At 34.4% G+C, this 70745-nt stretch overlaps 7 protein-coding genes and 1 pseudogene across 8 annotated transcripts; 3 read left to right on the top strand and 5 right to left on the bottom strand.

The window, feature by feature from the left end:
- Positions 1-11399: 11399 nt before the first annotated feature.
- On the bottom strand, positions 11400-16770 carry LOC148587212 (beta-glucosidase 12-like). Its single transcript, XM_088512975.1, has 12 exons — positions 16612-16770; positions 16192-16261; positions 15724-15791; positions 15547-15622; positions 15372-15449; positions 14458-14545; positions 14103-14358; positions 13306-13421; positions 12970-13212; positions 12648-12733; positions 12288-12381; positions 11400-11568 (listed from the first exon to the last, which is right to left on the bottom strand). Exons 1-12 carry the CDS (start codon positions 16768-16770, stop codon positions 11400-11402), a joined length of 1503 nt encoding a protein of 500 aa, XP_088369101.1.
- A 1936-nt stretch (positions 16771-18706) lies between these two features.
- Positions 18707-24880, bottom strand: LOC132167331 (vicianin hydrolase). 2 transcript variants are annotated; one of them, XM_088512974.1, is made up of 13 exons: positions 24614-24880; positions 24416-24485; positions 23190-23256; positions 23026-23093; positions 22846-22923; positions 22321-22408; positions 21950-22202; positions 21552-21667; positions 20638-20855; positions 20519-20550; positions 19595-19697; positions 19374-19482; positions 18707-19025 (listed from the first exon to the last, which is right to left on the bottom strand). In XM_088512974.1, exons 1-13 carry the CDS (start codon positions 24770-24772, stop codon positions 18857-18859), a joined length of 1530 nt encoding a protein of 509 aa, XP_088369100.1. In that variant the 5' UTR covers positions 24773-24880; the 3' UTR covers positions 18707-18856. The 2 variants fall into 2 exon arrangements, with proteins under 2 accessions (XP_088369100.1, XP_059434255.2); XM_059578272.2 differs by lacking the exons at positions 23026-23093; positions 23190-23256 and having other exon boundaries at positions 24614-24875.
- Positions 24881-29124: 4244 nt separating this feature from the next.
- On the bottom strand, positions 29125-34473 carry LOC132167330 (vicianin hydrolase). The gene is made up of 13 exons (XM_059578270.2): positions 34206-34473; positions 34021-34090; positions 32519-32577; positions 32363-32438; positions 31937-32014; positions 31533-31620; positions 31189-31441; positions 30912-31027; positions 30601-30818; positions 30289-30320; positions 29957-30059; positions 29581-29689; positions 29125-29375 (listed from the first exon to the last, which is right to left on the bottom strand). Exons 1-13 carry the CDS (start codon positions 34362-34364, stop codon positions 29207-29209), a joined length of 1530 nt encoding a protein of 509 aa, XP_059434253.2. The 5' UTR covers positions 34365-34473; the 3' UTR covers positions 29125-29206.
- Positions 34474-36928: 2455 nt separating this feature from the next.
- LOC132173775 (beta-glucosidase 12-like) lies at positions 36929-41825 on the bottom strand. The gene is made up of 13 exons (XM_059585379.2): positions 41688-41825; positions 41517-41586; positions 40523-40581; positions 40280-40355; positions 40012-40089; positions 39859-39946; positions 39410-39665; positions 38883-38998; positions 38039-38253; positions 37909-37940; positions 37592-37694; positions 37404-37500; positions 36929-37112 (listed from the first exon to the last, which is right to left on the bottom strand). Exons 1-13 carry the CDS (start codon positions 41823-41825, stop codon positions 36929-36931), a joined length of 1512 nt encoding a protein of 503 aa, XP_059441362.2.
- Positions 41826-45285: 3460 nt separating this feature from the next.
- Positions 45286-47518, top strand: LOC132173782 (tobamovirus multiplication protein 2A-like; annotated as a pseudogene).
- A 581-nt stretch (positions 47519-48099) lies between these two features.
- Positions 48100-52594, bottom strand: LOC132167270 (HIT-type Zinc finger family protein). The gene is made up of 5 exons (XM_059578183.2): positions 52198-52594; positions 51243-51444; positions 50897-50965; positions 50598-50730; positions 48100-49351 (listed from the first exon to the last, which is right to left on the bottom strand). Exons 1-5 carry the CDS (start codon positions 52424-52426, stop codon positions 48728-48730), a joined length of 1257 nt encoding a protein of 418 aa, XP_059434166.2. The 5' UTR covers positions 52427-52594; the 3' UTR covers positions 48100-48727.
- Positions 52595-55541: 2947 nt separating this feature from the next.
- On the top strand, positions 55542-59692 carry LOC132162149 (Protein kinase superfamily protein). The gene is made up of 8 exons (XM_059572414.2): positions 55542-55734; positions 56579-57069; positions 57174-57339; positions 57434-57484; positions 57578-57760; positions 57895-57988; positions 58192-58964; positions 59078-59692. Exons 2-8 carry the CDS (start codon positions 56606-56608, stop codon positions 59444-59446), a joined length of 2100 nt encoding a protein of 699 aa, XP_059428397.2. The 5' UTR covers positions 55542-55734; positions 56579-56605; the 3' UTR covers positions 59447-59692.
- Positions 59693-62335: 2643 nt separating this feature from the next.
- LOC132173793 (myb family transcription factor PHL5-like) lies at positions 62336-65422 on the top strand. The gene is made up of 7 exons (XM_088513943.1): positions 62336-62845; positions 62945-63158; positions 63232-63308; positions 63389-63425; positions 64805-64859; positions 65017-65086; positions 65168-65422. Exons 1-7 carry the CDS (start codon positions 62336-62338, stop codon positions 65348-65350), a joined length of 1146 nt encoding a protein of 381 aa, XP_088370069.1. The 3' UTR covers positions 65351-65422.
- Positions 65423-70745: the final 5323 nt, after the last annotated feature.

Here is a 70745-nt window from a genome sequence, read left to right as displayed (position 1 = left end):
AAAAATCCCCCAAGATTGACCCTATTGTCAAAAAAGTTGAAATATTAGTTCAAAGAGTTGCATCTACTATGCCAACCTTAGCTCCTTATCCACCTCCAGTTCCAAAATTCTCTTCTTCAACTATTTCTAAAAAGAAACAATGGATTCAAACCTTTCTTGATTCCATATCTGATGATGAAGACTGATTCCTCTTCAAGAAGATTTCAGATGGGCTCCTAACAGCCTTTCCCCCCTTCCCCCCCAGACTACAGAATGGCCTCATGACGGCTCCTGATTTTCAGATTTCAGACTTGCTCATAATGGCTGGATTACTGTTCACATTCACTGTTCATGTCGACAGCGAATTACCGTTACTATTGATGTCTTGTCTGCCGACACTACAGTGCCGACAGTTACTATTTCAGATTGAAGACTTTCACTGTTCCTGATTGGCGCCGACTCCACAGTGCGCATACTTTCTACTGTTTACTTTTGACCGAATTAACGCGGAATCTGCTTTTACTATTTGTATCATGATTGTATTTTGTTTTTCTCATTGTAAATCGCCTATATAACGGGCTCCCATTTCCCATTGTAAGGCAGAAGCTCTTTTGGGATAATCTAATACCCTGTACTTCTAGCCATTCCCCAGCTTTTATATTTTGATTTCCTTCTCCTCTATCACTTACTTCTGTAAGTTCTATCACTTACTTTTGTAAGATATTTTATCAATCTTATTCTTGAGTTTTGATTTCAAACATCTCAACTATTTTTAATTTCAGTTCTTTATTTTGATTATACAATTGTCATCACCGCCTCATGGCTGGTTTTACTGCTTTGATTTAAATTACCTTTTGCATGTACATCACTCTCCCCTACTCCCTACATCTATATGCATACTGCGCTTCCTGCCCCTCCGTTGTTTGGTATCAGAGCCATAAGAGTTGCGATCTCTTTGCTGCCTTGATGTACACGCTACTCCCTCTTGACCTCCCTGTGTATCGTCTTGCTTTTGATCTTTCTAAGTCCTTACTCCCTGTTAACCTTTCTCTGTGTAGAGCTCTTAGGTGTTGAACGGTAGTCCACCACCCCGTCATTACAGTTGTCAGAAACGGTAGTTCACCACCCCGTCACTACAGTTTGCGAGGTATCTGTAAGTCCCGTTGAAAGCCTGGGTTGGCGTGTTAGGGCGTGAAGAAGAGACTGTGGGCTAGGCCTTGGGTATGTGTGAATAGTTTTGGTTTCAACTGCGGGTTAGGCCAAGGGTATGTGTGGATAGTTTTGCATCTAGGAAGGACATGCTTAGGAAGTTTGCCTTGTGAGTGAGTACCTAGGATGAGATTCTGTAAGACTATGCCCAGTGAGTGATTTTGTGTGTAGTTTGTCTGTCAATATGTGGAGATCTAATTCTTCTGTTAGCTCTAATTCCAGTTTACCACCTGAAGTGGTTAATTTTGAACAATTTTCTGTTGAAAGTAATAATGATTTTAAATTTGATAAGTGGAATATCCCCAAGCTTAACGCTAAGGATGTTTACACGACTTCTTGGTATAAATCTTCTTTTAGATCTGAATATTCTGTTAAAACGGTTGAACAAACCTTTGCTATTTCCAGCAAAGATCAAACCATTACCTTGTTTAACAAAAAATTTGTCAATAATTCTCTTGTTAAAGGTTATAGATTTTGGCATATTGGTTTTGTTCAAGTTGTAATCAAGCCATTGACTCAACTTGGTAGCTATGCTTCTGTTTTGTTATGTTTGCGTGACGCAAGATTTGTTGATTTTCGTACTAGTATTCTTGGTATGATTCAATCTTCTCTGTTTAATGGTCCTGTCCATTTTGATGTTTTCCCCAATATTTCTCTTGCTTTGGATGATATTCATATTCTTAAAGCTTTAACGCTGAATATTCTTACTTCTTGTTATAATATGGAAGAAGGTAGTAGACCTCTTGCTATCATCTACCATATTTATTATAAATTGATGAAGACAAATCAAATTCCACAAGCTGTGATCAAGAATCCAGGTGAATCCACTTTGTTAATTCAAAGTTCTACTCAGAATGCTAATATTAAAACTTCAAAAATGATTCACTGGGATGAGATTGACCTCCCCAACGAGTGGCTTTTGGAAGGTGTTGCAAAACCTTCTCGAGTAGTAAATGATGCCTCTAATCTTGATTACATCCAACAATACATGGATGGATCTGTTAAAATCAATTTTTCTGATTTAGGACTTTCAAGCAAAATCGAAAGACTCCTTTTGATTAACGAACGAAGGAATTCTTTTGCTGGTTCTACCACCACATAAGGACTCCGACGTCGTGATAAAGATGTGGATGAGTCTCTTAACGCTCCTCCTCCTCTTTATCCTGCTGCTAGCCCTGATTTGAAACTCAAAGGAATTTCTACCGATTCCCAAGTTTCTTCTGCTTTTTACTCTACTAGAAATCATCCTCCAACGGATGACGAAGGTGGATCTGTTTCTCCTTCTGCTTCTGATTTTAATGCTCTTCTTCCCACTGCTCCTCATCATCAGTGTAATGTTCTTACTGCTCCAATTAAAGATTTCTTTCTATCATTGATTGGCCAGCTTTGCACAAAGATTTTAATTCTTCTGAAAATCGTGATTTACGGCATGCTTACCGTGCCAAATATTCTGAAAAGGAATGAAATCTCATTAAGGTCAAATGGACCCAGATGATGAGTAAGTCCCAAAAACATATTTTATTTTTTGATTATCTTCAAAAACATTTCTCTGTCGATAATGTTTTGAATGTTGTCAAAAAGAATTTTGTCAAAGATGATAAATCTGTTGTCAGATCTTCTCATCCCCCTCTTGAAAATACTCTTCTTGATGTCAACAAAATTGTTGTTAAATGTTCCCCTTTCAAAACCCATGATAAGGATCCTATTAATAACGATAGGAAAATTATCGAGCAAAATAATTTTGTTAGTCATTCTCTTCATATCATAGGACAACAATTAGATCGGATTGAAGAGAAAATGCCTTCTCCGTCTACTGATTTAAAAATTTCTTTCACTCGTTCTAAAATTGAAAAACCTCTGATTTCTCTTCCTGATTTAAAGAAATCTTCTGGTTTGAAAACTACTTCTCAAATGAACCTTGAGAAAGTTAACAAACTACTTTTTGAATTAACTGAGTTAAAAACTTCTCGTACCAGTACTTCTGGTCAGAATTTTGGTATTAAAAAAGTTTCCTCATCTGATTCTGAAACTTCTCATGATTCCACTGATTCTAATATTAAAATTCTTGAAGAAAACTTTGGCAAGATTGACTTGGAGCCAAAACTCCAAAGGATCTATGACGGATCCAGACCTTTCAATCTTACACAGAATTTTTATCCAAAACCCACTCCTCCTAATTTACAATTTGAGGAAAGGTTTCTTCAGTCCCAATTTTCTGCCAGTACTAGTACTTGTTCTGTTCTGACTAAAGAACAAGACACTACTAAAATCTCTCTTGAGAAAACTTTTGAAAAAGTTTCAAAACAAAAACCCAAAGTAGTTACAGTCTTGGATTTGCAACATGAGATTTGTAACATCAGGAAAGATATTGCTGGTTTAAAAAATAAACCCATGCCTGATCCTAAAGATGCTAATATTGTCAATCTTATTAACAAAGTAATTCCACCCAAATGGTATTCTAAAATGCATATTATTGTTTCCCCAGATTTTACCCTTGATGTTGTTGCATTGATTGATTCTGGTGCTGATTTAAATTGCATCCAAGAAGGACTTGTTCCCAGCAAATATAGCAAGACAAAGTAGTGTATATTTTATAGTCCATATATAATCTTTGCCAAACTCCCCCCCCCCCCCCCCCAAAAAAAAAGGAGCTACTGTAGACACGTCAAAAAAATGGTCATCCAAACAAAAAGTCCATATATGATGTCTCGTATTTTGGCTTAACCCAAGGGCCATATGCTGCGACCCGAATTTTCCCCTTTTGATATCGTTGCACACATTCATATTAATTTAATCACAAGAGGCCCAATATCTCATATTCGTATTTATTCTAATATTTAGGCCCTAAGCTTACTATTAGTGTCAAACCTGAGGGGGGCAAGTAAAGGCCATGATTTTTTCATTTTACAAAAACAAAAAATTGTCACATAATATCAAAGCTAAGATCGCGGTGGATGTTGGTTTGTTATTGAGAAGATCGATCATGTAACATCCCCAGCCCGTTAAGGCTGAGTTTGCCACTTTTCTTCTTTAACAACAAAAGTTTTTTGCAAAGATCTATAAGGTCTATCAGAGTACTTGATTTTAGAGGATACGAAAAATGTATAAAACATTATTCAAGAGATTTTATTACAAGCGAAATTAGAAAACATTAAACTTTAGTTGCGGAATATCATATCATTACAATAACTTATATGAAAAGACTTTGAAAATTAATAATTATTCCCACCCCATTCCGGCCTCCTATTCCAGCATCCTTTCTACCTGAAAACAAGAAATAAAACTGAATGAGCCCAAAGGGGGCCCAGCAAGTAAAATTCACAACCATAAATAGTTTTACTCCTTGTTCTCAGTTTTGAAAATCATTTTCGCAAATAAATATAATTCTAGCCATAATAATATCTGTATGTACGGTTGCATCTCCCGTAACATATACATACTATTACATCTAGTAATAGATCATCGTTGTAAATCATCTTTATAAATCATCATCATAATGCATCATTATAAATAATCTCTGTAAATCATCATAGCATATCATCGTTGAAAATATAGTATCATTTTCTCATAATAAGGCCCATGTACACTATTACCCCTGTGCACGAGGGTTGCGGGTCCTGTGACCATGGCACTGAACTGAGGCCTCAGCCATGCCCGACCGTCAATTAACTCTTTCTTGGTGCACTCAACGGTCTAGTTGATGGAATACCACCTTCTGGCATAGCCTCCTTCAGTGGTTTCGCCTCCATCCGAGTATCGGTACCGAACTCTCATCTTATCTTATCTTGGGGCCAAAAATACTCTCCTCCATACATGTGCCCTCATTTCATAAACATTTATCTCATCTCTTGTACTTTTCTTTGTACTTCTTTTGATGCATCTTAGGGCAACATGTAGGAGGGTTTATCATCATTTTTCTTTCTTATAATCATCATCATTTCTCAACTTTCTTTTCTTAAAATGGAAAACTTTTCCAAATATAAACTTGTTGTGCTTAGAAAGCATTTAAACAAATAGAAACTTTCTAGATAATTCTTTTAGAAATCCTTCATGCATGCAACATAACTTCATAATACGTAAATAAAATAATCATTTACAATTTACTAAAGAATGAATAAATAGCATGACATGAAGTAACTTTAGAAGGGGTAGTGAATTTACTTACCTCTAAACTGAAGCTAGAAGTGGTATGAAGGAATCTAGTTGCTCCAATATGACTAACACCACTAGTATATCTTTTGAAACTAATTTCTAAAGTCCGCTATCTCTTGTGTTCTTTCTTTCTTGTAGCGCTTGGTCTCGCCCTTTCTCTCTCTGTTCTGAGTAAACACTCTTAGAAAGAAGAAAGACCGAGTAAAAAGCGGAAGAAGGAAGAATATATGCAAGAGATGGGAGAGGAGATGAGTTGTGAAAATTGTGAAGGAGAAGAGCTCTATTTATAGGAGAAAATCAAATACTATTCCACCAACCCTACACTATTTCACCAACCCTATACTATTCCACCAACCCTACACTATTCCACCAACCCTATACTATTCTACCAACCCTATACTATTTCACCAACCCTATACCATTCTACCTTCTTATTCTACCATCCTTATACCTACCATTTACTATCCTATTATATCACCAATTATTACAATCATACTCCAAATTATATCAATCAATCATCAATTATCATATCTCTTAAATCTCCCAATAAAATAATCAATATAAAATCATCATCATGATATAATAACCTCAAATCAATATTCATTCCAATAATATTCATAAGATCTAATAAGTTCCTCAAGAATAAATATTATTACCTAATATCATCAATAAATATCTCAACCTCAAAGTAAATGCCATTACCTAATATGAATATTAATATAATCATAGCATCAATTTAATATCTCTAAAATAAGACTTTAAAAATCTGGGGTGCTACAATCTTCCCTCCTTATTAGAATTTCGTCCTCGAAATTAAAGCCCATAAATTACCACCTATCTTCAAATTGAGCAACCCAAATTAAAAACAAATCATACTTGAACCATAACTTACTCAAGTTACTATAAATTTTTTTTTAAATTCAATCTGTTCATAAATAAATATCATAACATATTCCATACCCAGGCGATGTGAGACTCCACAAGCACTCTTCTTGGGCACCAGTGTCACCGTTGGCAATCCTCAGGGAATTTCTTCATTCTCGGCCCTTAACTTTTGGCCCTTATACATTTCATTGTGTCTTAACTGACACCATTATAATATAACCCACTTTTGGCATCACCAACGTGTGTCCACTAGCGACCCTCATAGGCTTGTGCACACTCCCACCATCTCAGGCTGGGTAATGTTTTGATACCATTTATAACATCCCAGGGAAAAGCGCTAGCCACATCTGCGCTATTACCCCAAAAGGACTAGTCAATTTGGAGCTTCCCTAGAATTCATTATAAAGCCCAGTTTCACCTAGTAACTAGGCAATGTGGGACTTAGCACCCATGACTATCTCTATAAACTACCCACTCAATGTGGGCTTCTTCTCATCATGCAGTGCTTCAATACCACATGACCTGGCGTTACTAGGTGGCTCTGATACCATTATTGTAACATCCCCAGCCCGTTAAGGCTGAGTTTGCCACTTTTCTTCTTTAACAACAAAAGTTTTTTGCAAAGATCTATAAGGTCTATCAGAGTACTTGATTTTAGAGGATACGAAAAATGTATAAAACATTATTCAAGAGATTTTATTACAAGCGAAATTAGAAAACATTAAACTTTAGTTGCGGAATATCATATCATTACAATAACTTATATGAAAAGACTTTGAAAATTAATAATTATTCCCACCCCATTCCGGCCTCCTATTCCAGCATCCTTTCTACCTGAAAACAAGAAATAAAACTGAATGAGCCCAAAGGGGGCCCAGCAAGTAAAATTCACAACCATAAATAGTTTTACTCCTTGTTCTCAGTTTTGAAAATCATTTTCGCAAATAAATATAATTCTAGCCATAATAATATCTGTATGTACGGTTGCATCTCCCGTAACATATACATACTATTACATCTAGTAATAGATCATCGTTGTAAATCATCTTTATAAATCATCATCATAATGCATCATTATAAATAATCTCTGTAAATCATCATAGCATATCATCGTTGAAAATATAGTATCATTTTCTCATAATAAGGCCCATGTACACTATTACCCCTGTGCACGAGGGTTGCGGGTCCTGTGACCATGGCACTGAACTGAGGCCTCAGCCATGCCCGACCGTCAATTAACTCTTTCTTGGTGCACTCAACGGTCTAGTTGATGGAATACCACCTTCTGGCATAGCCTCCTTCAGTGGTTTCGCCTCCATCCGAGTATCGGTACCGAACTCTCATCTTATCTTATCTTGGGGCCAAAAATACTCTCCTCCATACATGTGCCCTCATTTCATAAACATTTATCTCATCTCTTGTACTTTTCTTTGTACTTCTTTTGATGCATCTTAGGGCAACATGTAGGAGGGTTTATCATCATTTTTCTTTCTTATAATCATCATCATTTCTCAACTTTCTTTTCTTAAAATGGAAAACTTTTCCAAATATAAACTTGTTGTGCTTAGAAAGCATTTAAACAAATAGAAACTTTCTAGATAATTCTTTTAGAAATCCTTCATGCATGCAACATAACTTCATAATACGTAAATAAAATAATCATTTACAATTTACTAAAGAATGAATAAATAGCATGACATGAAGTAACTTTAGAAGGGGTAGTGAATTTACTTACCTCTAAACTGAAGCTAGAAGTGGTATGAAGGAATCTAGTTGCTCCAATATGACTAACACCACTAGTATATCTTTTGAAACTAATTTCTAAAGTCCGCTATCTCTTGTGTTCTTTCTTTCTTGTAGCGCTTGGTCTCGCCCTTTCTCTCTCTGTTCTGAGTAAACACTCTTAGAAAGAAGAAAGACCGAGTAAAAAGCGGAAGAAGGAAGAATATATGCAAGAGATGGGAGAGGAGATGAGTTGTGAAAATTGTGAAGGAGAAGAGCTCTATTTATAGGAGAAAATCAAATACTATTCCACCAACCCTACACTATTTCACCAACCCTATACTATTCCACCAACCCTACACTATTCCACCAACCCTATACTATTCTACCAACCCTATACTATTTCACCAACCCTATACCATTCTACCTTCTTATTCTACCATCCTTATACCTACCATTTACTATCCTATTATATCACCAATTATTACAATCATACTCCAAATTATATCAATCAATCATCAATTATCATATCTCTTAAATCTCCCAATAAAATAATCAATATAAAATCATCATCATGATATAATAACCTCAAATCAATATTCATTCCAATAATATTCATAAGATCTAATAAGTTCCTCAAGAATAAATATTATTACCTAATATCATCAATAAATATCTCAACCTCAAAGTAAATGCCATTACCTAATATGAATATTAATATAATCATAGCATCAATTTAATATCTCTAAAATAAGACTTTAAAAATCTGGGGTGCTACAGATCAATTCAGATTCTATACTTAATGATTTTAGTTTGTTAAAAGTGTCTATGCTGCAATTTTATAATTTTTGTTTTTGTATTTTTGTTTCTTTTTGTACTAGTAATTACTTGTTATCTCATTAATATATCAATATTGGTACATATTTATAAAGTTTGACAGATAAAATTGATAACTTTTGAACTTTGAGGAGTGATTAAATAAAAGTCCATTACTGCGGACCACAGTAGTTGTCTCTATCTTTCCATTAAAAAATGACAAAAATTTTCTACAATCTAGGTTGTAGGAACTTCTAAAACCCGCCTCTAAAAAAGTGACATATATTTCCTTTTTTTTTAATTTTATTTTTTTACATGTCCACAGAAGGGGGAAGAGGATTTGAACTAGTAACCTCCGCTTCCTGAGGCGTGCTCCCCAGTCAATTGAGCTACCCCTCAAGGACGACATATATCCCTTAAGAAAAATGCTACGGTTCCTTTTGTGGTTCTCCTGGTGTTCTCTTGTTCCTATGTAGATATTGTTTTTAAGAGTTTTAACTTAACAAAATTCTCAAACACTTCAAATTTATTATGCAATGGATAAATCCAGGTGAATCTTGAACAATCATCAACAAAGATAACATAATATTTATAGCCACTGATTGATTGCATTGGTGAAGTCCAAATGTCTATGTGGATTAATTCTAAAGGGTGAAGAGACTAGAAAGACATGAGTAGAAGCATGAAATGTCTGCTTTTTGCTCTTGCCTAATTGATAGTTGACACAAGCAGATGTTTTATTAAATCAAAGATGGAAACAGGGAGAGATTTGCCCTTAACAACACTGTTAACAATATCCAAAGATGGATGGCCTATTCTAAAATAGCACACTAAAGAGTTGGTCCTTATTCCTATCAAAGTTATAAAAGTCTTCGTCCCTTTGAGAAGATTCCTTCCTAGCCGCAGTGGATCCAAGCCATTTTAATTCTTCTCCTCCAAGAGTATTGCATGGGTTAGGATGCCCTTGATATAATAATGAGATGAAGTTACAATGAAGTAACAAAAATTATCAAGGCAAAATTTTTGTATGAAAACAAGATTGGCATAAGCTTAGGGGCAATGCAATATATTTCTGAGTTTAAAAGACAAGTTAGGAGTGTGAAATAGAGTTGAGCCAGTGTTTCAATTTGGAGACCAGTCCCTTTGCCTATTGCCACCTTCTCTGTATGTTGGAAGGGTTGTTGAATCTGCAGGTTCTCTAGCTGATTGGTAATGGGAGCATTTGCTCTACTGTCTGTCAGCCATTGTTGTTCTTCATTGGTAAAGTTGGTGTGAGCAAAAATAGCTGCTAGTTGTGTAGGTGGATTCTTTCCTTGAAAGGCATAATTCATCTGATGATAGCAATCAATGGCCAAGCGGTTAGTCCTACCACAAATCTGGCATGATGCTCTTAAGCCATGAAGGAAATTACTACCTTGCTGCAAAGGACCTTGGTTATATTGCCTGTTGAGAGATTGATTCCCCTGGTTGTGTAAAGCAGACCCACAACTATACTGTTGATTGGTGAAAGGAGAGTGGCCTAGAGGAGGGCCTCTGTTGTACTATGAGGGACCACAATTATATTGCTGAAAATATGGTATAGGTGTTGAGAATCCATTGCCAAGTCTTGGTGATGAAAAGCTTCTTTGTAAAAATTTATGATTGAGGAAAGCTTTGCCTTTGGACAATTGAGAATTCATAGTGTTGAGGTGCAACAATGCCACTCTGCTCACGTGAAAGGCCCTTAGAACATGCCTTGCGGGGTGCGATTTTGAATGCCATAAAAGGCTTTGGCTTCCCTCACTGAACACCAATTACTTTTTAGATGAGATGGTCAAAGGCCCGATCCAAAAAATGGTATCAGAGCCAGGGTCAAAGACCTTCTTTGAGAGAGATGTGGTGATGATACTTAGGAAGTATTAGTCCTTTTTGTTCCAGTTAAGCTACTCTAGATTAGGAATTTCCTTGCCTTCAACATCTATGATCTTTTTTAAAGGGCGCGGTTCTGAACCGTCAACAATATCCATCATGTCATGGGTGCACAGTATAGGATGTATCTGCGTCACCCAACAAGTATAATTATCAGAATCAAGTTTAATTGAGGAAAGCATTTTGGATGGTGTTTGGTGGGATAAAAAAAGAGGACTTTGATGCGGCCATTGAAAGGATGAAAATAACTAAGCTTGTACAAGGATCGAAAAACTTGGCATTGGCCTAGAATTGCTTTGATACAATGAAAAATTTTGTGATGTTTTATTCAAAAGTCTTAAAAAAATACAAGTACAATATACAATGTCTTATATATACACACTGAGTAACCTAAATACATATGAATAACATAAAATAATAAAGTTAATATTTGCCATATGGTGCATATGTCTTCTTGGAGTGCAAGGCATTCATTGCCTGCAATACTTTCCTTATGAGGAATATTTGATCAAGAGCTGTATGGATGGTTGGAGACCCTTGTGATCCTGTTATGTGCATATCTGGGATGTGTTGTAATATATGTTACAAACATTTTTTTGAAAACATTTTATGATTTGATATTATTTATTAGTTTACACAAGTACAACATATAAAAGAAAGTGATATCTATTATTTATTTCACTTTTTGAGAGTTACATCTTATTTAAGGAGACATGTCCTTTTACAGCTTATTTTAAGAGGAATTTCTTGAACCAGTAGCTAGAATCCTTGAGGTGTCTTTTCAAATTGTCCTTAAAATCCACAAAAGTGATGCCATTTTTAAGGAAGTAACTACTGTCCCATTCAAAGCTGTCAAGAAATGACCATGAATAGTGTGCCTTCACGTTTGCACCCTCCCTGCACAAAATTTAACCGTTAATATCCACAATCAAAATTGAGATGAAAAAATGCTCTACTGGTTTATTCACTAATGAACCATTGTCAAATCGCTTTTTTAAGGTTTAAAAATTATCAATTTATTTAATAAGGTTAGAACTGTAATTAAATAGATTTTCATTCAACCTTCTGTTGATACCAAGTCATATTCAATAAAAAGTTGACATGTGTCTTGTTTAGTAAAAATATAAAAAAACATAATTTTATAAACTTAGGTATAAAAATAAAAAATAAAAAACTCTAGAAAAAATGGTTCTTTATTTTGTTGCTTTATATTTTATTTATAATTTTTTAAACATAACCGTGTCCTCTTATTCTTACTTTCTTTTTTGCTATTTTAGAAAATAATATTTACTGACGACCAGGAGAACGCATTTTCCATTTCTTAATATGTGAGAGGCACTTGTATTTTATATAGTATGTACTTCTAACAAAGTTTTTTAGTAGTATTAATAATAAAGCATGTGCTTTTCACATGTTTAAAAGACCAATGTCCCTTTTTAGAAGACAAATTATAGAAACTCTTACCATCTGGTTTGTATGAAATTTCTGTCCAAAAACTTTTTTTGTATTTAAAATTGTCTTCTATGTTTTTTTAGCCCGCGGATGATATTTAATTACAAACACTAACTTTTTTTTTTTTTTTTTGTCCTATTCTATACTTAGTGACAAACACTCACTTGATAGATTTTGAAAGAGATAATAAATTCAAGTAATAATATTTGATCCTCCCACTATCCTTTGTGATATCTTTAAGATCTGGATCACCGATTCCTACAAAAAAAGAGTAAAATAAATTCTATTACCAACACATTTCTCAAAAAAACAAAAATAGTATTAGCAATACTAATGCACATAAAAATAAGAAAAAAATTACTCTTACCATCCCCAATCTTAGATCTACCACCCAATTTGGTAGGGCACATGAATTAAATTGATAAACTTAAAAAACATAACAAATTGAGTTGTAGATTGCACGAGTTAAGTTTTCCCTAAAAAATAAAATAGGTAAATAAATATCAATAGAGAAATTGTTATACCATTCTCCGTTATGTATACAACGGGATTGTTGTATTTTTCTTTTATGTATAGAAGAAGCTTTCGTAATCCCTCCGGTTGGATGAACCCCGTCTGCAAAACCATTTAATTACACCATATTGGTTTAGTAAAATGACATATATTTGCAACATAACACACAAAATATAAAAATGTCCACTGAGGGAAGGAATAGGATCCTCTCAATTTCTAGTAAAATTGAAAAGATCAACTCTTTAGTTAATATTTTATTTTGTTGAATATGACCGTGTAAAATGTAATATGAACATGAAATGAAGAGAATCCTAATACTGATACTAAAGGGAGAGAGAGTTTATGTGTGTGCTTACACTAGTGGTTTTGGCATGCACATCAGTCCAAAAAGTGACGTTGACACCGTTTGCTGAGGCAAGGTTTTCTGCATAACCTGCGGAATAATAGCTTATACCAAGAAAATCAAGGGACCCTTTTACCAACTTGGATTGAGCTTCAGTGAATTTTGGTAGTCGATTCCCCAATACAGACTTTATTCTCTCGGGATAGTCACCAAATATAACAGGATGGACGAACCTACCAATATTGTAGGATAAAGTAGTTAATATCATTTTTTTTTAATTATTAAAAAAGGTTTTTTTTTTAAAGAATGTATCTTACAACACTCACCATCCAAACACAAAGTCAATATATCTAGAGGTGGCCTCGCGGCTAGAAGATGTGTTGTATTTTGGCTCCATCCAAGTGCTATATGTTGTGACCCCAATTTTTCCCTTTTGATATGGCTGCACACATTCATATTAATTTAATCACAAGAGGTCCAATATTTAATATTCATATTTATTTTAATATTTAGCCCCTAAGCTTACTATGAGTGACAAACTTAGGGGGGCTAGTAGAGGCCATGACTCTTTCATTTTACCAAAAAAAAAAAAATTGTCACATAGTATTAGAGCCAAGATCGCGGTGGATGTTGATATCTAACACCAAACGACCCAAAATGTTCTCATCCTTTTCTCGTATTACTTCTCCTATTTCCCTATTTATATTTTATTTTTAAAAACTGTTACATGGTGTCAGAGCCATAATTCTCTGTTTCAAACTTGTCTCTATCATTCACCCTCATTTAAATTAAATATTTCTTGTGTTAGACTTTACTTAATTTTTTTTTTTTTTTTTTTTTTGACATGTCCATATAAGGGAAGAGGGAGGGTAGATTCGAACTAGTGACCTCCGCTTCATGATGCGTGGTTTACAGCTGATTGACGTCCCCATTAGGAATGTTAGACTTTACTTATTAAGAGAGAGTTTGAGCCCTCACGTGAGGGACAATGTTAAAATATCAATTAAATGATTAAATTCATTTATGACTATTGCTTAATTTTTTGTTGAACGAAATAATTAACAATGAGCATTATCATCATCTTTCTAGTTTGCTTTCTTTTTCATCTTTTTTCTCTACAAACCTGGTACTTGTCCTTGTATACTTTGACAGCGGCTCCATGAGCAAGAAGCAAGTTATGGCCGACAATGTAAGGTTCAGTAGCGGAGTTACCGGCAGCGGTGCAATTCGGGACGTAACTCGAACATCTTCCAGGTGGAAAAGTAGAAGTGCTGTACCCGTTGATGCTTATTGAAATTGGTTCGTTCATTGTAGCCCATAATTTGACTCGATCACCAAAAGTTTTGAAGCAAAAATCCGCATAATCTTGAAAATCATTCCTATATATTCATCAAACAGGACAATCACATTTATTGATTTGGAAAAATTATTTATTTGAACATTGGAGTGTATGTTTTTTTGTTGAAATGTTCACTCACACAAAGTTGGTACTTAAAGGTCCATCATATTCATCTTCAAGTGCTTGAGGAGGATCATTGTGCATGAGAAACACTAAGGGCTTGATACCTACCCACAATATGAAATTTCATAAGGACATGCATGTATAGATTACAAAACACTTTTATGCTTGTTCTAGTTTGTTTAAAGCAAAGATTTTACGGGTAATTACCTTTTCCTCCCACTAACTACAATGCATTGTCACTTTGCTCTCATGAACTGACAACCCTATTGCCTGACCCCATCAAACTACCATTTTACGCCTAAAACCCCCTTCCGTCAGTCAAAGGCGTTAACTCAGACGGTCAAAGTGATATTGTGTTGTAGTTCATAGGGGCAAAGTGACAATACGTTGTAATTCATGGGGCAAAGTGACCGGTTGACTGTCTGAGTTCCCTTTGACTTACGGAAGGGGGGTTTCACAAAATGGTAGTTTGATGGGGTCGAGCATAGGGTTGTCAATTCATGGGGGCAAAGTGGCAATGCGTTGTAGACTTGTAGTTGATGGGGGGAAAAATGTAATTACCTCAAGATTTTAAAAATACTTTTATGTTTTCAAAACCCCTTTTTTTAAAATATATATATATATATATATATATATATATATATATATATATATATATATATATATATATCATTGACATACAATTTAAATTAGAAAACACTAAAAGAAATGTTCAAAACAATCATCAAATATATCCTAGGTGACTGACTTATGTATGGTATATTTTCCATTTTTAATAGGAACAGATGTGCAATTAAGTGGGAAGACGGATATGATTACCTTAATTACTATTATTATTATAGAAATAACATTTTTCGAAGAAATTGACATGTATAGAATTAAAAATAAAAAATATACAGTTGAAAAAAAAAAAAGAAAAAGGAATTTGACCATTGGACAAGAGCTCGTTGATGAGGTCATTGTAGAATTTGACACCTTGTGAGTTCACTCCCCCGCTTACTTTGCCCTCTGTAACATAATTGGAGCTATTAGAGAATTACAATGAATTTTTATATTAATGCCACTCATCTTAGATGATTAATCATATATTAAGCCAGGATCTTACTTGGTAATACTCTGCTCCATGAGATAGAAAATTTGAATGAGTCAACTCCAATCGTTTTCAACAGTTGTACGTCCTCCTGTTGAATATTTCGATTGTCAAAAGAAAAAGACATATATATATATATATATATATAGAGAGAGAGAGAGAGAGAGGGAGAGAGAGGAACACGCATTCTACCTTATACCGATGATAAAAGTCACAGGCTACATCTGCATTTTTAGCATCAGGACTATCCGGAATTTTTTCTGCTAAGCCACCAAGTAAATGTGTCAAAAAAATTGAATAATAATTAGGAAATGTTAAGAATTCCAAACTTGTTAGAATATATGGCTTATGAACACCATAATAGAGCCAAACTATCATTATAATTACATTATGTCAAGCTTTTAACTTGTAATAGTTTTGTGATATTGCAACTGTGAGTAAGTCACTCGATGCCATTTGAAATGAAAAGCCGTTTAAAAAAGGACACATATACGTACCCCAACTACTATGGAATGAGTGTGTAAAATGATATTACTCAATCATTTAAGTGTGAGTTTGAAATTTTCAATCAAAATGAGCCCAATTTTCTTCACTATTTCTACCAAAGCCATACATCAAAGCTTTATTATTATTATTATTTTTTTTTAGATAGAGAGAGACCTGGATGATTCTTGATGAAAGTATCCCATGTACTAGGTCCCCTGCCATCGATATTTGTTGCTCCTTCAATCTAGCCAAAAAAGATATAATGTTCAAATTATGTGTTTTTCCTTTTTCTATTTGTAATTGACATGCAAGGTATAAATTAACATGCAGAAGGGGGTGACCATAGTGGCTAATTTGTCTGGGCATGACTGTAGTAATAGCTACCCATTGGGATAGGATGAGCATAAAAGGTGGGCACATCATAAGCTCCCTTAAACTCGATTGAGCCGTAGTTTGATATAGCCTCATCAAGGCATCGGTGAAACCGAAGGTGATTTATACTAATCATGAATGAAAATTCCCATTGCAAGGGTCGAGCCATGCCCTAATGAATGCTAAATGAAGCCTGAAAGTAGTGCATGTATATATACATACCATGTAAGCAGCTGAAGCTGTTCCAAATATAAAATCAGCAGGAAAACTGGTCCGATTGAAATGTATTGAATCTTTACTCAGTTTTGCACTTACAAAGCACATGGAGGCCAAGGCCATGGCTAGGAGGCAAAATAGATAAGGACCTTGGTGACCTGCCATGTCTTTGTTTGTTTGTTTAATGCTTGATAGCTTCAAGCTCTCTTATATAAGTTTTGAATGGGTGTTCAATCTCCGCTTATTTCAAATTCTGGTTGCTGTTTCGATAACAAGTTTCTATTTTTATATTTTCAAGACAGCAAAACACATTTCATTTGCAACACACATCTTTTGAAGTTTGTTATGAGAATCAAAACAGGTGAAAACAAAAACACTAAAAACAAGAAATATGGAAACAACTTTACCAATATTCTAGCTGTTTAATTTGTTTGGCAAATTGGTTTTTGTTTATGATTCGATTGTTTTTATTGTTTCTTTTGTTTTTTTTTTTTTTGTTTTTGCTAAAAATGGTTTGGCAAACTGTTTCTAGAAATAGTTTCTGAAAGCAGAAAACATTTTTTGTTTCAGAGTACTTCTGCAAAATTCCTTTCAAAAAAGTTTCCACTAATTAGAAGAAAATAATAAACTGTTTGCCGTTTCCACAAAGGATGTAAAAGGCCAGTTGGGAAAATGTTTTCGTTTCTATTGTTTAACATTAACAAACGGTTATTTTAGATTCAACTTAATAGTTATCTCAATTAGGTCGGAAAAAAATGTGGAAAAAAAAAGCTCCCTTAATGAATCATCAACACATGGCAAAAGAGATAAAATGAAAGACTAGAACAAGTTTATTTTTTTTTTTTTTTAAGATAAGTAATGTTATTTAGTAGAATGTTATACCATTGCTAAACAATTAAAATGACTTGTTAAGTTTATATTCTCAATAGTTATATATACTTATTCCTTATCGCAAGAGAGAGATTTTACAATAATATATATCTGGGCTGACTCATTTACTACATGACTTAGGCAGGCACCTAAGGCCCAAAATAGAAAGGCTCCTATAGTATAAAAAACAAATGAAGACAGGTTTGTTACCAAAAAAAAAAAACAGAAAAAAAAAAAAAAAAAAAAAAAAAAAAAAGGGCATTATCTCACCCTTCGGGAGACCGAGACTCTAAATCCCATGAAAAAAGCAATGCAAGGCCCAGAAACACAAATGATTCTTGAAAAAAAAAAAAAATCAAATCAAATCAAATCAAATTAATCTTATTCTTTGAACAATATGTATTCAGCAAATTACCAAAATCACTCCCTAAAATGAGTTGCAATTTTCTCCAAAACCGAAGAAGTAGGAGGCGGCAGGAGCTATTGCCCTACAAGTCCTTCTTGTGTCACTTTAATTTATCTTTCCAAGGATGATGTGGTTCTTAAAAGCACTAATATTAATAGACTATCAGCCAACTCTCGCACCCATTGGCCCAAGGTAAAGACAGAGTGACCTAGCTACAACACTAGTGAGGCATTTAACACCATAATGTGGTATTATGGACTCATCTGATACTTTCTTTTTAGATTTATGACTTCCCTCCATTTTTCTTTTCTTTTGCGCTGAGAGTTTGAGATTATGATTGATGATTTCTTTTTCTTTTGTACTGAGGGGCATTTCATATGGTTTGTGCTGTCGGAGAGACAAGGATTAAAGGTGGTTTAATTTGTTTTTCGTCTTGTTGGGTTTTAGTTTGTCTTTTGTTTTCTTTGTTTAATGTGTTTCGAACGTTTTGCGCTGAGTGTCCCAACAAAAATAAAAAATAAAAAATAAAAAATTGTTTTTCGGTTATTGAAAATTATAGATTTATCGAACTGGCCCTAATACTCTCTCTTTTTTGGTTAGGTTAAGAATCAAAATTATCATATATTTCGTAGCATGTGAAAAATATGTAATTGCTTCTTTTAATAGCATGTGATAGGTGTTAAAGGATATATATATATATATATATATATATATATATATATATATATAAAGTTGTAGTTTTTTAATTTTGGGCTTAATTGTTTGCTTAGTCCTTACCTGTTATTCTTGTTTGTTCATTTATTTCATTAAACGAAAAAAAGAAAAGAAAAGATTAATCCCTAGACTACTTTATACACTTTTAAGTAGGCATGCAATATATAGTTTACACAATTAGCTAGGGTATTGGAGAAAGACAATTATTTTAGTTTCTCAGAGTTACATCTGGTATAAGGAGGTAGAACATCCTTTTACAGCTTATTTGAGGAGGAACATCTTGAACCAATACGCAGAGTACTTGAGGTATCTTTTCAAATTGTCTTTATAATCCACAAAAGTAAGCCCAAACCGATAGGCGAAACCGCCATCCCATTCATAGTCATCTAGAAATGACCACACATAATATGCCTTCACATTTGCTCCGTCCCTGCCAAAATTTCACCCCTTATATTTAATCTTCTCCACCAAAATAAAATTATAAAAAAAGGAATAAATTTTTTTTTATTTTATATATTTATATTTATATTTCTTATATTCTGTATATTGTTTTATTAATCAAGACACCTCTCATCTTCTAATTGAGTATGATGTGGCATAGTGAATGAAGAGATCTATTTGATAAGTAAACTAATAAGTTTTGAATTTGGGTAGCGATTTAATAGAGCATTTTTCACAAATTGAAATAGTCTCTATCTTTCCTTTTCTTTTTAAAATAAAAAATAAAATAAAATCTTAACCCATTGAGTGTTATAAATACTAGTTGAAAAACACTCACTTGATAGCTTCTAAAAGATATGATAAATGCCCGTGGAGGTATCTTATCCTCAAACTATCCTTGCGAGCATCTTTGATTGGTAAGGAGCTATTATTTGCATCGGCCATTCCTACGAAAAAAAAGAAAAAAGAAAATAAAGAGTAGAATAAATAGTATTACTAAAACTAGTTAAGACAAGGCAAATAAACATAAATAAATAAATAAGAGGGAAACTGTAATACCATTCTCCGTTATGTATATAATGGGATTGTTGTATTTTTCTTTTATATATAGTACAAGCTGATAGAGTCCCTTAGGACGGATGAAAAGCCAGGTCAAAGCAGTCTGCAAAACCATTTATACCATATTGGTTTAGTAAAATGGCAAATATATGCAACATAGAACACAAAAATATGCCAATGCCCATTGAGGGTGGGAGTAGGATCGTCCCTATTTGAAGTGAAACCGAGAGAATCTATTTTACAATCAATATTTTATTTTGTTGCATCTAATAATGTGTATAGTTCTACGTGTTTTAAATTTCAAATGATGTCACTATGGCGTTGTTTGGTAAACACCCAAATACTGTTCACCAAAAAAAAAAAAGAGAGAGAGAGAGAGAGAGAGAGAGAGAGAGAGAAAGAGTAATGATTAGTATAAAAAAGTGAAAAAAAAAAAAAAAAAAAAAAAAAAAAGGTGGTATTGAAAAATAGACAAGTTTTATTTTGTAGTGATATTTTTATTTAAATAATAGTCAAAAGTAAATAATATGATATAAAAAATGAAAATGTTTTGATGTTGATTTTTTTGAAAAATGAGGTGAATAGTATTTGTGGGTTGGAACAAACACCCTCTATATATTCAGCACGTTGTAACATATTTACCATGAATAATGATAAGCTTCACACTTATTTTACAATGGTTGACGTGCCGTATTTTAAGTGACTTTCTATTTTTCTTTTTAAGTTGTTACTTTGGGAAGCTACTTAAAAATAACACATTAGAGGTGGTGTGAAATGGGTGTGAAGAGTAGCATTAGTCATATACTATTAGATCTGTAAAATTTAATTTGGATTATGAAATGAATCATTTTCATTTAAATGAAATGAAGAGAATCCTAATCCCAGAGAGAGAGAGAGAGAGAGAGGCTTTATGTGTGTCTTTACCGGAGTACCAATAGGAGTCCCATTTTTATCAGCTGTGACAAAAAGTACATGAATGTGATTAGATAACAAAGGATATATACGATATAGAAAAGAAAAAGGATTATAATTTTGGGGCATACTAGTGAGAGTGGTTTGTCTATCTGTAACATAAGTGATGTTGACACCGTTGGTTGAGGAAGCAGTTTCTACATAATTTGTGGTATAATAGTTTATACCAAGAAAATCAATGGACCCTTTTAGCAACTTGGATTCAGCTTCAGTGAATTTTGGCAGTCGATTACCCGCTGCAAACTTCATGCTTTGAGGGTAGTCACCATATGTAATCGGATGGGCAAACCTACATAAGTTGTGTGATTGATATTTAAGCATTATGGGGCTTATAAATGTGACAAAGCATTGGTCTAAGAGTAATACTATATACTACATCATCATCTCACCCCCATCCTATTGGGCTAATATGGCAATGTTCAATAATTCTTGAATCAACCTTTGTCATAAAAGAAACGAAAAATCGAAGGGCTGATTGACACTTGCACATCAGCCCAGTTGGATAAGGGTGAGATGTGAGTATAGTATTTAGCATTTTTCATTGTTCTAATGAAATTTTTTCAAGTGTAAAAAAAAGACAATTTTCTTTCAAATTTGATTGTAATAAATTCTTCAAATTAAGTATGTTAAACTGATATATCTCCTTCAAGTATATAATTGTCACATTCATTTTTTTAAATAAATTGACAATGAATGTGAAATCACATGTTCTAAGAAAAGAAAAAAATGTGAATTTAATATATTGTATTAAAAAAATTAATCGATCCAATTTGAAAAAAAAAAAAAGATTGTCCAAAAGAAAATAGAAAATGCATACCCTTTAAAGAAGTTATGAATGTCAAGATCATTAATGACAGAGAGTAGCCACTAACATGTAACAAGTAAGGCTTAGCCACAAGGATAAGTAGTTAATATCCTTTTCTTTTCTTTTCATTTCTTTTTTTTTTTTTTTTCTTTTTTCAATAGTGCATCTTACAGAACTCACCATCCAAGGTAAAAATCAAGAGCTCTAGAGGCAGCCTTGCGGCTGGAAGATGTCTGGTATTTTGGCTCAAACCAATGGGTCACTATTGTGATCCCAATTTTCCCCTTTTGATATGGCTGCACACAATTCATATTAAGTTAATCACAAGAGGTCCAATTTCTCATATTCATTATATTCTCATATTTAGCATCTAAGCCAAGCCTATTATCAGGGACAAACCTAGTGGGACAGGGACTATGGCAGTTTTTTTTTTAAAAAAAAAGAAACTTTTAATGTGATGACTTCATCTAATAAAAATTTCAATGCAGTCCATTAACCCTTTTTAGAGTTAAAATTTATAGTTCCCTAAGCCATCATCCTTCTTGTTTGCTTCATTTTTAATCTTTTTATGTACAAACCTGGTACTTGTCCTTGTACAATTTTACAGCAGCTCCATGAGCAAGAAGCAAGTGATGGGCTACAATGTAAGGCTCAGTAGCGGAGTTACCGGCGGTGCAATTTCCAGCGTACTTGGAACATCTTCCGGGTGCAAAACTGCCGGTGGTGTACCCATTGATGCCTAATCCATTTGGTTCGTTCATTGTAACCCAGAGCTTGACTCGATCACCAAAAGTTTTGAAGCAAAAATTTGCATAATCTGCATAATCCTTCCTATATATTCATAAAACGGGGCAGTCACATTTATTGATATGTTAACATTAATTTTTTGAGCACTGGAGCGCTGTTCTTTTTTTTTTCTTTTTTCTTTTTTTGATTTGTTTTGACTTACACTATCTTGAGACTTAAAAGTCCACCATATTCATCTTCAAGTACTTGAGGAATATCAAAGTGGAAGAGAGTCACAAAGGGCTTAATACCTGACCACAATATGAAATTCATAAGGACGTGTATATAGAACCATTCAAAGCATTAGTAGGTCTCCTTTGATAATGATTTTAAAAACGCTTTTCTGTTTTCAAAATATATATATATATATATTTTGAAAACAGAAAAGCGTTTTTAAAATCATTATCAAATTATATATATATATAACAAAGCATTTAAAATACAAAACACTTTTCTAAACTATTATCAAACGTATCCTTAGGCCATTGATTTATGTATACATGATATATTTCCCATTTTTAATAAGAATAGATGTTCAACTCAGTGGGAAAACAGATTTGATTAGCTCAACTCTGAAGTTAATTATGATTAGAGAAATAATATTTTTAAAGAAATTGACATGTATAGAATAAGAAATTTTAAATAAAAAAAATGCTGAAAAGAAAAGAAAAAGCGGAATTAATTTGACCATTAGATAGGAGCTCGTTGATGAGGTTGTTGTAGAATTTGACACCTTGTGGGTTCACTCCCCTGCTTAATTTGCCCTCTGTAAAGATAATTGTAATATTAAATATAATTGAATTCATTAGAAAATTACATGATTAAATATTTAATCAATGGTAGAGATTGATCTAAGGGATGATCTTACTCGGCAATATTCTGGACCAAGAGATAGAAAACCTGAAGGAGTCTAATCCAATTCTTTTCATCAGTTTATGTCATCCTGTTGAATTTTTTGATTATTAGAAGAAATAAAGTTTTAAAAATAAATAAAAATTTGTCCACGGTGAAACCTTGTGTATAAGAAGCATTCTATCTACCTTATAACGATGATAAAAGTCATCGGCTATGTCTCCATTACTACCGTCCGCAATTTTTTCTACCAAACCATGCCACCATGTAAATCTCTCAGGGAAAAAAAATGCCAAACAACAGAAATTTAACAATAAATAGGAAAGACATGTCAAAAACTGTTTTAAAAAATCAATTTAAGTCATAACATTCAACCTATCTAAAACACACTAAAGAAACCCCTTGAATAATAATTTTTGTAATATAGGGGGTTAACCTGAGAATGAAAGGGTGAGAAATGGTTGATATATATATATATATATATATATATATATAATAAGTGTCATGTGAATCGTCACGTTAGTCTATAAACATAATAAATGTCATTTAGACTGTCACAGCAGATCACATTTAAGTAGCTGAAATAGTAAATATCACATCAATTTATAAATACCTTGTAATAAAAGTGGTATGTACTACTCCTAGCGACACTCATTACTATTTTTTATACAATTGAGAGATTTTATACAAACAAATTAAGGAGCCAAAATTGCTTCACTGTTTTTTTTTTTTTTTTTGGGAGGGGGGAGGGGGGGGGGTTGAGACAATGAGTTTTGTGCAATTAGCTCTTAGAGGATGGTGATTTGCTGGTTATTGGAATTTTTTTTTAACGGAAATCTGAAGATTTCATTGATTAAAGATCGTAAGCATAAAGCTATTACAAGTAAAGTAAAAAGTTCTAACAGCACAAAGTATAAAGCTCTGCAAAAATCATAACCATATGTTATGTGATTACATTGTGGATGACTTTGATGACATTTCTCAACCTAAAGTCATAGATACAAAATGAAGTACCCCACAACTAGATTGAGATCTCCTCATTTTTTTAAAAAATATATGGGCCCTCCATTACATCTAACGGTCCAAACAAATATAGAAGTTTGTGTGTTATCGAGGTAATTAATTTTAGTTTTCAACGCGTCAAACCCATTTGCCTCGGTAACATACACACTCTGCATTTATTTGGACCATTAAATATAATTTAAAAATCTCATATTTGAAAAGAACGGAGATTTACGACTCCCTTTTGTAAGCTGTCCGAATTTCAGTGAAATTTGAAGTATCAAACCACATCCAAAAAAATCAAGATCAAGAAGATACTTATTTGAAGATATTGGGATCTGAGTGTTAGAATTACAATGCCATTAAACATATAGTATAATCTTTGGAGAGAGAAAGAGAGAGACCTGGATATTTCTTGGGGAAAATATCCCATATGCTTGGTCCCTTGCCATCGATATGAGCTGCTCCTTCAGACTGGCCAAAAAAGAAATAATGTTCAAATAATTAATGTGCTTTTCCAGCTTCTTGCTTTTGTTAAAGGCATGCAGGGTAAAAATGCATGCTAATTGAAGCCTGAAAGAAGTCCATATATATATATATACCTGGTAAGCAGCAGAACCAGCACCAAATATAAAACCAGCAGGAAAACTGCTCCGATTGAAAGGCACTGAGTAATGGCTGGGTTTTGCAGCTTCAGTGCAAGGACACAAGAAGGCCAAGGCCAGGAGGCAGAATAGAAAAGGACCTTTAACTCTTGCCATCTCTAAGTTTGCTGCTTAAAGATGCCTACTTTCAAGCTCTCCTATATATAAAGAATTTCATGAGGGAACAGTTGATTGATTCAAATCATTATACTGTTCTTTCTATAATCCATATATTATTTTAAAACCATGTTTATCTTTTTGTACTATTCTATTATTTCCTTCACAATTGATCTGCACCATGCAGCTCATACCTTCTCAATATCTATATATGTCATTCATCATTATTATATCTCAGAATATTAATTAGAAGAGTAAATTTATCATTTTTTTTATTTAACAAATGTTGATTTAACAATATAATAATTAAAGTAAAAATTTTAAATTTGAACCCCATATTTATAATTCATAATAATATTTGTTTGTTGTCCTCAAGGGCTAGCTTAACTAGTTGAAAACTACACCTCATGAAGCGGCAGTTACTAGTTCGAATCTCTTCTCTTCCCTCTTGTGTGAACATGTCAAAAAATAATAATAATATCTGCTTGTCAGAAACTAATAACAGAAAGAGCCTAAATGTACGGTGAAAAATCGAATTCGTTCTCTTAAACCAATTGAGCCATAGCGTAATCATATTCCACCAATTATGACACTAGCAACACTCAAAGAGGTGATATGAAAAAATAATTTCTTTTCTATTTTTTTCACTTCTCATTTAAGTTATATCTTGCACAGATATTTAAGAGAATCTTTTGTAATTGAATATTGCACAAGCTGGGCAGATTATAGCATAGAGAGAAGTATTTTAAGAGAAATGTTTGAATTCATTAAAATATTTATTTTTTTGGTCATTTTAATTTTAAGTGGTATGACTTATTTTAAAATTAATAAATTTTAAAATTTTAAAAAAAATGGGTCATACCACCTAGAATTAAAATGAAAAAAAATAAATAAATAATAATAATAATAATAATAATAAAGCCAAGCATTTATTGTATTTTAATAGGAGAAAATGGTAGATGGCAAGGTTAAACTATACCAGTACAGAAGGGTACTCTTGCTCAGTCTTGTCATAAAAAAATAAAAGTGGTGGATATGAAAACTACGCATACTATTTAATTTGGATTGTACCATGTGGACCATTATTGTATTGAAAAAGAAAAGAAATAAAGAAATGGAAGATAATTGTTGACCATTATTTCAGGATTTCTCATTCTACCAAGATGGATCCACCATCCATGAGTTGCAGTAATGGTTTGGTCTCAAACCTTCAAACTAGCTAGATCGGAAAACCCCCTTTTTAAATTAGTTTATTAAATTAACATGTGATTAAAAAATATATATAACTTTTAGGTGTATTTTTAATTCATACATATATTTTTAATAAAGAATGCAATAAATTATATTAAATAATTTTTTTTTTCAATACAATTTAGAGAAAAACTTTGTTGGTACATTAATTGGTCTCGGTCTCTCCCTAGCTCAGTCTCTTTATCCAGGGAGTCATATAAACAAACGAAAATTTTCGTCCAAAATCATACTTGACTTAATAAGGCATTTTTATTTCTAGCTTAGATTTATCATACTTCCAAGATCATCCCATTCCAATCATTTGAGTTAATAAACTCTACATCTTGGCATTTAGAATGTTTATCTAATAGTTAACGCCAGTGCATGCATGTTACCCATAATCAATTTGTTGAGGAAAATGCCTGAGTACATAAATTCCAGCTCATGGTTTGGATTTTTTTTTTTTCATTAAAAAAAAAAAAAATTAAAGTGGTTTGTCCTATAGTTTAAGTTTACACGTTAAAGTCTATATCGATCTTTTCTTGATATTTAATTTGAATACAATGTGTATTACACTTAATTTTAATAATTTCAAATATAAAAAAAATTCCTTTAAATTATGGTTAAAAAATATTTTAATTTATGAAATTAATAACAATAATAAAAAAAATTATCCTTATCAAATATAAAAGGATCACCTCCCCACTGTTAAAGCCTTTTACATGCAAGAATATAATTTTGCTTTCTCATAATGTAAATAATCTTCTAATAAAGAATCAAAGTTGACAGACGTTCTTTTAAAAAAAAGAAAAAAAAGGTTGACAGACGTTATGATGAATTGGTAGGATCATGTCCTCGAGAGGTATGTAACTCAATTGGCTGTGATCATGTCTAATAAAACGAAAGTCACCAGTTTAAATTATTTTCCTTTTTTTTGTAAGAACATGTTAAAAAAAAAAATTGGTAGGGCCCTTATATTAAACATAGAGATCTAAATAAATAATTTGGCATGGGCAATGCAGACGAATAAGTGCAGGGTGATCACCGACAGAAGTGATATATATATCTATCTATATTAAATGAGTGATGATAGAAAGAATACGGGCGTGATGCATACCCGTGTTTTTTAATAATTTTTAATATTTTTTAATTATTTAATTATAAAATATATATATATATATATTAAAAAACACGAACGTGGGTGATAATGGAGCCAGCTTGATAGAAAAGGCATATATTATACGGTACAGCTAGATGTCAGATAATGATTCCTTTCAACAGGATTGACAGGACAATGGGCCACTGCTCATAATTGAGTACTTTTTTTCACTCGTTTTATTTATATTGAGGTAACTTTTATATGTTAAAAAATAAATAATAATAAGGTAACTTTTATAAAAATTGAATGTGTGATAAATAAAAATTAAATTTTAATTTAATGGTAATTTTTAATTTAATCTAAAAATTTATGGAAATAAATGTGAATGAGTGAGTGAGTGTAGCATTACTCTTCTTAAATAATTGTCTTTAAGTTCCTGCACATAACTAATTTTATTTTATTTTTTGAACAAAGTTATCTTCATTAATATGAAATTAATCTCCATCATACATTATCAAATATATATGTTGAAAACTTTACGGCCTCAAAACTAGGGACGGAAGGAGGGGGGATTGGTATTGGCTATGACCCCCCTCCAATTCCTAACATTCTAACAACAAAATTTCAAGGTAAAAATAAGTAAATAAATTTCTGCCAACCGGCTTCTAGTAGCAAATTTTTTTGACTCCTAACCCCTACCCATAATAGTTTCTAGCTTCGTCCTTACCCAACACTATCTATGACATTCTCTTGGGCTATTACAAAATAACACCTTAAAAATGTCATCATTACAATCAGTATATAAAATAAACCAAAAGAATCACGTCCCTACTTGCTGTCTATTTCATCAATGGCAATTCTTCCATAAACTTGATAACTCCTCCGTCATCATTCAATAGTTTGCTTCTAGAAAAAAAAATAAAAGACCTATCGGAAACCATTATGTTATTTTAAGTAAAACTTAAGAAAACAACAAATTCAAGACTTGTTGCAGCCAAAACAACAACAGACTTGTCTTATTCAAAAGCAAAAACGAAAATACATAATAATAAAAAATAAAAAAATAAAAGAAGTAAAAAACACCCCATTCCCGGACAAAAATTTGCTACAAACTGGTTTGTAGCTAATTCATACAAACTAATCTAATAAAATGACAGTAGAATGATGCAAAAAGGCCAGCGGTTGGAAAGAATGGGTGGCTAGCAAGCACGATGAGCGGTAACTTGGATGGATGGAACTGATGGAGAAAGCCAGATCTGATTCTAGATAAAATAGTCAATAATGATAATCTTAAATTCAACGATAATTTTAAATGTTACATTACAGTTGGGAGGACATCAGGAGAACACTAGAAGAACACCTATAATTTTTCATATATTAATTAGTTAGTTCGTATATAATAAGTACGAATACTTAACTATGGTTAATATATATATATATATATATATATATATATGATAATATGTTAATAAGTTAGTGTATATTAATTATAGTTAGTTTTTTTTATTATTATTATTATTTTTTATTTTATATATATATATGTCCACACAAGTGAAGAGGGAGGGAAAATTCGAATTAGTGACTTCTGTTTTATGAAGCGTGGTCTACTACCGATTAAATTACCCCTTGAAGACTTAATTATAATTAGTTATAAAATACTCTCGAACATAACTATTAACTATAAGTATTAACATACTAATATGTTAATTAGTTAGTGTATATTAATTATGATAATATGATAATATGTTAATCCTTTTTTTTTTTTTTGGTAGAATGAATACCCTTTCAAAAAAATATATATATATATAGTTAGTTATATACATATACGATAATTATATGTGTGTGTAATTATAAATGCTATTACCATCCATTTGCTAGGTTTTTAGAGTTGATTTGCTCAGCACTTGCACTGCATTATTGTTTGTTCATTATATTCATTATTATTCATATATAGAAAAAAGATTAATACCTATAATGTATAAAAGAAAGAAATCTTTAATCAGTGAATCATAAAGCTAGGCCGGAGAAAGACGATTTTCTCTCTTTATTCACTTAACTCTCTCACAGAGTAACATCATATTTAAGGAGAAACGTCATTTTACAGCTTATTTTAGGAGGAACATCTTGAACCAATACGAAGAGTACTTGACATATCTTTTTAAATTATCCTTAAAATCTATAAAAGTGAAGCCAAATCGAACAGTGTAACCGGCATCCCATTCAAAGTCGTCAAAGAATGACCACGCATAGTATGCCTTCACATTTGCACCATCTCTGCCAATCACAGTTAAAAACTTAATTAAAATCCTCAAGCAAAATTAAAATAGTTATATTTATTACTATTTTTTTTTTTTACTATAAATCCTTTACTGGTTTTTTACTTTCCTTTGAAAAAAAAAAAAATTTGAATGGAAATTTTTTTTTTTTTTTTTTTTTAACTCATCTAGTATTACAAATATATTTGTTGAAAAACACTCACTTGATAGCTTTTGCAAGATATGATAAATGCCCGTAATGGTATCTTATCCTCAAACTATCCTTGCGGGCATCTTTAATTGGTAAAGAGCTATTATTTGCGTCAGCCAGTCCTGCAAAGAGAGAGTACAATAAATAGTATTACTAATACTACTTAAGACACGACGAATAAAAATAAAGAAAAATTATACTTAATTATCTCTCAACTTACCACCAAATTTACAACGTTCTCTCAATATTTCAAGAATGGTATAAAAAATTGGTAAGAAACTTTAATCAAATTGAAAAAACATTATAAATTGGATGGCATATATTAAGAGGGTAGATGTAGTTTCTTCTAAAAGTAAAATAAATAAATAACAAGTGATAAATTGTTATACCGTTTTCCGTTATGTATATAATAGGATTGTTGTATTTTTCTTTTATATATAGCAAAAGCTCATGGATTCCCTTCGGATGGATGAAAAGCCAGTCCAAATCTGTCTGCAAAATCATTTACATTATATTGGTTATCAGCAACATAGCACACAAAAATATAAGTAATGTTACTCTTCTCACCTATTTATCATTTACCGATAACATGATGTATTTTAAGTGTTTTTTTTTTTTTAAGTGTCTAACATGATAATAAATAAGTTTAAAGAGTAGCATTATTTCACAAAAATATACACATGCATGCTCACGGAGGGAGAGAGGGTTTCTATGTGTTTACCGGAGTACCGATAGGAATCCCATTTTTAGAAGCTGTGGCAACAAATTACATAAATTGGATTAGATAATAAAGGATAGGACAAAGTTTTCATTTAAACTAGATTGGAGAAAATTTCTCTAATTCAATCGATTAAATTAATATTTGTCTTTAGAGTATGCGATTTTTCACATGTATTTTTATATGCTTTGTCAATTCTATTAAAAATACATGTGAAAATTACATACTCTAAAAATATATGTCAGTTTAATAGACTGTGTTGGAAGAATTAAAAAGCAAATAAAAAAGAAAAATGATTATAATTTTGGAGCATACTAGTGAGAGTGAGTTGTCTGTCTGTAACATAACTGACATTGACACCGTTGGTTGAGGGAGCACTTTCTGCATAGTTTGTGGTGTAATAGTTTACACCAAGAAAATCAAGAGATCCCTTTAGCAACTTGGATTGAGCTTCAGTGAATTTTGGCAATCGATTACCCACCAAAGATTTCATGCTCTGTGGATAGTCACCATATATAATCGGATGAGCAAACCTGCATGAATTTCGAATAATATTAAACATTTTGGTGCATATGATAGCAGCAAAGTATAGTTCGAAAGAAATTTTTTCATGAGAAAAAAAATACCATCCAAACAAAAAATCTAGAGCTCTAGACGCTGCCTCACGGCAGGAAGCTGTTTGGTATTTCGGCTCAAACCAATGGCTCACTATTGTGATCCCAATTTTCCCCTTTTGATATTGCTGCACACAATTCATAATAAGTTAATCAAGTGAGGTCCAACGAACACTTTTATAATATTCTCTATTTTGTCAAATGAAATAATTAGCAAGGAGTGTCACCATCCTCCTTTTCTTTTAATTTTTTAATTTTTTTTTTTTTTTAATCTTTTGTTTTTACAAACCTGGTATTTCTCCTTGTACAATTTCACGGCGGCTCCGTGAGAAAGAAGCAAGTGATGAGCGACAATGTAAGATTCAGTAGCGGAGTTACCGGCGGTGCAATTTCCAACGTAATTCGAACATCTTCCTGGTGCAAAAGTACCGCTGGTGTATCCATTGATACTTAATCCATTTGGTTCATTCATTGTGACCCAATGCTTAACTCGATCACCAAAAGTTTTGAAGCAAAAATCAACATAATCTGTATAATCCTTTCTGCTCATAAAATGGGACAAACATATTTACTGATACGGTAAAACTTTTTGGGCATTGGAAAGTTCTTTTTTGTGTTTTATTTTTTACTTACACAAACTTGGGATTTAAGAGTCCACCATATTCATCTTCGAGCGCTTGAGGGTTATCATAATGTAAGAGAGTGGCAAAGGGCTTGATACCTACCAAAAAACACTTCTCACATTTATATAACATCAAAACGTTTTTTTTTTTTTTTTTCAAATAAAAAAAGATAAGAAACTTTTAAAAGCCATTATCCAACATATCCTTAAGCCATTGGCTTATATATGGTATCTTTTCCATTTTTAATAGGAATAGGTGTTCGATTTAGTAGGAAAACAGATTTGATTGCCTAAATTCTTTAGTTACTTATGATTAGAGAAATAATTTTCCCAAAGAAATTGACATGCATGTATATATGGAATTAGAAGAAAAAAATTGTTGAAAAAGAAATGACAAGGATTAATGGAATTTGACCATTAGCCAGGAGCTCGTTGATGAAGTTGTTGTAGAATTTGACACCTTGTGGATTCACTCCTCCACTTAATTTGCCCTCTGTAAACATAATTGTAATATTAAATATAGACATGCTAGAAACTATATTTTTCTTAAACTTTGCTAATTAATGCAATACTACCAATTAGCTATTTGATCTGCTATTGTTTAAAAAAAATAAAAATTTCAAGAACTAATTAATGCTGCCATAACAAAATATAATAAAAATGAGTCTCTTATATATTATTGGATCCATTAGAGAAGAACAATATTGAATTGTTAATGAATTGAAATGGGTCTCAACAATGAGATCATCTTATAATGAGACCCATCTTACATGATTAATTATTTAGTAATTATAAGTAGAGACCAATGGGCGGTGGAGATTGATCTAAGGGATGATCTTACTCGGTAATATTCTGGACCATGAGATAGAAAATCTGAAGGAGTCTAACCCAACTCTTTTCATCAATTGTATGTCCTCCTGTTGAATTTTTTGATTATTAAAAGAAATAAAATAAAAAATTTTCGACAGTGAAAACTTATAACAAACATTAATTCTACCTTATAACGATGATAAAGGTCAAAGGCTACATCTCCGCTGCTACCATCCCAAATTTTTTCTGTCAAGCCACCATATAAATTTCTCAAAAACAAAAAATGCCAAACAAAAGAAATTGAACAATAATTAGGAATTAAAGACGTACATGATAATGTTAAAAAATGTTAAGACAGATCCATTTAGATCGATTTTAATTTTTTTTTTTTCCAAACTCGTCAGAATGGCTTATGAACACTATAAGAGGCAAACTATCATTATTATAATTCATATCATCAACTCGCCTGATTTTTCGTAATATTGGAGGGGTAACACAACCAAATAATTTCAATAAGAAATGTTTGATATAAAATGGTTATAGTTAGTCGTATAGACAGCCAAATAATTTCATAAATTTTAAATATAATGAGGATAAATTTAGTAATTAATTGGTGTACTCTTTTACACGAAAAAAAGAGGGAAAACTTCAGAAAGTCCCTTAAACTAGACTTCTAGCCGTTTTGACATACCCTCTAAATTTTCAAAACTTTCACTTAGGCTCCATGAACTTTGGTTTTCTCTCATTTTAGACCATTTTAACGTTAAAGTCAAACAATTTGACTTTTTACACCCATTTTACCCTCCCCCAAAACTATGTCGTTTTGTGTCTTAAAACTACAACACATATCCAGCCCAAAACGACGTCGTTTTAGGCATTAAATTTTATTTTTATTTTTTTTAGGAAAAGCAAAATTAAAAAAAAAAAAAAAAAAGAGAGAAAAGAAAAGAAATCGGGGGTGGCTGGCCAAAATGGGGTGGTCCGGCCACCCCCTTGGCCAAAAAAAAAAAAAAAAGGGATCGGGGTGCTTTTGGGGGTGGTTCGGGGCTGGGGTGGTTTCGACTACCCCATACTGGCCGTATGAGGTGGCCGAACCACCCCCAAGGGGCTGGGGTGGTTTCGGCTACCCCATACCGGCCGTATGAGGTGGCCGAAACCACCCCCAACCCCGGACCACTCCCAAATGCACCCGATACCCCCCCCCCTTTTTTTTTTTGGCCATGGGGGTGGTCCGGCCACCCCCAAACCGGCCAGGGGGTGGCTTCAACCACCCCCGATTTCCTCCCCTTTTTTTTTTTTTTTTTTTTTAATATTATGCTCAAAACTACATCGTTTTGGGTTGTATGGAGATGTAGTTTTGAAGCCAAAACGATGTAATTTTGGAGTCCAAAACGACGTAGTTTTGGCTGAGGGTAAAATAGGTATAAAAAGTTAAAAGAGTCCAAAGTGAGAGAAAACCAAAGTTCAGGGGCTTAAGTGAGAGTTTTAGAAATTCATGGGAGGTATGTCAAACGGCTGAAAGTTCAGGAAAGCTTTATGAAGTTTTTCCAAAAAAGAATAAACATGCATATATATGCATGACTGAAAGCTAGCAAAAATAGGAAGACCAAAAAATCAACATGTTAACAAATGTTTGAACATGTTGGGATCTCATGAGTGTTAGAATCACAAAGACAGAAAGAGAGAGACCTGGATGTTTCTTGGTGAAAGCATCCCATATGCTAGGTCCCCTTCCATCGATATGAGCTGCTCCTTCAGACTGGCCAAAAAGGAAATATAATTAATGTGCTTTTCCAGCTTCTTGCTTTTGTTAAAGGCAGGGTAAAAATGCAGGCATGCTAATTGAAGCCTGAAAGTAGTCAATATATATATACCTGATAAGCAGCAGAACCAGCTCCAAATATAAAATCAGCAGGAAAACTGCTCCGGTTGAAAGGCATCGAATAATGGCTGGGTTTTGCAGCTTCAGTGCAAGCACACAAGGAAGCCAAGGCCATGAGGCAGAATAGGAAAGGACCTTTAACTACTGCCATCTCTAAGTTTGCTGCTTAAACCTTCAAGCTCTCCTATATATATATATATAAAGAATTTCAAGAGGGATCAGTTGATTGATTCAAATCATTGTACTGTTCTTTCTGTAATTCATATATTATTTTAAACCATGCACGTTCGTTTATCTTTTCGTACTATTCTATTATTCTCCTGGCAATTGATGCACTATGCAGCTCACACCTTCTCCATATAGATATAATTTTTTTTTTTTTTTTCAAAAAAATTAAAATAATAAAATAATAATAATAAAAAAAATCACGGCCGGCGTGCTTCACTGTTGAAGCACGCCGGGCTTGCTCAATATCTTTACCCCTATATATGTGGTGCATCATTATTATATCTCAGAATATTAATTAAAGGAGGAAATTTATTATTTTTTATTGAATAAATGTTAATTTAACAAGATAATAAAGTTAAATGACACGTCAAAATGAGTATATTAAACATATTTCCTTTTTTTTCTAGAAAAGAAAGGGCAGTCGAAGTAGACCAATTGTAATTATTTTATCTAAACGTGACAATAGTAGCACTTGTCCGCTAAGAGCAGTACAAAAGGAGCTTAGATGGTAAAAATCGCGGGCACTTCCTTAAATCCAATTAAACTATAATTTGACTTAATAGCATCAAAACATCAATTGGATCCAAAGCAACTAAAACTAAGAAGATTAATAATTTCAATTTTCAACTTTAATCCTGTAACATGCCCAACCACTTAAAAAAATTTCTTGAGGTCACTAGACCACCACAACTAATATATAGTAAGTATTAAAATATTAATGATTGACATGTTTGTATATTATATATGAGCTAAAAAAACAAAGTGTATTTTTTCAATATATATATATATATATATATATATAAATATATCACGTGGAAAAGAATTAGCCAACGGTACGTCAAGTTTCTTCTCTTGTTTTGGATTTTTCTTTTCTTCAGAATATGTAAGGCCTTGTTTGGCAACTCATTTCTCTCCCCTTCTGTTATTGGTCATGCACAATTTTCTTGAAAAATTAAGATAAAAATATTTCAACTATTTTTTATTTTTTATGTTACACAATTTATTTTTTATTGCTATTCAATATTTTTTTACTACAATAATAAAGACAGCCATTTGTACCTAACCCTAGAGACAATGGCCTTACGTACAATGATGCATGGAAAGGCAATTATTAAATTATATATTGTACGTTAAAGACACATGGGAGGACTCTCTCTAGTCGGTCTCACCCATTCGAGAAAGAGGGGCCGGGGGCAAAGATGCCAGCTCTGTCTGCTTTTCCACTGAAAAAGAGGTCTTTAAATAATTTGGCATGTCGATGTAGACGAATGCACGCAGATAACGTGGATCGATCATTTCCAAATTATTTATAGACATGAATGATACGTATTCAGTGGGGTCAAGTTCATAGATTTCATCTTTGTCTCTTAAAAAAAAAACAAAAAAGGAGGTGTTTCACATGTTCAGAAGAAAGAAGGTGTTTCGCATGTTTAAAAGGCACATGTAATTTTTATAGATTTGATTTTTCAATCTAATTTGAAGAAAAATTCAGTCTATTTTTTATTGTGTATTTATTTAAGGCATCTTTAAAGGTTAAGGATATTTTCCAATTCAAATGAAATTTAAAATATCAATTTTATGGTCGAAATTCAAAGTTGGTACATCTAACAGTATAAATAATTATATATTATTTAAATTTTTTAAAAGATGTGCTAACATTAGCTTCATATATACTATTTTATATGCAATTTATTATTATTTTTTAAAAAAAAAAAATGTCCACACACAAAAAGAGGAGAAAAAAATATTCCAACTAGTGATCTTCCGTTCATAAAAAATAATTTTAAGTCGATTGAGTTATCAATTGAAACGTTAGATACACAATTTCAAATCGTGATCTTGGAGAGAATCTTATTCTATCATTGCAACCATAAAGTTTACCTAAAGATGACAATTTTCATTGATAAATTAATTGGTATGATGCAGAGGGATCAATAGGAAGATTAAACAATATTATCTCATCAATATTTTGGCAGACTCGAGAGGGGCTTCGTTCTTTCTAGTCCACAGATCTATACAGAACTTTAAGTACTGAGACCCCACAACCATCAAAGAGGATGGCCTATTAATTTGTTGTAATAATTCATCGACAGTTCAAACATATATATATATATATATATATATATATATATATATATTATCATGTTTCTCTCCTTTTCTTTTATTCTTTTTCAAATCTCTAATAATCAATCTAGATAGGCCCAGCTTTCTGCCAAATTTCAGTGTGGACTGATAAAGATAACAAGCTGCACGTGATAAGTGTCATACAAATTCAGAACACCATGACGCATCTACAGATCACTCCCATATATATATATATATATATATATATATATATATATATATATGGATTATGGACCCATATCATGTGCATGTATCAGAATACAAAAGATGCAAGAAAAGTAAAATCTGTCATTTTCAAATATTTAAATTGTCTATACATACTGTTTCATTTTATTTTTCAGCTTAATTCATTAATTCTGATGTTTATTTTATATGTTTCGTTGGATTTAGAAACTTCTTGAACCACTTGGCTGAGTTTTTAGGGTATCTTTTTAACCCGTCCTCATAATCTACATGCACCATCCCAAACCGAACGGTGTATCCATCGCCCCATTCGAAGTTATCCAATAATGACCATGCAAAGTATCCCTTCACATTCACTCCATTCCTGTCAAAATCCAAAGAATATTCAATCCTATAAGAATCATTTGTATTAAGTAATGTTACGTACTCTTTGCACCCATTTCACAGCCGTTGACGACATGTGACGTTCTTTTAAGTCACTTAAAAAAAGTAAAAGAAGAAAAAAAATTACTTAAAATACATCATGTCAACTTGTATGAAATAGGTGTAAAGGGTAGTACCTAATATTACTACTACATTTAAATAACTAGATTGATTTGAAAAAAATTCTTCCGACATAATTTAAAGAAAAGTTTGTATCTAAAATAATACTCACATTATGGCACTTTGAACAAATGAAAGATGGGTATTGTAGTAGTCAATTCTCATGTTGTCTTCAAGAGAGACTTTACCATTACTAAGCTCATCGACTCCTACAAAACAATTGCATAATATAATGTATTAGTAAGGATTTAATTAGGATGGAGTAGATGATCCAATTAATTAATTTGATGCAGAATTTACCGTTTTCAGTTATGTAGATGGCTGGGTTGTTGAATTTATTTTTGGTGTAGAGCAAAAGATCTTGAATTCCTTGTGGATACATAAAAAGCCAATCCGAAGCAGCCTGCAAAATCATTCAGAATATCTAATTAAAGGGTTAAAAAAATTGGTGTATGTTAATTAATCACTAGTTAATTAAATAAAGCGTAATTTAACATTTTTTCTATATGTTCTACTGTATATTATCATCATCTACCATCTAATCCTCATTGTGATTCCATGCAAATATAGAATATACATAAGAATTAACTTCTGGAAGAAACAAAAAATAAGAATACCTTTGGACCGATGGGAATCCCATTTCGCTCACCTGACGCAATGGATCGATTACATAGAAGAAGTTTGTGGGGATTAAATATTTAGGAAAATTGATGAATATTCAAAAAAACCATTAGAATAATTACTAACTTGTAAATCTTAGGCATGAATCTGTGAGGTAGCTAAGCTGTTGAGTTTGGCAAGGAGCATCTGAAGCGTAATTTGCAGTGTAGTAGTTTATCCCAATGAAATCAAAAGATCCTTTAACCATTGAAGATTGCTCCCTCGAAAATTGTGGCAGACGTTCTCCTATATGGGTAACCATTTCTGCTGGGTAGGATCCAGATTTTAGAGGTTCCATAAACCTATAAATATTATGGAACATCTCAAATTAGCTATGTGCTCAAAGTTATTGAAAAGTAATTAACAAGTTTGATTTTGATCGATTGATCGAGACTCCGTGTTAATGTAATGCCTTAATTTTATGGAAGGATAAATTTCACTTATTCTCTCGAACTGCATGTTATGGCTTTTACAATGTCGTCTTAAAAGTTCAAATGTTTACAATGTGATTGTTTCATGTGTCATCACAATTAAAGAAGCGAAAATTACCAAAATAGCTTGTTTAGAAAGAAAAAAAAGTGCAATACGCCCAGGAATAAAAGGGGCATTTTACTAGTTAGCTATTTGAGTTAACGAAAAATCCTAACGGTAGAAGTGATTGAAAGGAGCTGATACATCAAACATCTATATATATCATAAACTTTAGAACTTTGAAGGCGTTGTTACACAAGTCACAAACCATAAGCTATGATAGTTCGAAGGAGTAAGTGAAGTTTCCCTTTATGTATTTGAGTCTAATTAATTTATATCTAAATCTTATTACTACTTCCTGATATATATATATATATATTTTACTGTTATGACATCTTCGTTCAAAAGTTGAGACAAATCTAAAAGGACGTACTTCAATCTGGGAGAAATGCTTAATTACCAGCCATAGCTGAAAGCAAGTCCTCGAGATGCTGCATCATTGTCTGCAGTTGACCGGGTTAATGGCACGATCCATGGTGAATTTAGTGCAATCCCAATTTCTCCCTTCTGAGATGGCTACATAAATAATCATATATTCTTAATTTGGACTTTTCAGCTATACGATATTCATATTCCTGTAAGGATCCTTGGAATTCTCTGCTCGAATTTCATAAAATCCGGGCATGGCATATGATGGGTCGGGGTTCAGGTGTCCCAAGAAACTTAGGGTACGAGGCTCACATGCAAAAAGCACTTGGGCTCCGCACCCCTTAATTTCTTTTCCCGAATTTTGTAAAATTTAGGTAGAGAATTTCAGATGATCCCGATCATTCAAAATCACATTGATGATTGAAATCATGCTCTCATCTCCTGATCTTAATTTAATTAGACCCTTCAATTTTATAAATAAGTGGAAGATCATCATACTGAATATTTCTGGTTGAATATGGTCTAGCTCATGATCATAAATTAACAACATGAAAGAACCTGGTATTTGTCCCTATAGACGTTGACGGCAGCTGCATGAGCAAGAATCTGGTGGTGTGCAACCACATAGGGTTCAGTCCCCGAATCACCCCCAGCGCAGCTTAAGGGCAACCACTTTGAGCACCTGCCTGGTGGAAATGAACCATATGCATACCCCAAGCTAGTGAAGGTGAGTGGCTCATTTAAGGTGATCCAATGCTTCACTCTATCACCAAATTCTCTGTAGCATAGCTCAGCATATTCTATGAAGTCATTCCTGTTTATAGAGTTAAATCACATATTTGGTTTAAGTCGTATGGTTGAGAGTGAATTCAGATCTCCTACGATTATCACATATATATTAACCTTTTCACATTTGTTGCCCCGAATTATTAGTTAACAATTCGGACAACAAGATTGTTGGAAACCGAGCTGCGAGGAGGACATATATATATATAATCATTACTTACACAATTTGGGGATTCAAAAAACCTCCATAGGCATCATCAAGTGCTTGTGGAAGGTCCCAGTGGAAAAGAGTCACAAATGGCTTCAGTCCTGTAGGAGATAATTCAAGAAATATTTATTTGGAGAGCGAGAGAAAGAGAGAGTTGGGTTCTGACCATTGGATAGAAGCTCATTTATGAGATTGTTGTAATATGTAATGCCTTCAGGGTTCACTCCCCCACTCAATTTTCCACCTGAATGTATAAGATAGAACTTGAAATAATTGATATATATATACTAGCTAGTACTGTTGTATGAAATCACTAAATAAGGTAGCAATTCGGATTTATAGGTCAAATTGGTGTATATAATTATATTGACCCAACTACGATCCATTTAATTAACCATGTAAAAAAAAAAAGTATGTTTTAATCATTAGCTTACTGGGTAGTAGCCTGGACCAAGAGATAGAAAATCTGTAAGCATCAAATCCGATGTCCTTCATTATACCCACATCTTCCTGGCAAATTACTCAATTTATTATCAACCCACCCACATCTTCGAATATTGCTTTACGTATAATGAAATAAGTGGTATATATATATACCACTTATTTCATTATATATAAAGGTCATGCACACAAAATCTAATTAAACATTGCTTTATATATAAATAAATAAATAATACCTTGTAACGATGATATGAATCATCGGCAAGCATCCCACTAGTATGGTCCTTTATCTTATCTGCAAAATTACCACCAATTAATTTCCTCAAATTGTAATGTTTACGTACGCAACTAAAGCTATTGGATTGATTGAAAAGATAATTTGTTCTAGTAAAAGCATTAATTTCATCTAGAATTTATGGCTTCAAGACTCTTTTTTTATAATAATAATAATAATAAATTTTTTGGGGGGTCATGATGATCAATACAATAAAGAAAAGAAAACGATAATCATTATAACTAAAACAGAACTTCTCCATTACGTATGGGAGTCATTTTATGGTCAAGATTAGATTTCATAAATTTAACGGTGTATATACTCCATGTTGAATATATTGTCATGTCATTTAAAATTTTAAATAATATGATATCATGTACACCATTAGATAGAATAAAACTACATCTTGAATATATTGTCTTTTCAAGTGAAATTGAGAATTTGAGAGGATGGCTGGTCGTTGAAAATCTCAATTAATTGATATATCATTAATTTATGTTAAGAGTCAATGAATTTTTGAGTTTCTATTTAGGACTTGTTATTGTGCAAGTGCACCTACTTCTCTTTCTCAAAGCAATGATCTTTACAAGGCGTTGAACACCAAAAGAAAATGTAATCATATTCTTTTACGTACAACACAAACCATCCTCTGGAATTGAATTGTTCACCTACATTAGAAAGTTTCAGAAAATTTTTGCTTTTGCACAGTTTGAATTGAAGTAGTTGAGGATAGTCATGAATGACCACGTACCAACCTCCGAAGAAAAAATCACACAATACACTACACTTATTTCCTAACACATATGCAAACACACAAATATGGACGCGGCGGATTCTATGTAATAGGACAGGCCTATCTGAAATATGGCTTGAGCTATCTAAACATCTGTGGGTTCAGACAAACTCTTATATGAGACTGTCTTATTGCATAGGATCTAAATTCCACAAAGACGTACCTGGGTATCTCTGAGTGAAAGTGTCCCATATACTTGGTCCTCTACCACCTTCATTTGCTGCGCCTTCATACTGCACAGTAAAAAACAAAATCGAATTTAAAAAACCCAGTTGTGTCATTGGCTTTGAGCATTCATTAAAGCTAGCTTAATTACGTAAATCCAAAAACAAACCTGGTAAGAGGATGAAGCTGTGCCAAATAGGAATCCCGCTGGAAAACTGCTACGATTAACATAATTGGGAGTGGCAACGCCACCGGAAGCCACCAGCTGGACAAAGAGAAAGAGAATGAGAGGGCCTCTAATCACCATGGTTGATTGCTTTTGATTCTCATGCAAGCTATCCCCCTTCTTAATATACCTTTATTATATAGGCTAGGAAAGCATATTAATATATAATGAATTACAAGATTTGTTAAATACCCCTAATGCCGTCATGCTTTGAGAACTCTTTGCACTTTGTTAGGGTATTTTTGGTACTCAAGATTACATTTCATGTATAAGAGACGTGTAGATTCGGCCAGGCACATCATGTAATGGACAACTATAATTAAAGGCTTTAAAGCCGAGAAAATCTATACATCACCTTTGTATCAGCCAACCTTTTACTACAAAAACCATAATTTTATGAGTAATGCTACAAATCTCTCTTACGTCACTCTTCTGTCCATCCAACATTAATAGCGTGGCTTTTAAAATTACCATTGAGTTTGTAATTGATCATTATTTAACTTTAATAAAATGATAATTTTAAAAGCCACATCATTTTTAGAGGGGCACAAGAGAGACTTTTAAAATTACTCTAATTTTATTGCAAGACCGTCAATTTTAAAGTGTATTTATATACCGTCACTTAAAAAAAAAAAAAAAAAAAAGTGGTTAACCTCCTACCTTTTATTAAAAGGCATGAAAACTCTAATACTCCTTATTCTTATAGTATATACCGATCTTGAAGTGCACCTTAAAGCTGATGTGGTATGGTATTGGTCCCCGTAACATGTGGTGCATGAAAATGATTTTTTTTTTTTGGTGGGAAAATCACGTCACATCAGCTTTGGGTGATACAAGAGTAATGCATAACATTACTTTACAAAACATGACATAGCAAAACTGTTGTTATAACACCTAGTCTCATATTGAGAAGATGAGTGTTAATTCATATAAAGTGATAAATGAATTATAAACGAGTTTATGATTATTAAGTCTCACATTATCACTTAACTAGTCATTTTAAAGTAATAATGCAAAAGTTACTCATTACGGTTGTGACATACATATAATTGTAAGGTCTAGCTATTAGGAAAATGGTAATTAATGAGGCCACATAATATGCATTTTTGCATCATGCCATGCGAATTTCCCTTTTGTCGAAGTAAAAGTTCTACAATGTGGGCTTCTTTTGGAGACGCACGTACGGCATCTATTTTTAAACTAATTTTTTTTATGATGCATACCTTTTGTAAGCTTCAAGTGGTAGTGTTTAATCCTTCTTAATCTACCTTTAATCCTTTGATTTATGTTACGGTTAGGATTTTGTTTTGTTGCAATTTACGGCGCACATGATATCATGTCATTTAAATATTGTTACAACATGTATATTTACCATGTTTCATCGTCTATATTTTATTTCATTGTATTTAACAGTATATATAATGTCACATCATTTAAAAATATTAATAGTGTAGCAACATTATTCATCATGTGGTAATATATACATCATCTGTGAAATTTAATATGAACTATGAAATGATTCCTCTCAATTTCAGGTGAAATTGAGAGTACACTGACCTAGACAATGGAATTCCTAAAATAACTAACCCCTAAAAATTATTTTTCAAAAAAAACCACTCTTTTTATTTTTTTACATCCAAACATTGAAAATTAATGTAGTGGCGGGCACCAAGAGGTGGATTAAAACAGCAAGTACGCTAGCGTGGTGGATTAAAAGAAATTTCTTAGTTTATTATAATATCAAAACATGTATAAAATATGAATTTATTCTATATATTCCATTTAAAAAGGACATCTTTCTGTCTAGATTTTTTTTTTCCCTCAATCGGCTGTGTACAAGGTCAATAAATAAGATGAACCATTATTATTATTATTATTAAAAATTCCACAAGATGAAGTGATGAACCATTATATGGATTAAATAATAAAATTTTAAAATAATAATAATAATAAATAAATAAATAAAAAATAAAGAAGATGAATAGATAGAGATCGAGCTGGACAATTTCAAGGGGCCTCCAATTAATTGAAAATTAAAATTTTTGTTAACTAATAATTCTTAAGCATACAGCTATATGGACCATTGAAAGAACTAGCTCCAGAATAAAATGAGAAATAAACTCAAGCCACTTTGGCGATATTATTGGAGCAATTAATTAAACTATGCCTTTCTTGTATATAGTGGGTTAATTAATTAAGAAACTAGAACAAGAAATTTGGAAAGGACAAACTTAAATTTATAATAGTGGTCGATCGAGGACACTAAAGGTTTTTTTTGTAAATTACTTGTGGCTTCAACTATACAAGAAAAGAGCAAAGCTATAATCTTGAAAATGGAAAAGGTAACAAACGATATAAAATAATGCTAATAAAAATATTTTTAAAAATAAAACATTCAATCAATTTTTAGATCAACATGTGGCACGACCTCCGAAAGGAATGGAATTCAAAATAATAGTATTTTATAATTTTTTTTTTTTTTAATGTTGGTTTAATTCGATACACACAACCGTTACTATAGGACAGAAATTAACAGTTGTTTGAATTTAATGAATTTATTTATAATTTTTCTTTTCTTTATTATTTATATTTGTTGCTATTATTTTCTAATTAAGATGTTTTTGCAAAAACAAAAATTATATTGAAAACCTACGCATATCCCAGATTATAGGCTAGTTCAAAATAATAGTATATTGATGATGAATAATATAATTGTTAGGTAATTAAGGCTTAATCTATTTGTTTATTTTCATAAATTACTAATGTTTATCCACAATATTGCTCGGATCCATCCATTGCTAATAATGAAAGAGTTAAGAAAACACTCGCAAATATTGTCACTCCATGTGGACGAATTAAACTCTCAAAAGACAATTAGTAAACCCAAGCATATATTAATGTCAAGTTCTGCTTAGTGCACTTGACAAATACAGTATTCTAGACCTTTCTGAGCCCCATATGGACGATTTGTAATTAAACTGTGTTAAATTATCACTTATCTCAAAAATTTAAACTGATAGAAAATTAAGAATATAATTATTTAATTAATATTCTAACATTTTTTAACGTGTAAGCTCAAACACTTTCTTAATAAGTGAGGTCTAATACGTACAATATTTAATTGAAATTGAAAGCAAATTATATAGATCGCATGATTTAAAAGTCATGATCTTTGCTCTAGTACTATATTGATAAATCAACACCTATCTTGAAAACTTAAACTACTAAAAAATGATTGATTCAATTATTTAATTAATATTTTTTTAACCTACGAGAGAGCTCAAAGACACATATAAACAAAGGAAATGAGAAGTGTGTAATACAACCATATGGGAGCTTTAATTTAATTGTTCATATATACCTTACACCACATGAGTAAGTTGCATGCTAAGAATGTTTATTACAATTGTCAAACAACATTTGAAGAGCACCCCTTCTGTCTCTTTGTCTCTCTCATGCACACACACACACAAGCACGACATCCTAGAGGATGAAAATTCTGGATTAGGATTTGAATCTCTGCGTTGTCTTCTCAGGAACAATGGCTAAGAGACCATTTGTGGAGTTCCTTCTGCAGCTTATCAACTTCATCTTCTCCCTCTGTGGCCTAGGTGTACTGTTTTATGGGCTATTTTGTTTGATCAAGTGGAAACAGCAGGCTTCAGTGCAATCTGATCATCATGATGCTGACGAAGCAGAGTATGTGGCACCCAATCGACGATTGCTCGATATTGATCCATCGGAAGTGTTGTCTGATAGGCTTCCTACAGCTTGGTAAGTGGATTAAGTTTATGATATATAATAGCAGTCTTCTTTTTAGATCAAGATAATTAATATCTTTTCATTTTTTGATGGTTTTAATTGTATTTCTTTGTTAATGTATTTAACATGGTACTAGAACATTAATCATGAGTTCAAATATTGACTCCGCAATTCATCCCATTTCAGTTAAACATTTTCCACTCACCACGTCCTATTAGCTTAAGTGTTTTGGATAAGTAATGATTTGACATAGTATTAGAGTGTTAGACTTAAGATTTTGAGTTAAAGGTTGAACATTGATTTTGCAATTTATCTCTCATAAGCTTAAACTATTGAGATAGGTGGTGATTTAATAATTTCCGGCACTAAATGACTGAGAAGGAAAGAAAATTGAGGAATTAATGCGGGTCTGCAATTTTATACTCATCTCAATTCCATTCATCTCTTGACTTCAAACCTCTCTGAGTCCGTTTTGGGTCCTCCAAAGCAAATTGTCACCAGTAAAGTTATAAGAATAAGATTCATATCTCCCCATGTTGATGTACATCAGTAGCAATCACCATTTGGTCTCATTTCATATACCAACTGTACAGAAAGCAGCTTGATTTAGATGAGTGTAATGGGTAGATTTATGTAGATTATGTGAACTTTTTACAAAATGATTCTACACTACTGTCCAATTGTGTGTGTAATATATGTATGTATGCAAGTATGTATGTAGATAACACTTGATGGATGTATATATTCATGTGCATCATACTGTTAAAACAACCCCATAAGATATTAGATATATTACAACTCTGGTGCTGATATCATGTTCATCATCTTTATGCAAATTTTGCAGGTTTATACACCTTCTGATCACAATTGGTGCAATCCTCTTCATCATTTCCTGTTTTGGATATGTAGGAACAGCATGAAGGAGTCCTTCTTGTTTAATATCTGTATCCTCAACTTACTTCACCTTTTAATTCTTTTCCTTCTTTGTTTGTTCATTTCATATCTTCTTAATTTGCATGCTTCTGCGTAAATTAAGACACTAATTAAGTCCTTAATTAGGAAATTATTAGTACTCTGTATTCTTGGTGGCACTTGTCCTTGCAGAATTAGCAGTTGCAGCTTTCATGATCATTGATCACAGCTGGAACAAGGTGATGATTTTACACTGCTTTTTGTTGCTCCCTGCTTTTACCAAGAACAATTTTGGTCTCTAGTTTGTCTTTCTTCCTGATTGAATGACAATCCTGGTTACATAAGTTTTACACAAACATGCCATTCTGAACCAGTTTTCTTTTTCACTAAAGATTTAAGCTTGGCATTACCATTGCAAAGTTATGTTTTGACACGACCAATAATACATACATTTCATGGGGTAAATACATTTAACCCCGTCAAAGTCCCACCACTTTTGCATTTTAGCTTTCAAAGTTCGAAAAGTGACATTCAATCCTTATAAACTACCAAACTGTGACAAGTTGACCCCTCTGTTAATTTTTTTTCTGTCTTATTGTACAGAATGTCAGTCACGTGCGACTTTTGACCACCTGAACTCCCACAAAGGCCCTCAAATTTAAGGTGTTGACTAAAAACAAAAAACAAAAAAAAAAACCCCCAAGAGGATCGACCTAGCCTAGATATATTTTTTGCTTGTTGTGTAGTTTTCTTGTGGCATAGAATGGGTAAACAATTTCAGAAACTCCTGCAGGTTGTGCCTGCAGATAGAAGTGGCAACTTTTACTCGGTCTACTACTTTTTGAACAAGAACTGGACAATCATGAGATGGATTGCTCTTGCGGTTCTTATCTTACAGGTAAATATATAATAAAAATTAAAAAAGAAAGAATATTTTCCATTTCTCTAAATTTATGTTGAAAATCTCTCAGGTTATTGCTCTACTACTAGCTTTGTATTTACGGTACGTGTTCAGCCGAGCCAAACATGTGAGCAGCGACGATGAGAGTGTTGACTATCCTCGAAAATTACAAGCATTTGTTGGGAGGAAGAGTAAGTAAGCCAGCAGCACACCCTCCAGCAGTGGCAAACAACAGATTACACCAACAAGAAAACTAGTTTACTTGCAGTTGGCAAACTTATCTATATATATACAATGTAAAAGTAATTGGAGCAAAGCTATTGATACCTTGACTCTAATGTCATTACTCTTAAAACTCCTAGGATCTTGATTAGGAGACGAGGTGGTTTTGTCTATGAAGTATGTGTTATAATATTAATTAAATGATTAAACTCATCATTTGTTTTGAATTTAAAGTTTTGGAATAAATTGTGATTTAATATAGTATTAAAGTAAAGGTATTGAGTTAGAACCTTATTTTTGTAATTCATTTCTCATTTTAATTAAATATTTCACATATTGAACCTTACTTATTGAGAGTGAGTTTGATCTCAAACGTGAAGAAAAATATTAAAATATTAATTAAATAATTAAATTCACTCTTTTCTATTAACTTAAGCTTTTAACTTTTAAGATAAAAATGTTGACATTTTTTATGAACCTCATCAACTCCTCTTCACACAAAAAAGAGGAGGAAAAAAAGAAAGGAGTAGAACATTAGAATGAAGTAGAGATAGAGTATACAAGAAAAACAACTAAACAAAATAGCGAGAGGTCGTACCCAAGTACATAAAGAGTATACAAGAAAAAACAACAAAACAAAAAAGGAAAAAAAGACTAACAAAATCATGCAAACCCTACAACAACTATTCGGAGTCATCTGTCCCAAGATGCATTCTTACTCGTTTTCACCAGCAATGAAGGAATCAGACTACAATCAAGAAGGCAGTGGTAGACCATTCAAAACTTGGTTCAGCTTATAACTAATGATGTTAAGGAGCTGTATTCTAGTGCTTCTGTCCTGTGTAGCTTATGCGCAAAACCCCACTTGGAACCACAAAAAGATTGGGAAATTGAAAAACCAAAGATTGTAGCTAGCCTCAACCAAAAAGCACCATTATCATTACAAGAGTGATGGAGATGCTATTCAAGATTGAGAAGCCTCCTTACACTTGATATGAATGAAAGCATGTTCTTCCCACTCAATCGTGCTCAGAAAAAAGATATCATCTCATGGCATACTTATAGCAACCAAAGCTCAATGCCAAAGCACAAACTAAAATCATAATCATCACCACAACTCTAGGTAGATGGCCCTTTTAGACTCCTCATCTTTTAGTTTTTCCTTCAGAAATGCTATTGCAATCAATTATTCAAGAATCTCTCCTTCCTCTAATTCCTCTGCTGAGAAAACTCCACGGACACCTGAGATATCTATTCTTTCTTCTACATCCACTTCCTCAGCAAACTCTCCTTCCAAATCAAGGAAGTCATCAGGATTAATGTCTGCCATTAGATCTGAGTATGCATCTATTAGGCCCTGATCAAAATCAAACTCCATCATTTCAGAAACTCCTGGTTCATTGGTATTGGAGCTGGAATGTGACATGTTGCCTGCTGCCGCTCTTGCCAACAAAGGCCTTTCTGATAAGTTATTTGTCGCTTTCTCAGACCTCCTGTTCCAGTGGGGGAATTGATGCATTGGACTTGAACTCAAATGCTTCATGAGATCACAAACACGAGGATCTGAAGAATTGTTGTCATCATCTATTTCCTCCTCCTTGAAGAGAACACCTTGTGGGCTTGGATTGCTTCCAGAATCTTTAAGCTCTGGTTTATGAGTAACTAGATTGGCTTCTTTAACGACTTCAGAATCATAGCTGTGTGAAGGGAGAAATACATATATTACAGGATACTCCAATATAACCATATTGGCTAATTGTTGCTTTATTGGGGCCTTTACGTCCAACTCACAGAAAGGTGACCCAGGACCCTGCAATACTCAAAAATATCAGATCACGCAGATTACAAATATTTGAAAGACTAATTAAGATGAACAAAACAAGTTATTATCAGGGGGAAAAGGGGTAAAAAAAAGTCTCAAGGGCCAAGTGCAATTGCAAGCATTCGATTCTTGAGTACTTTATGCAAAAAAAGTTGGAGATTAGGACTATATCCAAGCCCACCCCTCCATGAAACCCATTTAGGTGGGACCAGTACTGGATGATGAGTCTAATGACCCCTAAACTAGAAGATCAAACTGTCCAATACGATTCAAGACCAACAGAAACCCAACCATTAGCCATGATCTCCAAGCATAGTTCAACTTGACTTCAGTCAAGGGTGCTCGACTTTAAACCTTTTTTTTTTTTATAAGTCAAGGGGTGCTTGACTTTAAACTATAGTGCAAATGAGATGAGTGCACATATAAAACAGTGATAGAAAGTAGTGCCGCAGCCTTTTTAAGTAGAAGTAATTACTGGGCCATAAAGCAACAAATGTCTTTATCAGCCAGCATACTACGATCATCTATTATGCAACAACTACAATCAGTTCCTTCTTTTTATGTACAAAAAGCAGCCAATTCCAGAGTATCCCAAAAACTGACTAAAGCATGTAACATATGATCCCCAAGAGCTCTCCAAAGCGGTAGTGGAATGAAGCACACAGCAGAAGTGATACCAATGCCTAATAGACACAGATCAAGCAAGAAATAACAGACATTGTTTTTTCGATAGATAAATACAATTCATGCACCTATATGGGATTGACCTTGTGATCTCACTTTCCACTCCAATTTTATGGGGGAGGATATGCCATTTGGTCTAAAGACTGTTGGCATATCATACATAATTAGAGATGATGAATCACCTACAGGTTCAAACCTCCAGAATTTGTTCAAAGTATACATTAGACTATAACACCTTGATTTCTAAAATGAAACAAGTTAAGATTGACTCCCCTACGGATTACAAGGACACGAATACACATCACATGCAAGCCGGTCTCCAAGGAAAAATCCAATTTGCACCCAACCAAATTTCTCCTCCAAGTGACCTGTGATTGAAGGTCCTAAACTTTTTTTTGGATGAATGATTGAAGGTCCTAAACTTGACATGTAAAAGTGACATTTTGAACTGGTACTATACTGGCAAACTGTTTTCAGAGTTGAAAATTGCTATTTAGATGTCCAAGGTAAAGTATTCAACAACACCACCAGTAAAGAGAAAGAGAAAAACCTTAGGATATTTACGGATGAAAAACTTGAGACAATCAAGCTGTTCCTCACAGAATTGCCTTAGCGGATGATTCCATGGCCCAGGTTTTAGATGATTCTCAATAATGGAGTAGAGGTTCATATTTTCATTCACTCTGAAACAACATTAAATGCATCAGTTCTCCATCCAATTGACTCATGCATCAATTTTTTTTTTTTTTTTTAATTCTTTTTTTTTATGTTAACAGGTTTCTGTAAGAGGATAAGAATTGCTAAGAAATAATAGTTCTCCTTAGTATAAGAGTTCATAAGACAGCTCACCCGTGATCATGTAAAACGACATTTGTTGAGTGAAACCGCCACTCAATGGTCCACGAGATAGATTTCTTCCTGAAATTATCAATAATAGGAATTGTACAATCTAATCAAAAAACACCAACCGGCACAATACTAGAATCTCAGTTCATCTCCAATACCATTATGCAAAAAATACATAAGCATAAACACAAACATGCATATAAATCAATTAGACATTGCATATCTGAGCAATAAGATACCACATGGAAATCTACCAAAATTTCAGAACACATCACCAATATTTTCATCTAACTATAATTGATCATCCAATAAATCCACCATAAAGAGTTCCAAAATTTCTAATCTTAACCTTTTGTTGTATCGAGTTTGATTTTTCTCTCTTTTTGACATTCCATTAGGGAGCAATAGTAGTTTTGTCCTCCGACTTGCAGCAGCACTCCGAAGGCTGTTAAGGTGACATGGTAACTTAAAATGAGCATTCCCACACAACTTAGTTCTCACTCTCTGAGCAGATTCTGCAACCCTCTTCACTTCCTCAAGTAAATTATAATCTACACAGAATATTCAAAAACAGAAAAGTATTGGTATAAACATGTAAGAAATGTAGCAACCTTCATCAATCAAGTTATAACATACTCATTAAGAATTTAAGAAAATAACGAAGAAATATCTCAACCCGTTTAGGACAAAATAATGAGCTTCTCCAAGCAAATTATAAGCCACCCGTGAAAATTTATTCAAGCCTATGAAAAGGGTATTGAACCTGACACTAAAGGAGCAATAGGAGGAAATTTTATTTGAAGAAAACCACAGGTACTAAAATTTCTAACTCACATAAAGAGCATCACAATTTGATTAAAAAACACCATGTAGAAAACTTCCTCAAGGAAATTATAATCCATGAATAGGAGGGGGAAAAGTCCATAATTGCAGCATAGTTCCCAAAATTTCAAGAGAGAATACCAAATTTTCACAAGCTAATGGTGGCCTACTTGTATAGAACCCTATGAAACCGTGAATGGGTTATCGTTATTCTAAGCCAAATTAGCAAAATTTAATAGATAATTAGAGAAATTCCGAACCAGCAAACAAAAGGGTGTCTGAATTCAAAGAAAATACAGAATTTGAAAGAGGAAAGCACGCCTATTAGTATTCGCATAGAACACCATGAAAACGTGAAAAGGGTATTCATATTCGAAGCCAAAATAGCAAACTACCAAGGGGACTTGGAGAACTTGCAACCCAGCAAACAAAAGGGTCTCTGAATTCAAAGAAAAAGCAGAGAAATTGACAAAGAAAAGTACCAGAGACGAGCAGATTATCGTCGAACTGAGAGAGCGGGACAAACTGAGTTTGGTTCCTCTTTCCCGTACACCCAGCGCGTTGCTTGTGAGCTTTGACGCAAAGAAGGCTACAAGAGCGCACGGAGCAACCTGGGCACTTGTACTTTGATGGGTTCGCTTTGCACTCCTCGCACAAGGGTGCGTCTTTGGCGCTTGGGTTCGTCGGAGCTGGACCTTCTTGGCCCTCCATTTCAATACAAACACAGAGAAAGAGGGTGGGGTTTTAGTAGGGGACTAGGGTTTTATGATTGAAAGAGAGAGCCGTATAGCTGGTCATTGAGTCATTGTTTACAGTGAAAGAAACCAAAAGTACAAAGTTTTCGTAAAGATGCGCTTTATCTATCAGCGTGTTTGGTGAACCGTTGATGTAAACAGCGGTTCTGTGAAAGACTACTTTCTAGACAGCAAAACCTCGACCAAAAAAAACTAAATAGATGCAGCTTAGTTTTCAACCACCAATTTGGCAATTGGTATGGTTTGATGGTCAGTTTTCTGACTATGACAATTTTTTTTTTTTCAAAAAAAAAATATTTGGGTTGAAAAAAATAATTTAATACACTCATTTATTAAAAATACATAGTAAGAGTCACACTAATTCTTGAATATATCCAAATACATACAATTTAGATATATTCAAGAATTGACAAAAGAAGCTATAAGAAATTTCTCAGCTTGAGAGGATTGTAAGTCACCCTGTCACCGTTTGCCAAAGGACCGGACCGGGAAGGAGAAAAAAAATAAATAATTAACTCCACTATTCATCTCAAAATTAATTCTAACATTCTTACTTTTTTCATCACATTAATCAATTTTTACTACTATTTAAATAAATTTTTTCACGTTTTTATACAAAATATCCTTACTTTTTTTCTTACATCAATCAAATATGCTACAATTTTGGTCTACTTGTCCCCAAGATGTAGCTCAATCGGCTGGAATCACGCCTAATGAAGCGGAGGTTACTAGTTCGAATCTCTCTCTCCCCTCTTGTGCGGACATGTCAAAAAAAAAAAATTTCGGTCCACTTACTCAGGTCTACTCATTTGCCAAACATAGCACCTTTGTCAATGTGGCCACACTATTGTCATTTTTTTAAGAGGCATAATTAAAGTTTTCACACATTTTCTGTTGGGAAATTGATTAAAAAAAAATTGATGGAAGAATCTAACTAAAAAAACAATAAAAACCCATGAAGCTGATTGTGACTTTATAATTTTCCAATAAATAAAAATAGGATTGATTTCCAACCTTGTAAAAAGAATAAAACAAAAGTTGAGGGACTTGAAACAAACATAAATCCAGCAGCCTATAAAATACAAGAGATGGAGAGAGACAGAGAGAGAGGGGGCGAATTAAAAAGACAAAAATAGAAAATAACATTAAAAACCATTAAAAAAAAAAAAAGGGAAAAGAAAATTCCACCGCAAAGAGCCGCCGTGCCGGACGGTTACTAATACCTGCCCGAACCAACTATAGGAATGTACCACGTGGCTTCGAGATCCAGCGAGTAGTTGCTTGGACTACTCAGGCGAGAGTAGAGCAAATCGCGTCTCACGATAGCGGGAAAAGTCACGTTGACGTGCATTTTACTTCTTACCCCACCGAAAGCACGGTGGGCCCATATTCCATGCAACACAGCGGAAACTTCACTGATTCTCCTCCGCTTGATTTCTGCCCCCACTAACATTAACGGCGCAGATCCCATGATACTCCCTGACCCTATTCTATTTTCCACAGTATACTTCAAATTTTTTAAAATATTTTTAGTATAAAATATTTCCCAAGAAAAAGGAAATGTTCTCTCAATTATTTGCCTAATTGCCTCGTACTAGAAACTACCAAATGGACACGTCACACATCCCATAGCCAAAAAGAAAAGAATAAAAAAACAAAACAAAACGATTATGGAGTAGTCAAACCAGGTGGTCCGGTGTTTTTTCCTAAAACTCACCCTTCAAAACATTTTTTTTCTTTAGTTGGGTAATTTTGACATTTTAAATTAAAACATTACACTTCTAAGCTCTAAGTCATGTGCATAAATTTTTTTTTTTTTTTTTTTTTTAAATTTTAACGTCAAACCCTAACAGAATATGCCATTTAAAATGTAGGGTCGAACAAAACCTACTTGAACCCAAGCCGACTTGAACCGCTTGGGCGACCTAAAATTTGTAACAATTTTTTGAATTTCTCTCAAACTCAGGTCAATTTTGAAATTTATTTTGAAAAAAGACCTGAATATTAACCTGACATGACCTATAATAACAAAAAAATTACAAAACTTACATATTTGATATATACATATACAGCATAACAAATTATAAGTCTCCTAGCCTCATCAATACCATCCAATTCTAAAACTCCATATCCCATCTCTTCCTCTTTGCCACTTCTCTAAATTGCCTGATGCCCCTCCTTGTCGTAAATTTGGTCCAAGCTAGCGTAGTTAGCTCCTAAATAGAGTTAGGGCTTACAAAATTTGCCACCTGAAGCCCCTCCCCGTTGTAAATTTGCATTTTTGAAGATCACTAAGATACTGTTTGGCAAGAGCCCCTTACTATTTATCCAAAAAATTTAACTTTCAATACTCTTACTTTTTACATTATATCAATAACTTTTTAGTACTATTAAAATAATAATAAAAAATCAATACAAAACAATTTTTTTTTTCTTCACATTTTCATACCAAACATTTTTACTTTTTTCTTACATCAATCAATTTTTGCTATAGTTTCTATCCACTAGACAGTAACTGTCTAATGCCAAATGGAGCCTAAACATGTGGAGATCATCGACTTGACCCAACCCTACAAACTTAGGGTTCACGAACTCCATCAGCTTAAGCCCTTCATCTCGAGTTCGTAGATCCTACTCAACCTAACAGTAACCAGAATTAGAGCCACCTCAAGATTTATGACTACACATAAATTTACACAATTTGGCTTAGAGTAGTAATATATGGATGATTAGAGTTTTTTTAGAATTTTTCCAAATGTGATGTAGCATTTGAGAGAATTCTAGAAAAACTTTAATTCTCCTTATATCATTACTCTTCGGCCGAAGCTCGATAACAATTTTTCAATCTCAACCACCCTTGGTTCGAAATTCAAAAACAACCAAACTCCATCCCCTATTAAAGGAAAATAATAGTTGGAGGAAATGATAAGTAAATTATGGAAGTTAAGTGTATTTAAAAAAAAATAATAATAAAAAATAATAGAAATAATAAAAAAATAAAATGTTTTTTTTTTCTTTATTTTCCCAACAGTAATTACACCTATGCATCCATCTCTCTATCTATCCTTCTTAAGTACTGCCGTTCTCTCTGTGCGAACCAGAAAAAGCTGAGAGAGTTTAGCTTTTCCGAATCAGCACGTAAACCCTCAGATCTCTACGTGCAGAGCTTCAATTGCTCGTGCTATCCGATCCTGAATCAGCCTACCCCACGCTTCTCTCCCAGTTTCTCTTTCTCTCTCGCTAACTCAATTCCGATCCCGCCAGGTACGACAATCTGCACCTTTCATTTCACTGCATTGCTAGAGATTCACTCATAGTCTGTTTGGGTCCCCAGAAATCGTGGGAAAATTTATGGAGTCTTTTAGGAAGTTTTGGATTGAATCGGTTGCTCTGAGAAGTTTATTGTAAGTCTTGCTTAAGATTATTAGATTGTGTTGGAGTTTGTTTGAGCTCGATGATTTCGGATAGTGTGGGGTTTGATGCGTGTTCTTTGATTTATGGTGCACAAGATTTCGTTGATTTGAGTTTATATTATTCGTGGATTTTGCAAGTTTGATTTTCTAGATTAAAAGAATGAATTGAAGTTGGAAATTTTGGAGTCTGTGCATAAAGGTCAGCTTATTGGATTGTGACCCAGATCTTGAATTTTTGTAGCTAAGGTTTAATTGCATAGTTCGGATCTATATTTGTTAGATAGTCATTCATTTCGATTCAGAATCAGAGCTTTAAGGACTTGGGAATGTCATTGTTGGATCCAAAATTGATGATGATTAAGGTGGTTTGATAGATTTTTCTCTGAATTAATCAACATAATTCTCGACCCGATTGATTTTGCTGAAAATGTTACATCTTTGTAGCTGAATTCTCGTTATGTGTTGTCTCAATGTCTGAATTCTCAAATATACAGGATATCTATTGCTTTATATATATGTTTCAGTTCTGAAATGTTTAGATTTTTGCTACTTTTATTGTGCATATATTTTGGTCGCCTGAATTCAATCATTTAGCGATGATCGGAGGTGGTTTGGTGGATTGCTTAATTTGTTTGCATCTCATATATCATTGGTGCTGTTAGTAATGACTCTGATGGCTTGCGTTGTATATGTAGTGCTTTTTTGTCGTCGTTGTTTCAATCATGTGGAGGTTCAAACCATTTATGCAAAAAGAACCGACTGGTCTTGAAGGCCGCTCTATCGATGTTGGCAATCTTAAAATTCATGTCCGAAATGCCATTGCCGAAGGAGGGTTCTCTTGCGTCTATTTAGCTCGGGATGCTGTGAATGTCTCAAAGCAGTATGCTTTAAAGCACATAATTTGTAATGATGAGGAATCACTGGACCTGGTAATGAAAGAGATCTCAGTGATGAAGTCACTCAAAGGACATCCGAATGTTGTCACACTCTATGCGCATACCGTCCTGGATATGGGACGGAATAAGGAAGCACTCCTTGTGATGGAATTTTGTGAGAAGTCCCTTGTTAATGTGCTGGAGAGCAGAGGATCTGGGTTTTTTGATGAAAAACAGGTTCTCTCAATCTTTAGGGATGTGTGTAATGCTGTGTTTGCAATGCATTGTCAATCCCCGCCCATTGCACATAGGTAAGGATAATAACTAGGTGGCTTTAATGTTCAGTATTTGTCAGGTTTGAATCTTGCCAAGAAATGTTTGTGATTGGTTTATATTTCTTCATTTTATTTTTCAGAGACTTGAAAGCTGAGAATGTTCTGCTGGGGCCTGATGGCTTGTGGAAGTTGTGTGATTATGGAAGCACCTCTACCAATCACAAGCGCTTTGAGAAGCCTGAAGAAATGGGTATCGAAGAAGACAATATCAGGAAGCATACAACACCTGCTTACAGGTCCCCTGAGGTTGAACAAAGAACTTTGCTCTTATATAAGTTAAATTTATGATCTTTGGTGGTAAAGTTATTTGATTTCTGTCTTCCTCTTTTTATTGACTTAGATGTGGGATCTTTATCGGAGAGACCTTATAAATGAGAAGGTAGACATATGGGTAAGTCAAGGTGAAACTCATAATTCACATAAACAATGAGATAATTGATTTAAATGTGCATCTGGGAACTGATGTTTCTCTGTCACTTTGCAGGCTCTTGGGTGCCTCCTCTTTCGGATATGCTACTTCAAAAGTGCATTTGATGGAGAATCAAAGCTACAAATCTTGAATGGAAACTATCGCATTCCAGAGCTACCTAAATATACCTCCTCTGTTACGGACCTTATCAGAGACATGCTCCAAGCTTCACCAGAAAACAGACCAGACATCACGCAGGCAAGCGCTTTGCTTGATTGGCCATTCATCTCCATGAATTTAGGTTAGTTTTAGATCATCTTGTCCATGGTAATCTTAGGTGCATAGACTAACATTCGGCTTACTGATGCTGAGACATTTTGTTATGGTTGCAGGTGTGGTTTCGTGTTAATGACCAGCTACCTGCTAACTTACAGAAGTCTTTACCTGATAGGCCACCTGAAATGCAGTCTACGGACATACTTGAAGGTGAGGACATCAAAGGTGTATCTGTTAGCATGCAACTTTATTCTTCTTTGGTATCATTTATTAAATTTGGTTTCTAGCTCAGTGCTAAGCATGGCTGAGATTAATAAATTTTTTTTTTTGAGTGCTTAATATTGGAAAATGTTGTAAATGTCTAAGATTGCTTTCGGTTAAAGTGATATTGATATTCTATTGCAATTCAACAGGTGTTGTAAAGCCTGCAAATAAGGCACATCCAGTGCCTCGCAGAAGTCCACCACCACCACCTTCGTCTGTAGAACCAACTAGAAACACATCACAACCTTCATCCAGGACAGAGGGAGGTGGGGGGCAGCTTGGTGCATTCTGGTCCACGCAGCATGCCAAGGTCTCAGTTGCTGCTGAGGACAGGACAAGACCCAAATTCGATGAAGAACCAACAAGCCATAGCACATCAAAACACGACAGATTTCATATAGAGAACCATCCTTTACCTCGGAATACTAGCCCTGCAAAAGAGGCAAATATAGAAACTCATGCTGTTCGAAGAAATACACATGGTAAGTCACACAAGTCTGGTGATGGCCCTTCCAAGGACTTTGAGATGACGTTTTCTCAGAAGGATACAGACTACAGCACAGAGGGGAGGCCAAAACCATCAAAAACTGAGAGCACAGCTACTTTTCAAGATGCGGCTTTTAACACTTTTGTTGCTGAATTTGATACCAATAAGTTAAGTCCCGGCGGTAGTAATAGCAAATCAGGAAAAGATGAAGTATTAGAGGCTGAAGTGGAGATGCTGAAAGAGCAGCTGAAGCAATCTAACTTGGAGAAGGCTGAAATAACTTCCAAATTTGAAAAGCTGTCTGCCATTTGTCGATCTCAAAGGCAGGAGATACAGGAGCTGAAGCAAGCAGTTTCTGCTAGAACTCCATCACCAAATAAAGATGCTTTGAAAAATCAAACTTTGCCTGGAACTCGGCCTGTTGCGACTCCTTTGGTATCATATTATATGAATTGTCTTTGCTATTCTTATAACTTTCAGAATTGGATGGATTTTGCATCTATCATACCTGTTTTTTTTTTAAAAAAAAGTATTTGTTCTTATCACAGCATAGGGAGAAAATTGAAGCAACAGTTTGGGACCCAGAACAAGAAGAATCTGACTGGAATACTGCGAGCCCAGAGCCAAAGCCATGGAATGCATTTGCTGAGGAACCTACGTCACAGCAGCTTCTGTCAAAGGACAAGCCTACAAAATCTGTCAGGACAAGAAATGGTCACCCGAACAAGCAGGCTGCTCCAGTAAATACTGGTTTTGATACTTGGGGATTTGGAACAGAGAGTTTTTCTGCTGCCCCCACTACCAGCCATCAGATTCCAAGACCCGTCAGTGACGGATATAATTCACAGCGCATTGGTCAGGCAAAGATCACGGAGAGCAAGCCAGCTTCTCAACCTGCTGGATGGGCTGGTTTTTGACTTGAGCCATCTGGAAAAGCTATAAGGGAGGTATTTTGTGAGAACCCCGGCATCTTTCTTGGCACCCTTGGTCCAAAAAATGAGGGTAGAGAATTTATAAATGTATGGCTTATTGGGCTTGATTCGTGCTGTTCGAGTGCTTGTGTTTGTAGATCTTGCTATGCAGTGAAACATTGTCACATGTTATTGTGGACACTTACAATTGTATACTTTATGCATGTCTCAATTGCTGGGTTGAGAAAATAAGTCAGTCAGTGTGTTTGGTACTGGTGGTGGTTTTGGCACTTGGCAGGCTAGGAGATCCTTGGGTTCTTTTCATCTTGCTTGATTTAGATTTGCACTGGTGTAACAGATTCTTTAGTTGGACTGGACATTGCTGATAACAGTTTGTAATTATGTAAAAATCAATCCCTTTTGGGATATCTTGGGCCTCAGCCCTGCAGGAATGGTGGTTTTGGCCGTATTCCAATGGACTGTACCTTGAGTCTAGCAAGTCGAAAGCTTAAATAAGTTAAATCCCACATCCAATAGGATCAATAAGAGTGATTACATTTAGAATTCATAGCTGGCGCCGGTAAAAATGAGGTACAGTCCAATGGGGTACTCATTTTTCGTATGAAAATGGTGGGTAAAGGAAGAATCTCAAAGGCCCGTTTGGTAAACTTTTGAAAAACTTTTTTCACTTCTCAAATGCAAACAGAAAACAAACACATTAACAAACCATGATCGTGAGCTTATATATGAAAAATGAAATGCTACATTGAAGAGCATGAACTATATGCACGAATCATTTATATATTATTGGCTTATTTAAATATTTTGGGATCAAAAAGGAATGAATTCAATTTGATGATGAAACCTAGAAAGTAGAACAGTTTTTGTCCATCCATGTAGTGGTTGTGGTGGTGCAATTCTAAATGGTATTATAAAGTTTTTGATAGCTGGCCCTGTCTATGCCCTTTCACAAATTAAAAAACAAACCTGCCTAGAATGTATACACTGATTTTTTTATGTTTTTTTTTTTTTTTTTTTTTTTTTTTAATTCTAGTTTCCTTATGGCTTTGTGTGAAGTGCCATACATCGTATCCAGTTTCCTAGAGAAGGCAGAAGTTGTACGTAGCTGACAAAGCCAATGCATGTGAATGCTTCCCTTACTATTAGAGGCAACCCATCTCGCTAGGTTATGCACAGTCCAATTTGCACTGCAGTGAACTTTACGGATAAACCAAGTTGGGATGCAATTAAAAAGAAGCCAAGCTTCGGATATAAATGGTACTTCTAGACTATACTCAAGAGGATGGACTTGGTTGAGGAGCGTGGTGGTATGTTACAATCCTAAGTGTCCGACATAACTTAAGTGCAATCTTAAACACGCGTAAATAAGCAGTTGAGTATCATCTCATTGCAAGTCAGTTTTTAAGGGTGAGTTGTAGTTGAAATTTGTATCATATTTCCTTCTGAGACTTGTTCTTGTGTGCCTCCCCCTCCTCCCCAGCCACTTCTTTCTTTGCCCAACATACTGTGAAGAATTTGAATTCCCTTAAGTTATCCCAAGCTCCCTCGTCAAATCTAGATATCAATACTGTCGGTAGTGAAGACATGATACTATACCCATACATTTGTTTATCTGCACTGAAATGTATCATATCGGGTTCAGATACATTGATTCATTAGATTTTTAACTTGTTTGTGCTCAAAAGTCTACTCTCTACTCAGCATCCACAAATTCAACAAATATGACTAAGGTTTAACCAGTAAGCGAGCCGTTTAAATTTCTTGTGCAGCTGCAAATGCGTTTTATTTTTTATTTTTTCATTTAGAGCCAATCTAATCCAGATACTTGAATCTTTTGTAGACTCTTCAATAGATTTGGTCTTTTTAAACCCATTGACAGTTGCAATGGCATTAAAAAATTTCGTTAGGAACATGTCAACAGAAAGCGATGATGAAGGAAATATTATATCATTGTCTCTTCAAATATCAAAAGGTCAGCTTGGAAGGAAAAAGGCCCTGTTGAACAGAGCAAAAGAAGGCCTTATAAGCAACATGGTTGCCTCGGTACCTAGAATGGTCTATGTTAAACAAGAATCTTTTTAATTATATATATGTGTGTGTGTGTGTGTTTAATATCCTAATAAACAAGATTCGGATGGATTTAGGAAGAATTGAGTCCAAGTACAGATTCCTGTATTTCATTGTCATACTCCTTTAGACGCTAAGGAACACCCTATTTTTTTTATTTTTTATTTTTTTAAAAAAAAAAAACTAGGTGCAACTTATATAGTCATCTTAAAATTATGTTAGGGACACACTATTATACAAGCAAAAACAGATTTCCCCAAAAATAATGCAGACAAAAGTTTTCCCAAAAAAGTAAAACTTACAAGATAATGAGCACTTATTGGCTTGCCAATCATCATAACTTTCACCTTTGATACAAAAACTGGAATGAGCATTACTAGGTTGCCTGTTTGTACTGACCCTTTTAAAAGATGTTTGGGGCTTTGGGTGTCTTAAAGGTCACTTGTACCTTTCCTTCTTGGAATGTTTGAAAAGCAACATGAAAGCATGAAGTTTTTTGCATTACTTATTATTGAAGCTCTTCACATTAGTAACAGAGAAGGAATGCCCTTTCTATAAGTAACAGAATTCAGGATGTAGTTTGTTGCCATTTCTGTAAGTGTTGTTACTCTGCTTATATTCTAGATGAAAAAAAAAAGATAGTTTAGTTAGTGCATATCTGACTGTCAATCCAAAAGGTAAACAAACTTGACAAAGCAAATTTGCTGCTGGTGGCAGAAGCAGAACTTCTTGTTCTTGTAGTTTTTTTTATATATGTTCTTGTTCTTGTAGTTGTTAATTAGGTATATGCACTTCGATTTACTGTAAATGAATATGCAGAGTGACAAGGTCCAAGAACAGAACTATAAGCTGTTGAATGATGATTATTTCAATGTGCTTAGAGATTTTCCTGAAATGTTTTCGCCACAACCACCTTCAGACGTTGGACTTCACCTCCATTCTCAGGGAGGCTCAAGTTCAACCAAGCTGAATCTTGGAAATGCTAGTATAACTAGCATCACATCTAGCTATGCAGGATCAACTTCCTCTTTTAGTACAACTGAACAGTGCATGTCTTTACCACGAGCAGGTTGTCATGGCCATACCTTATCTGCATGCTCTCAACTAAACAGCCTCGATCTTCAAGCAGGAAACAATTTGAAACTTTCCTTCGAATACAATCAAAATCTCAGATCTTCTACAAAGTTGTTTCAGATCCTATATAGTGATTTGCCAGGGAGTCACCTCTTTGAACTCCTGCAGAACTCAGCTGAATTAGATAACACCATGCAATGGAGGCCAACCTATATAAGTTTTGAGGGTAACCAGTTGAACGAGGTGAGTTCATTCATCTTTCTTTTATGCTGTGTTCTCCATTACGAATCTTGATGTAGGGGACTAGTTTGATTGAAGATTCGTTTTTCCTTTTTGTAACAGGCTAGCTTTAATCCATACAGCTCTCAACTTCCAAAACCAATCTCCTTCTTTCACCCAGAGAAGCAACCTCCTAATTCTCCTTATGGGATCTCTGTCACTCAGAATAATTCTGTTTTATCAAGGTCAGGAACTTCGAGTAAAACACGCATTAGGTGGACACAAGATCTTCACAAGCGATTTGTTGAATGCGTAAATCGTCTTGGGGGTGCCGACAGTAAGTGTTACATCATATGTTTAAGGCAAAGAGATGTTTGCTGACTGATAGGTTATTTGTCCGATGATTGCAGAGGCAACTCCAAAGGAAATCTTTAAGCTGATGGAAATCAGTGGATTAACCATCTTGCAAGTTAAAAGTCACTTGCAGGTTTAATGTCCAAAAACTAACTTGATTATTAGTTCCCATTTTCCAACATTTTGAGTCAAATTTTTTCTTCCTTTTCCCAGAAATATCGAACTGCTAGATACATTCCAGAATCTACAGGTGTGTTCTTTCCAAACGTTTACTTGGTTTATAAATTTATTTCCTTTGAACTTTGTTTTTGTGCTCATTGTTAATTTTGGGGAGTACATACTACTCCCCAAACCTTCTATTCCCAGAGAGTGGAACTCCTTGATCTTCACATACAAATAGCATCAAATTCTCAGCATGTCTCTTATCCTTAAGTAATCTTTTGTAGGTTTAAATCAATATTGAATGAGTCAATTTTCACATGTCTCTATGAATCCATCCATTTGCTGATAGCATATGTATAGATTCATTTTTTTTCTTTCTTTCTTTCTACTACATAACAAATAGGCACTTCTAGTCTTTGTTATTATTATTATTATTATTATTATTATTTAACTTCAATCTTTATGAGTTGAGCTAGGCTGCTGTTTCAGGGTTTGAATTTTTAGTCAATAAAATTTCTTTAAGATTCTAATAGGTTGAACAAAATTCATTCAAAAAAAAAAAAAAAGCACATTCAAGATTCTAATAGGTTGCAGAGCCAGTTAATACTAGAAAACATACTTCTGAAATATCCAAATTCTGTAATTTCTCCCCATTACATATGAAAATTGTAAAAGCTCCTCACACCTGCTGAACAAGATCAGCCACTGAACTGCACAAATTCCATATTGTTCTGCATTTAGGGTTTTTATTCAAAATTGCCAGATATCTTAGGGTGAATAACAACCACATCTTGGAGTGTAAGAATACAATTACATGATATAATGCAAAACTGTTTTCTTTGGAAAAAATTGATGAGATTGTGCCTTGTAAACTGTTTCCTCTTTTTCATTATTTGCTTATAGGATATAACAAATTTTATCTGTCATTATGTACACCTATGTAATTAACATCTTGCAAGTGTCTTTGAAATGCGTTCCAGATTACTTGCCTGGCACTAATTTTAGTTCTTTGGGTCCTTGTATTGCAAAGATCATTGTGATGCTTTTTTTTAAGCAGAACATCTAGCTCTTAAACTTCTTAATGTGTAGTTTTAGGTGTTTGATAACAATAATTGGTTTCTTCATTCCTCTTCATCTTTAGCTAATTGTCTCATGCTCAAAAATGTCATAATTCTCTGTTAACTAAGAAGGCACTATGGCCTTGTTTGGCAAAAGGGTTGTAGTTGGCCTAAATACTATTCATCACCATTTTCTAAAAAAATCAACATCAAAACATTCAAACTTTTTCACTTTTTATTATTATTCAAATAAAAAAATCACTACAAAACAAAATTTTTTCACTTTTTCATACCACATTTTTATTTTTTTCTACCAAACATTCTTATATTTTTTTTCACATCAATTTACATCAACTACAATGTCTAGGCCAACCCATTTACCAAACACCACCATGTGTTTCATATGCAGGGAAATCTGACAAGAGATTCCACATGAATCCAGTGACACAGTTTGATCCCAAAACGTAAGTCATCATCAAAGTAAACAATAAGAACAAAAAATTATCCTCATTCTTGATTGATAGGAGAGAGAGTGTGTGTATACATGGTTCCTTCAGCTGTGTATATGCATCAAAATTTTCACTGATATCTAAAAATCATCTTGGTCCTTGATCCCAACAGAGGCACGCAGATAGCAGAAGCTTTGAGGCTGCAACTAGAGGTCCAGAAATGCCTACACCAACAATTGGAGGTTTGGGACTTTTTCTCGATGTGATGCAAGCATTGATATTATCTGCATATCTCAGCAATTGTTGGATTCTTCTCCATTCAGGTTCAAAAAGATATACAGTTAAGGATTGAAGAACAAGGGAGGCAGCTTAAAAAGATGTTAGACGGGCAGCTAACAACCAATGAGACTTTTGTCCAATCCCATGCCTTTGAATTGACATCCTGGGATCAAATGTCTTCAATGACTTTACAGTATCCTTCTCATAGCAGTAAAGAAACACAGTAAATTGTAAGGGAGAGGGGAGGACATAATGCCAAAGAGCATATAGGAAACAAAAATGGCGCGCAATATGCCGAAGTCACAGCTAAAAAAGATGATATATACTGATAGTAGCTCAACATTGCCACGTCGAACCAAGAGGGCTCATCAGCCCAACCCAAAATACTTGGCTCTTGAGAATGATACAGCTAAGCAAGGAGCAAGGGGTTACGTGGATAAGCAAGAGAATGATACAGCTAAGCAAGGAGCAAGGGGTTACGTGGATAAGCAAGAGGAGATAGCAGCCCAAGGTGTCAACATACAGGAAGTCGGTGTGCAGTAGCTAGAGTCCTAATTCTACTTTACTTTGTAGTAGTAATCCTAAGTCTAGACGTAATAGTTTTACTTCTACAATTAGGACTAGTTTTACAAGTAAGTCTTACAGTAGTCGGTTATTAAGTAGTATAAATAAGAGGTCTTTGTAAAGAACAAGGCATTGAGAATTATTAAGCTAAAGCTTATTTGTGGTTTATCTCCAGCCCCAATTGGAGTATTTGTGGTCTCTCCTACCCGAAAGGAGCTATTATATCTAGCATATTTTTGTTCTCTGTTGTTGGGTTCCATCAACTTGGTATCAGAGCTATGTCGACCAATAAGGAGCGTATTGAGAAACTAGAAGCTGATATTCTTGAGCTGAAGGAAGGAATGCAAAAGATGGCTACGGAGTCGCAAATCCAGGCATCTTTCCGTGAGATTAAGGAATTAATCTCCCAATCGGCATTGAAGGACAATAATGAGAAGGGTTCAACGTCTCACTCACCAGAAGGGAATGTTGGCCATTCTAGTGGGCCCAAGGTGACGAGTGGGGATAACCATTCATACATGCCGCGCCCAACCAAGTTGGATTTTCCTCGATATTCAGGAGATGATCCTACGGTTTGGTTGGATCGGGTGACGCAGTATTTTGACTACCAACGGACACCTGATGATCAAAGAGTAAGATTGGCGGCCTTTCACTTAGAAGGGGAAGCCAACCAATGGTGGCAATGGATGAAGAATGTGTATAGGGATGAACAACTTGCTATTACATGGGAAGGGTTCGAAAAGGAGATAATGATTCGTTTCGGTCCCACCGAAATAGAGGATTATGACGAGGCGTTATCAAGAATTCAACAACATGGGACGTTGAGAGAATATCAACGTGACTTTGAAAGATTAGCCAACAGAGTGGTTGGATGGCCTCAGAAGGCTCTTGTGGGAACCTTTCTTGGAGGGTTGAAGGACGAGATTGTGGATGTAGTTCGAATGTTTAAACCGCGAACTCTTCGTGATGCATTTGAGCTTGCCCGTATGAAGGATGACACAATTAATAAACACAGAAAGCATCAAAAAGGTGAGACACGACCTGCTCCTTTTACCAAACCTTCACATGTACCAAAGGCAACAAATCCAAGTTCTATGGCAAACACCAATTCACGATTCAACTCAACATCCAAGAAACTCTCTTGGGAAGAGATGCAAAAAAGAAGGGAGAAAGGACTTTGCTTTAGTTGTAATGAAAAATTTACTCCGGGCCATAGATGTCAAGTTCCGCAGTCGTTTTTTATTGAAGCATATATACCAAATTCAGCGTTGGAAAACCATGATGCCGATGAGGAAGAGCTAGGCGATGAGTTGCTCAAAATTGACGAGGGACCATTAATCTCTCTCCATGCAATTTCAGGATGTACTGGGCCAAAGACCATGCGAGTGAAAGCCATGGTGGGTCAACGTGAGTTGATTATTTTGATTGATAGTGGGTCAACCCACAACTTTGTGGATCAAAAGCTTGCTCAAGCCCTCCATCTAGCTGTTACACCCATTGAAGAATTCATGGTCAAGGTGGCAAATGGGGAACGACTAGCCTGCAAGGAAAGGTATGATAATGTGTCAATCAAAATACAAGATTTTAAATTCTCTACCACATTATTTTCCTTACCATTGCATGGACTAGATATAGTATTGGGCATCCAATGGCTTGAAAAGCTTGGGCCCATGGTATGCAACTGGAAGGATATGACCATGGAATTCAAAATAAATAATCGTTCACTTACTCTGGCTGCCTATTCAACGGTCCCTACTCGAGAGGTTAACATGCAAGTCCTAGAACGTGAAATACAAGCTGGGGCAACATTGTTTGCTATTTGTCCTAAGGAGGGTCAAACTGCCACCAGAATCGTGGGACCTCCAGACTTGACAATCATGCTTAAGGAGTTTGGTCATTTAATGGAGGAATCAAAGGAGTTGCCGCCACCAAGAGAATTTGACCATCGAATTCCCATGAAGGAGGGAGCAATGCCGGTCAACGTGAGGCCTTACCGCTATGCCCACTTTCAAAAAAATGAAATTGAGCGGCAGGTAGCAGAGATGCTAAACACAGGCCTTATTCGTCCAAGCACAAGTCCGTTCTCTTCGCCAATCTTGCTAGTGAAAAAGAAAGATGGATCGTGGCGTTTTTGTACGGACTATCGGGCGTTGAATGCAGTAACCATTAAGGATCGGTTCCCAATTCCCACGGTCGATGACATGCTAGATGAGTTGCACGGGGCTATGTATTTTACTAAATTGGATCTGCGTGCGGGCTATCACCAAGTTCGAGTGCATCCCGACGACATCCATAAAACAGCATTCCGAACCCATAGCGGTCATTATGAATACTTAGTGATGCCATTTGGGTTATGTAATGCCCCATCCACATTTCAAGCTGCCATGAATGAGGTATTTAGACCTTACTTGAGAAAATTCTTGTTGGTATTCTTTGACGATATATTGGTCTATAGCAGAAAGTGGGAGGAACATCTGTTTCACCTGAGAATAGTCTTTCAAATTCTAAGTGAAAGGAAGTTCTTTGTGAAGCCTTCTAAATGTGTTTTTGGAGCACGAGAAGTGGATTATTTGGGTCACATTATTTCTCACGAAGGAGTGCGGGTGGATAATCGGAAGATAGAAGCAATGCAGTCATGGCCCAAGCCAAAAACCATCACAGAGCTTCGAGGGTTTTTGGGTCTTACTGGATATTACCGCAAATTTGTGCAAAATTATGGGCTCATAGCCGAACCCTTAACTAACCTTCTTAAAAAGGGGAATTTTCTGTGGAACCCAAAGGCAGAACAGGCTTTTGAAGAACTGAAACGAGCCATGATCACAACACCAGTTCTAGCTCTACCTAATTTTTCTGAGATTTTTGTTATAGAAACGGATGCATCAGATTATGGAATTGGAGCAGTTTTGGGTCAAAAGGGACGTCCTATTGCGTTCCTAAGTAAAGCCCTTGGCCCATCCAAAAAGAATTGGTCTGTATACTCTAAAGAAATGTTAGCTATTACAGAGGCAATCAAGTTGTGGCGATCATATTTATTGGGCCAACGATTTCAGATTCTAACAGATCAAAAAAGCTTGAAGTTTCTATTAGAACAACGTGTTGTTACCCCGGAACAGCAAAAGTGGGTCTCAAAACTAGTGGGCTTTGAATATGAGATTATTTATCGGCCAGGGAAGACCAATGCGGTAGCAGATGCATTATCGCGAAGGGTTGACAGCCCTATGTTACATACCTTACACGATGCTATGTGTGAAGGTATTTCAGCACCTCAATTTAGCATATGGGATGACTTAAAAGAGGCAAATACACGTGACCCATACCTGGTAGCATTGCACCAGAAACTCGCAAGTCAACCTGAGAGCATGGCTAATTACATGGCAAAAGAAGGTTTGATGTATTTTAAAGGGCGACTTGTCATTTCCCCAACATCAATTCTCAGACAACATCTACTTCGAGAGTTTCACGACTCAAAAATGGCCGGACATTCGGGAGTGTTACGAACATTAAAGAGGTTAACCCAGAATTTTTACTGGGAGTCCATGAAGAAAGATGTACAAAACTATGTCGCTGCTTGTGATATCTGTCAGCGGAATAAATATGAAGCAAAATCACCCTCGGGCCTTCTCCAGCCATTACCAATTCCTAATCAGATATGGGAGGATATCAGTCTTGATTTTATTGATGGCTTGCCCATGTCTGCTGGAAAAAATTCAATCTTAGTGGTTGTCGATCGTTTGACAAAGTATGCTCATTTTTTTGCATTAGCCCACCCATATTCTGCCAAAACGGTTGCAGAAGTGTTTGTAACTGGGGTTATGAAGCTACATGGGATACCGAGATCCATTGTAAGTGATCGTGATCCCATATTTATCAGTTCTTTTTGGAGGGAATTTTTTAAGTTGCAGGGGACGGAATTAAAAACTAGTTCCGCATATCATCCGCAAACTGACGGCCAAACGGAAGTCATTAATCGTTGTCTTGAACAATACTTGCGGTGTTTCACCAATCAACATCCCAAACAATGGAAGTCATTCTTAGCCTGGGCAGAATATTGGTACAATACCACATACCACCAGTCAACCGGGACTACACCATTTCAGGCTCTCTACGGACGGCCACCGCCACGATTGATTAATTATGTGGGAGAATCTTCGTTAGTAAGTGAAGTTGATCAGAATTTACAAACTAGAGATGCAGTGTTACGGAATCTCAAACAACACCTATATCATGCCAATAATAGAATGAAACAGTATGCAGATGCCCATCGCAGAGAGGTCAAGTTGCAGGTTGGTGAATGGGTGTATTTGAAGTTGCAACCCTATCGCCAAAGCAGCCTATTCAGACGTGCTTATCAAAAGTTGGCTAGTAAGTACTTTGGGCCATTTCAGGTGTTAGAAGAAGTGGGTGCCGTGGCCTATAGACTTGCCCTACCAGATGATTCTAAAGTGCATCCAGTCTTTCATGTCTCACTCCTAAAGAGGAAGATTGGGGATTCTCACATAGCTTCATCTATTTTGCCTCCATTTTCAGAAGACAACAACCCAATCATCGAACCGCTACACTTCTTGGATTTTAGGTGGGTTAAACGAGGAGCTAAATTTGTTACGGAAGCACTAGTTCAATGGAAGTATTTGGCACCTGAAGACGCAACATGGGAGGAGGTTGAGCAGCTGCAGCAACAATTTCCTTTGGTTAACCTTGCGGACAAGGTTCCACTTCAAGGGGGGGCGAATGATAGTAGCTCAACATTGCCACGTCGAACCAAGAGGGCTCATCAGCCCAACCCAAAATACTTGGCTCTTGAGAATGATACAGCTAAGCAAGGAGCAAGGGGTTACGTGGATAAGCAAGAGAATGATACAGCTAAGCAAGGAGCAAGGGGTTACGTGGATAAGCAAGAGGAGATAGCAGCCCAAGGTGTCAACATACAGGAAGTCGGTGTGCAGTAGCTAGAGTCCTAATTCTACTTTACTTTGTAGTAGTAATCCTAAGTCTAGACGTAATAGTTTTACTTCTACAATTAGGACTAGTTTTACAAGTAAGTCTTACAGTAGTCGGTTA

The sequence above is a fragment of the Corylus avellana genome, chromosome 2 (assembly GCF_965113065.1).
Source record: "Corylus avellana chromosome 2, dhCorAvel1.hap1.2, whole genome shotgun sequence".
Taxonomy (NCBI): domain Eukaryota; kingdom Viridiplantae; phylum Streptophyta; class Magnoliopsida; order Fagales; family Betulaceae; genus Corylus; species Corylus avellana.
This window is presented reverse-complemented; position numbering and strand designations above follow the sequence as displayed.

Bases quoted from the DNA above. Each gene is read 5' to 3' on its own strand.
- LOC148587212 (XM_088512975.1), bottom strand. From the start codon at position 16,770: ATGGCAGGTCACCAAGGTCCTTATCTATTTTGCCTCCTAGCCATGGCC. The intron at 15,623-15,723 runs GTAGAATGCGTG...AATATTCAACAG, and splicing joins ACTTTTATCATCGGTATAAG to GAGGACGTACAACTGTTGAA. The intron at 13,422-14,102 runs GTTTGTAGAGAA...GAATGTGTGCAG, and splicing joins TATACAAGGACAAGTACCAG to CCATATCAAAAGGGAAAAAT.
- LOC132167331 (XM_088512974.1), bottom strand. From the start codon at position 24,772: ATGGCAAGAGTTAAAGGTCCTTTTCTATTCTGCCTCCTGGCCTTGGCC. The intron at 21,668-21,949 runs GTTTGTACATAA...AATTGTGTGCAG, and splicing joins TGTACAAGGACAAGTACCAG to CCATATCAAAAGGGGAAAAT. The intron at 19,698-20,518 runs GTAAAGACACAC...ATGGTTTTGCAG, and splicing joins GGACTCCTATTGGTACTCCG to ACTGCTTTGACCTGGCTTTT.
- LOC132167330 (XM_059578270.2), bottom strand. From the start codon at position 34,364: ATGGCAGTAGTTAAAGGTCCTTTCCTATTCTGCCTCATGGCCTTGGCT. The intron at 31,028-31,188 runs GTTTGTAAAAAC...AATTGTGTGCAG, and splicing joins TGTACAAGGAGAAATACCAG to CAATATCAAAAGGGGAAAAT. The intron at 30,321-30,600 runs GTATGCTCCAAA...TTGTTGCCACAG, and splicing joins CAGACAACTCACTCTCACTA to CTTCTAAAAATGGGATTCCT.
- LOC132173775 (XM_059585379.2), bottom strand. From the start codon at position 41,825: ATGGTGATTAGAGGCCCTCTCATTCTCTTTCTCTTTGTCCAGCTGGTG. The intron at 40,582-41,516 runs GTACGTCTTTGT...GTAATTTTGCAG, and splicing joins TTTCACTCAGAGATACCCAG to ATAAGATAAAGGACCATACT. The intron at 40,356-40,522 runs GTATTATTTATT...GTAATTTGCCAG, and splicing joins ATTCATATCATCGTTACAAG to GAAGATGTGGGTATAATGAA.
- LOC132167270 (XM_059578183.2), bottom strand. From the start codon at position 52,426: ATGGAGGGCCAAGAAGGTCCAGCTCCGACGAACCCAAGCGCCAAAGAC. The intron at 50,966-51,242 runs GTTAAGATTAGA...TGATAATTTCAG, and splicing joins CAAACTCGATACAACAAAAG to GAAGAAATCTATCTCGTGGA. The intron at 49,352-50,597 runs GTTTTTCTCTTT...TGAGTATTGCAG, and splicing joins TCATCCGTAAATATCCTAAG to GGTCCTGGGTCACCTTTCTG.
- LOC132162149 (XM_059572414.2), top strand. From the start codon at position 56,606: ATGTGGAGGTTCAAACCATTTATGCAAAAAGAACCGACTGGTCTTGAA. The intron at 57,989-58,191 runs GTGAGGACATCA...GCAATTCAACAG, and splicing joins GTCTACGGACATACTTGAAG to GTGTTGTAAAGCCTGCAAAT. The intron at 58,965-59,077 runs GTATCATATTAT...TTCTTATCACAG, and splicing joins GGCCTGTTGCGACTCCTTTG to CATAGGGAGAAAATTGAAGC.
- LOC132173793 (XM_088513943.1), top strand. From the start codon at position 62,336: ATGAATATGCAGAGTGACAAGGTCCAAGAACAGAACTATAAGCTGTTG. The intron at 63,309-63,388 runs GTTTAATGTCCA...TCCTTTTCCCAG, and splicing joins AAGTTAAAAGTCACTTGCAG to AAATATCGAACTGCTAGATA. The intron at 63,426-64,804 runs GTGTGTTCTTTC...TTTCATATGCAG, and splicing joins ATACATTCCAGAATCTACAG to GGAAATCTGACAAGAGATTC.